This window comes from Microtus pennsylvanicus, chromosome X (assembly GCF_037038515.1).
Source record: "Microtus pennsylvanicus isolate mMicPen1 chromosome X, mMicPen1.hap1, whole genome shotgun sequence".
NCBI classification, from domain to species: Eukaryota; Metazoa; Chordata; class Mammalia; order Rodentia; family Cricetidae; genus Microtus; species Microtus pennsylvanicus.
This window is the reverse complement of record NC_134601.1, coordinates 92,913,028-92,985,116: the sequence shown is the minus strand read 5'-3', so window position 1 is coordinate 92,985,116 and position 72,089 is coordinate 92,913,028. Positions and strand designations below refer to the sequence as shown.

Here is a 72,089-nt window from a genome sequence, read left to right as displayed (position 1 = left end):
ACTCATGGCTCTACTTCCTTTCCCCTTCTCCCTTTCCATTGCCAACTAGACCCTGGCATACTTTGCTGTCAAACACACACATCATGATAGATAGATAGATAGATAGATAGATAGATAGATAGATAGATAGACACATAGATACACATAGATAGATACAGAGATAGAGGGGAGAGCTGGAGCAGGGAGAGAATGAGAGATTGTAAATGATCAAAATTACAGGATTCTTCTTTTCCTGAGTATTGTTCTATCTCTTGTCCTCGAAATCACAAAGTTTATTTCCTCACGGCTGAACAGACTTCCATTGTATAATGGTGTCCCCTTTACATCATCCGCTCATCTGTAGATGGATAAGAGCGTGGAGTCAATGGCCTGGCTACTGTAAACGATACTGCTGGAGATACACATACACTTGCATGTCTGTAGTACACGGATCCTTTTGGTACATTCCAGGGAGAGTTACAGCTGGATTTTATGGTAGTGCTATTATTAGTGGAATTTGATAGTAATGCTCAGAGAGGCTGGACTAATTTAAATTGTCACTGGCAGCCCATAAGCGTTCTTTCCCCAGGATCTTTGCCCGCATTGCTGTTGTTTTCTTAATGATTATTCCATTCTGACCAGGGTGAGATGGAACTGCAGTGTGGTTTTGAGCCATGTATCCCTGATGACTAAACATGTTCAATGTTTTCATGAACTTATTGGCCATTTGTACTTAACTTCTGGAGAAGTGTTTGCTCATTTCATTTGTGCATTTATTGATTGCCTTATTGGGTTTTGGTGTTGAAGTCATTCAGTTCTTTACTATCTGTGAACACTAAACTCCTCTCAGATGCATAGTGACAAAATTTTTCCCTTCTTATAGGCTGTCGCTTCACCCTGTTAAGCGAAGTGCTTTCCTGTACAGGAGCTGTATCATTTCATGGGGTCCCATTTGTCCACACTTGCTACCATTTCCTGAAATGTTGTGGTCTTTTTTTGGAAGTTTTGTCTTTGCCTAAACCTTGAAATGATTCCTTTGGCGGGTCCAGAGTTTGGGTAGTACTTTAAGGTCTGTGATTAAGGTCTCTAAACCCACACCCTGCTAGGTTCCATCTTCAGTGTGCTGGCTGTTCACATTTTCCACACACATATTTCAGTGTTCAAAATTCTGAGGGACTGCATGCTTCCATTGAGCTTTGCAACTGGATATTCTCATCCTAGCAGGATCAAGCTGCTTTTCAAAACCTATTAAACTCCTGTATCATCAGAGTGGAAGGGCTGGTCCTGCCCCACATGGGCTGCAACACTATGGGATCAGGCCCTACACCTCTCCATGGCATCAGAGTAGTGCTATCCAGTGGGTGGGGACATTTGTGAGCCTTATGAGAAGGGGCGTAAACGACCAACAATTAAAATTAACCAGACTAGCTTTAATATAAAATATTCAGCTTTAATAAGGGGAATAAGGGGTGCTTACAAAGCTAGGGTTCCAATGGAGCGCAGGAAAACAAAGAGGAAGCGTGAAGCACACCCACAAGATTTATAAGTAAATCTTGGCCTTAGGGGAACACACCCCACATACAAGGTGATTGGCTGAGCTTCCTCTTCACTTATAAGAGGATATGGGATTGGGAGAGCTGGCCCTGCCCCCTCATCTGACAAGGGTAAGCAAGGGTGAGAAAAAGATGCCCTTCTCTGTAGTGTGAATTCAAATTGGTCTTAATAATAAAAACCTGGTGTCAGATATTGGGGTAAATGCTGGAAAGTCAGAGAGACAAAGAGCATTTTACAGCCTCTTCTTACCTTGCCAACCCTTCAGCCTGAAAAGGGGTGAGCTTCTGTTTGCTCCTGCCTTATATTACTGTCTCCTCCTTTATTTTATTTATTTATTTATTTATTTATTTATTTATTTAGGATTTCTGCCTCCCCCCCTCATCCACCTCCCATTCCCCCCCATTCCCCCCCCCCCCCCCCCCCCCCCCCCCCCCCCCCCGTCCACCGATGAAGTCACCCTCCCTCATCTGCTCGAAGAGCAATCAGGGTTCCCTGACCTGTGGGAAGCCCAAGGACCGCCCACCTCTATCCAGGTCTCCAAAGGTGAGCATCCAAACTGCCTAGGCTCCCCCAAAGCAGGTACGTGCAGTAGGATCAAAAACCCACTGCGATTGTTCCTGAGTTCTCAGTATTCCTCATTGTCCTCTATGTTCAGCTAGTCCGGATTTATCCCATGCTTTTTCAGACCCAGGCCAGCTGGCCTTGGTGAGTTCCCGATAGATCATCCCCATTGTCTCAGTGTGTGGGTGCACCCCTCGCGGTCCTGAGGTCCTTGCTCGTGCTCCGTCTCCTTCTGCTCCTGATTTGGACCTTGAGATTTCTGTCCCGTGCTCCTCTGTCTCTGTCTCCTTTCATCACCTGATGAAGGATAATATTCATGAGGATGACTATGTGTTTGTCTTTGGGTTCACCTTCTTTTTTTTTTTTTCTTTTTTTTTTTTTAATTTATTTATTTATTAAAGATTTCTGTCTCTTCCCCGCCACCGCCTCCCATTTCCCTCCCCCTCCCCCAATTAAGTCTCCCCCCCAGCCCGAAAAGCAATCAGGGTTCCCTGTCCTGTGGGAAGTCCAAGGAACCCCCACCTCCATCCAGGTCTAGTAAGTTGAGCATCCAAACTGCCTAGGCTCCCACAAAGCCAGTGCGTGCAGTAGGATCAGAAACCCATTGCCATTGTTCTTGAGTTCTCAGTAGTCCTCATTGTCCGCTATGTTCAGAGAGTCCGGTTTTATCCCAGGCTTTTTCAGACCCAGTCCAGCTGGCCTTGGTGAGTTCCCAATAGAACATCCCCATTGTCTCAATGTGTGGGTGCACCCCTCGCGGTCCTGAGTTCCATGCTCGTGCTCTCTCTCTTTCTGCTCCTGATTTGGACCTTGAGATTTCAGTCCTGTGCTCCAATTTAGGTCTCTGTCTCTGTCTCCTTTCATCGCTTGCTGAAGGAACTAACTGGTCAGATTTCCTGTTAAAAGCTCCCACCAACTCAGTTGACAGCTTGTCACCTTCTCAAAAGTGTCTTCTTCATTTGGTCGCCTGTCTTGTTAGACCTTGGGTAAGGAATTTGCTTTTGCCGTGTTCAATTCAGACCAAGGTACAACATTCTGAGTTGAGAGGTGGAGGTGAGAAGCAAATTTCTCAACCTCAACTGCCCTGTCCTAGAGAATGTGGAGAAGCTGGGGAAAGATGTTCACTGAAGTCGACCTGTTTAGACAGGAAGACCTTGTGCCTGAATGCCTGTGACAGATGGGTGGAACACCAGGGGCTCCAGGTGCAATCTAGGCAGCTGCAGGACAGAGCTTCTCTACTGACAAAGGTGACTCTCTGGCTTATCAAACTTGTTGCCCCAGGCCCTGACTTTTGATTTGACCAACAGCAGCCACATCACCTCTCAGAGTACAGGGAACTGAACTGAGCAAATGAGGTCCAAGAACAAATGAGGATGTCTGACTATTGCTTGCAGTCTAGGAGGAGTGAGGATGTTATTAAAGACAGCAGTCAACTTCCTGGAATGTGGATTGGGAAGTAGAGATACCATGATTAATGAGTTGTGCCCCCCGCCCCATCTCATGAATGGAAACCTAGTTTGCTAACTTCCCCAACTCTGTTGGTATCTTCCCAAAATAATCTCAACTTCCTTTCTCCTTCTTGGCACCATATCCTGGCCTAGAACTCTGGCAGTGACCTCCTTTTCCAACAGAGACCAGGCCAGCATCCTGAATTCCAGGTAAGACTGCGCCCCACCATGTCCTCCCACTCTTGAGAACGGCATTCTAATTGCCTTTCCCTTCCTTCTCTCCATATCCAAGCCCACACTTCTGGTGGAAGGCTTCCACCCCATCAAAGACCAGGAAAACTTTTTGTAAACCATGTCACCCACCCCCATTTCCCTATCGATGAGTGCCCAACATAACTGCTCCCCTCATCCTAGTGAGCACAACCTGTCCCACAACTCCGCTGGAATCCCCTCTTTCACCAGAGGCCAGGCCAGCATCCTCAATAAGACTGCTCCTGACATTGTCTACTCTGGCCCCGCCTAGCACTTATTTATTTAATGGATAGGATCCCTTATACTTTCAGAGCTCCCGTCCACTATCATCTTGACAAGCAGACTGACAGCGTGAAGGCAGAGCTGGTGTAGGAGGAGTAGTTGAGAATCCCATGTCCTGTGGGCTACAGCAAGTCATCTGAGACTATGGGCTATATCCTGAGCATAGGAAACTTCAACACCCACCTCCATGTTGACATGTTTCCTTCAACAAGGCCTTGCCTACTACAACAAAGCCACACATCCCAATACTGCTACTAACTGTGAGATTACGGGTAACAGTTATAGTTAGACCACCACACTCCATTGCTTGACCCCATAAACTTTACAATATCATTATTCTCTGTGTTGAGGTGGGACCAAACAGTGACAGAAAACATACTGGGCCAACCTGAGCTACATGGTGAGATCCTGTTTCTGAAAACAACACCCCTCCCACATGACAACAGCTCAGTTTGTCACTGTTTGTAATGCTGGCACTGTGCACAGTCACAGAACATACAGGGATGCTGTTTTTGGAGGGCTTTCCATGATGAAGATGCGAAAATGCTCATGATAATAGCAAAACCACTGGAAAGACCCTCTCTGTCCATTTACTGTAGAATGGTGGGACACAGTCACCGTGCCGTAAGCCCATGGCTGAGTGCAAGTTAATGATGGTGAGGATTTACAGTATATGGCCTTGAGAGGGTACGTGGATGGGCCTGGCACATAAAATACAATGCAAAAGAAGGGAAGTGATCCACAAATAGAAACATGTGGATGGTTTCTACTCTATAGCTCCATATAAACTGCATTGTTTATGGAATTGCACCCTACAGCATTCCAAGCAGGGAGACCTGAGGAGCTGGCTGGACTTTCCAGATTTCATTATCAATTGCTTCAACCTCCAGGTCTCCCACCTGTACGTGGAAGGGTGCCAGTCAGTTTTTGCCCCATTTCTTCTTCTGACTCCTGCACCAGGACAGCAAAAGACCAAGTATGTGAAAAACTTAGGCCCAGGAGTTGGCACAGAAGTACCAGTCCTGAGGAGTATTTGTGTGTGTGTGTGTGTGTGTGTGTGTGTGTGTGTGTGTGCGTGCTGTGTGTCAACAGGCATAGAACCGGATTCCTTACACAAGTTTGTTGATATCTTGATCACTCAGCTATGGTTCCTAGTCATGTTATACTATTTGTTTTACGACAAGAAATCTAACTTTGTTTCAAAACTGCCCTTGAACTTGGGATCATCTTCTCTCAGCATAAACAGTGAGAGAGATGCAGGTCTGTCTCAACAATCAAGGCTCCTCTTTATTTTAAGAATTTTTAAAGATTTGATTGTGGAAGTGTTTGCCTCTGTTAAGGTTACTCCAAGCTGTCAGTTTGTGGAGAGCACCTATATTCTTCACAACTGCATGGGATCTTTAGGGATTCCCACTGGGCCACTATGGACAACAACTCTATTAGATGTAACCTAACCCCAATACTGGAACTTCCTTTGGTGATAAGAGATGGGCAGTTGGGATTCTGTCTCTCCCATTATTTGGTAATGTCATTTCAATCTCCACCACATATGTATATATTTGAGGAGGTTTCTACTGTTTTAGTTTTCTATAATACCTCTCAAATAGTCCTTAATATCACTGTCTCTCCCAATGTAACCCCGTGGAAGGGGGGAAAGAGTACAAGATTCAGCCTGGCAGGAGGCCCTAAGAGAAAATGTCCCTCTAAGTCAACTTGAGCAAAGATCCTATGAACTCACAGAGACTGAAGCAGAATGCAGGTCTGCACCAGGTACTTTGTGCATATATCATGGCTTACTGTTTAGAGTTTTCATGGAATTCCTAAATGAGCAAACACGCCAATCCCTGATTCATGTGCTTTTTGTTAGGCACTTTTCCTCCTGTGGGTTTGTCTTGTCCAACTTTTATATGATAGTTTTTGTTTAGTCTTGTTATACTTTATTTTGTTATATTGTTTTAAAAATAAAAGAAAAAAAGTAAGAAAGAATGAATGTAAAGTGAGCCAATTTGATAAACAGTAACAACAGAACTGGCACACCTGTTTGGAGAGGAAACTCAAGGTTACTGCATTGGAGTGACCCCGGGTATATGAACCACTCCAAGGCAGGTCTCATGCTCAGGATTAGTTGACACCATACAGTGCCCTCTCCTGGGCAAAACAGTAGAGCTGACCATGTTGCTGTGGGGGACAGGTGAGCAAACTCTGGGAATGTAAGCGTGAGTGATCCATCCGGTCCCGGCCCTTCATCTAACACACAGTGTCATGGGCAAGGGACAGAAGCCCCCTCAGCACACCTCAAGGCCTGCGGAACGTGGAGGAGCTGTCCATGTGGTCAGAAGACCAAGAGAGCTGGAGTTATCCCTGCCTCTCACCAGCTGCAGCAGTCTGCAGAGCAGACCTTACACATTGCATGAGCAACACAGTAGAGCTGGTCCTGGGGTATAGTTATGGGCAAGCTACCCTGGAGCACAGAGAGCAGAAGAAAAATCTGAAACCTTGCTGCTCACTGCATAATGTGAGCAAGCCAGGGTGTTGCAGGAAAAATCACGCTTGTTTTGAGGTTGAGGGAGAGCTGGTAGGCTGACGAACCCAGCAACTACCCACACCCCAAAACATGGCTAAGTGTAGGCCCATCCCATCATCCACAACTTCTGTGATCTGCTGGAGCACTTGAAGGGGTCAGCCCTGTAGACCCAAAGGTACAGGATCTTCACGACAAGGACAACAGCAGGATATTCAAGAGGCGCCCCAGGGAGAGCTGCTGGGACCAGACCAATGACTCATTGTCCTGAACACTCACAAGTGCATATTGACTAAAGGTTTACTGTGTGACTGCCTGAGTCACTACAGCTTCTGCGATGAGTTTTTCAATTCCTTTCTTTCTCATAACTTTTTTTGCAATTTTTGGTTTCCTTTTTTCTGGTGGGGGGAGTTAGTAAGGACAGCGGGGTGATTAGAAGGAATGAGGATATGAGTGGGATTTGGATCCAAGAAGCAAACCTAAAAGGCAAAATTAAAAATGTTAATTTGTGAAAATAATATGAAATTGGACATAGAATTGTGAAACATACCCATTTCATAACTACAATACCCCTGGAAATGAGCACATCCATCAGAACAGATATGATTATGAAGTCATCTCTGTGGAAAGACACATTCCTTTCCACTGGGACTAATACAAAATACCTGTATGTATTCATGCTATTTAATCTCCTAAACTCTTTTTATTATATTTCCCAACTTTGTCAGATGCCTCAAAATGAAATCAAGTTTCTCCTAGACCCCCCAAACATACTATATTTACTTATCTATTTAAATATTTGTCACCATGTGTATCTATGTGTCTGTGTGTGTGCCTATATTCATGCCTGTGGGCTTCTCATGGTGAACATGGACAAGTCAGAGTAAAACACCTGGTAGTTGTTTCTCTTCTTAATACCATGTGGGTCTCTATCATCAACCTGAGCTTGTCACTGGATGCAAAATACCTTGTGACCAACAGCTTCACTTGTGTGTCATCTTGGAGACACCCAGGGTTCTTTTCCCAGCATCCCTCAGTGTTTGCCTAAGTACACTTGCATCCACACCACCACCAGTCAATCCACATTGCTCTCAGGTCAGCCATTCACATAGGCACTGGATAGGGGCCTGTTTGCAACCTGGAGAATTAATAGTTCAGAGTGTAGTCAGTCCGTGGTGGGCCAGGCATTTAATCCTGCACTTGGGTGGCAGAGGCAGATGTATCTCTGTGAGTATGAGGCTACCCTTATCTACAGAGAGAGTTTCCGGATACGCTACAAAGGTATGCTGAGAAATCCTATCTCAAAAAAAATATTTCTGAATATCCAGCAAAAGTGGAGTGTAGAGTTTCTCAGAATCAGTTCCCTCCTGAGAACAAAAGTTTCTGGAAGGACAACAGCTTACTCTGAACCTTCTACAAGTCTTCCCATTGTTTAGAATTTCTGTAACTGTGGGAAGCTTGGGACACTGCAGCTCAGGGCTCAACCATACTTTGTCTTGGGATATCTTTATTCCCATTCACAGACCAGCCGTCTGCGTGACCTCACATCCTGTGACTGGCCAGTGACTTGGAAATGTACTAACAAACCAGTGGGTGGCATCAAGTTAGGGGCTTCCAGTGTCACTAGATGGCATCCCAGGCCCATAGCACAGATTTCCACACTTTGTTGCAATCTGCTGACATATTTCTTCCAAAGTATTTCAAAATGGGTTGGCTTGTGACTATTCTTTATTCTAGTAACACAAAAACATGACAAGATAGTGGCCACGTTGAAACATGGAATTCAGGGTTAGCCGAATTTGAGATCAAAGGCTAAGGTCACTCAATTGTAGGTGCAGAATAAACTAGAGCCTGTAGCCTGGGAGGTGAGAGTTGTGTTCCTGTATGGAGTGGTTTTGCTTTTAACCTCAGTGGTAGAGATTGTGATCATCCTCTTTTCTTGGTCTTCCTATTCATCTTTCCTTTAAAAATTAATTAGACGTCAGAATCCTGATGGCTTCAGTTGTACATATCTGTTTTTTGTAATGTATATTTTCTACATTCTGAGTCTTATTTCCTGCATATTTGTTCACTTTCTGTGAATATGATTTTCCTTTACTGTTAGCAGTGAACAGCTCAGACTTATGGCCCTGCTTTCCACTGTGAGGATTAGGAGTAGCTTCCCTCAGTTATGAACTCCAAGTGCGTCCACGTCTGATCTTGACAGCAAACTCTGGAGTAGCCCTGTCCCTGGGACAGTGACAGAGTCATGAGCAGATAATGCAAATATCCCTGGGTGAGACCATACTTGAAGGAACTAACTGGTCACATTTCCTGTTAAAAAGCTCCCACCAAATCAGTTGACAGTTTCCCTCTTTTTCAAAGGTGTCTTCTTCACTTGGTCTCCTGTCTTGTGAGATCTTGGGTAAGGAATTTGCTTTTGCCGCGTTCAGACTAGGGCACAATATTCTGAGTTGAGAGGTAGAGGTGAGAAGCAAATTTCTCACCCTGATCTGCCCCGTTCTAGGGAATGTGGAGAAGCTGGGGAAAGATGTTCATTGAAGTCGACTTGTTTAGACAGGAAGACCTTGTGCCTGAATGCCTGTGACAGATGGGTGGAACACCAGGGGCTCCAGGTGCAATCTAGGAAGCTGCAGGACAGAGCTTCTTACTGACAAAGGTGACTCTCTGGCTTATCAAACTTGTTGCCCCAGGCCCTGACTTTTGATTTGACCAAGAGCACACACATCACCGGAAATGACCAAATGAGGTCCAAGAACAAATGAGGATGCCTGACTATTGCTTGCAGCCTAGGAGGGGTGAGGTTATTATTAAAGACAACAGTCAACTGCCAAGAAGGGGTGAGGTTATTATTAAAGACAACAGTCAACTGCCTAGAAGGTGGATACAGAAATAAAGATGCCGTGATTAACCAGTTGTGCCCTCCATCCCGTCTCAAAAAAGAAAACCTAGTTTGATAACTTCCTTTGCACCATTCCGATAAAAGAAATTAGTAAATGGGAGGGAACTGAATGCTGGACAAACCAAGAAGTCTTTTTTCATTAAGAAGGATTGAGGAGACCATATCGTGGCCTGTACCTCTGGCACAAGCCTTCCACCCCATTAGATTTCAGACCAGCTCCCTGAAAACCAGCCCCACATCTCTGGAGGGAATTTTCCATTCCACAGAGTCCAAGCCAGCACTCTGAACACCTGGTTAAATCTTCCTAACTCTTCCGGTGTCTTCCCAATTTAATCCCAACCCTTGGCACCATATCCTAGCCCAGAACTCTGAAACAAAAAGCCCTCTTCCACCAGAGGCCAGCCCAGCACCCTGAACCCCAGGTAAGACTGCCCCTACCATATCCATTCTTGAGAACCGTATTCCAATTGCCCTTCTTCTCCTTGTCACCATATCCAGGCCCACTCTTCTGGTGCAAGGCTTCCACCCCATCAAAGACCAGGCCAGCTTTTTGTAATCCTTGTCACCCACCCCCATTTCCCTCGATGAGTGCCCAACATAACTGCTCCCCTCATCCTAGTCACCACAACTTGGCCCACACCTCTGGTGGAAGCCCCTCATTCTCCAGAGGCCAGGCCAGCATCCTCAACAAGACTGCTCCTGACATTGTCTACTCTGGCCCTGCCTAGCACTTATTGTCCCTTCTCTGATCATCAACATCCTTGTCCACAACTCGGGAGGAAGCCTTTCTCTACATCAGAGGACAGGCCAGAGTTCTGATACCCAGAGATCAATTCAGAATCCTGAATCTCAGTGTCTTAGGGTTTATGCTGTTCTGATGAGACACCAAGACCACAGCTACTTGTATAAATAAAAACATCTAATGGAGAGGATCACTTATACTTTCAGAGGTTCAGTGCACTATCATCATGACAAGCAGCCTGACAGCTTGCAGACAGAGCTGGTGCTGTGGTGTAGCTTAGAATTTTACATCATGTAGGCTACAGGAAGGCATCTGAGACATTGGGCCATATCTTGAGCATAAGAAACCTCAAGCCCACCCCCATAATGACTTGTTTCCTTACACAAGGCCATGCCTACTACAACAAAGGCACACTTACTAATAGTGTTACTCCCTGTGCGATTATGGAGAACAATTATATTTAGACCACAATATTCCATTTCCTGGCCCCATAAACTCAACAATACGATAATACAACATTCCTTTAGTACAAACTGAAATCTCTCTAGAGTTGATTACAGTCTCAACAATGTTTAAAATCCCAAGTTTCTTCTGAGATTCATGTAATCTCTTAATTGTAATCCCTTACAAATTCAAAATAAACAGGTCACACCCTTCCAACAGGTACTGTCACATGACAGACATTACCATCCAAAACGTAGGGAAGGGAGTATAGTGAGGAAATTCTAGACTACTGAAAGACTGACAGCCAGCTGGGCAAACTCCAAACTCTGCATCTCCATCCCTGATGTCAATTCACTCTCAGATCTCCTACTCTGTTCAGCGTTGCTGACTTCAATAGACTTCTTTCTCTTGGGCTGGTTCCACTGCCTGTTAGCAGGTCTCCTTGGCAGGTATCCCATGACTCTGACATCTCTAAAACATTGTGTCTTCAAGGCAGCCCAGGCTTCAATTCCTCAACTTTACACAATCGTCTCTAGGCTTCTATTTAGGGACATGCTTGGCCTCTGGAGCTTTCACTAGGCGTAGAGGCAAATTCTATAGCCTGTTTCTTCTAGACTTACTTCTAAAGTCAGGACCACCTTGCTGAAGCTGCATAATGTTTTTTGCTTACTTAGGTAGAACATGGTCCCATCATTCAATTACACCTTCATCATTTTTCTGTCCTTAGCTGCCTAAAGTTGGCTACCCTGAAAGTTGCTCTGTAGACCAGTCTGGGCTGAAACTTAGATCCAAATGCCTCTGCCTTCCAAGTGCTAGAATTAGAGGTGTGCTCCAACACACCTGGCTCAAACTTTTCTTTGTTGCTTTTCACAAGATGGAAACATAGCTGGGTAGGATCTGGCCCCGTGGTTACCACTCTATATTCCATTGCTTAAGCCATTTATTCTTAAACATAGAACGTAACAGTATTCTGCTTCCCTGTTCTCTTTTTCTCCTCAAAATTAATATTTTGTAATTTACCCAGCTTAGTTTACTCCTTATCTTTTTTTTGTTATTAAAGCACACACCTTTAATCCAGTACTCCGGGGAGGCAGAGATAGGCAGAATTCTGAGAGTTAAAGGCCAGCCTGGCCTAAAGAGTGAGTTCCAAGACAGGCTCCACAGTTACGGAGAAGCCCTGTCTTGAAAAACAAAGTCAGAAATATACAACGAAGCGGTACTACTTTATGTCCACGTTCCTATGTGCACATGTAGAGGTCAGAAGTTACCTATAGCTTCCTCAGTTGTGTTCCACCTTCGCTGCTGAGACAGGGTCTCTCTGTGAACATGGAATGGTATTTGGCTAGACCAGCTGGTCAGGAAGCTCCAGAACCTGCCTGTCTCTGGCTCCAAAGCATTCGAGTTACATGCGCTGCCATGCTCAGCATTTTTCATGGATGCTGAACTCAGGATCTGTGCAGCAGCACTTGATTACCCACCGAGTCATCTCAGCTGCAGTGGCACCACTGAGGATGTGCACCAATTACTCCCAACAGTCTTTGCCCTTACATACGTGTGGCATTTTCAGGGGCTCCAGGTTATTGCTAACGTTCAAGAAATAAAAATCCAGCCTATTTTGTCCATCACTGTGTCCCTCCTTATACCAAAAAGGAAAGCTATAAAAGACGTTAAAACAATGACATAATTTTTTATGGGAGTATTTAAAAAATAAAAATTATCATTCATAGTAAAGACAAAAAAATCCTAAAGGTGATTTTAAAAAGTTCCTTCTTAAAGAGAAAGGGGGGAATTAGGGCAAAGTCCAGGTAGAAAGCCATTCCTGTCAGTGAGAAAACTGCCTGCGGTCCGCTGTCTTCTTGCTGATGTGTTTAAAGATCTTGGACTTCTCCACTTTCTTTGTTTTCTGGTAGCCAAATCCACCGCCACCTCCTCTCTTTTTAAGCTTGCCATCATGGCTGCTCACGTTCAGATCAACGAAGGGAGGAACCTTAAAGCCAAAGGACAGAGCCACCTGAGGCAAGTTTAAGTTGTTCACATCGAAGATCTGCTTGAGAGAGTGGGAGTCGTAGGCTCGTATGTAGGACTTGTATGCTTCCTGCGCGGACTTATGGAGAAAATAGTTCTTTTCGATCAGCTTTTCCAGCTGAGACTGAATATCAGAAACTTTAGACCAGGAAAAGTCGAACTGATTCAGTGGAACCTTGGATTGCTTCAAGTAACGAAGGAAACCCAACTCTTCAGGGCGCAGGATGAGCAGGGCATGCCCTCTTCCGTTCAGGCCCCGAGCCGTTCTACCCACACGATGAATGTATTCCTTGGGGTCATCGGGAGGGTCATACTGAACAATCCAGTCGACTTCAGGGATGTCCAGCCCTCTGGCTGCCACATCTGTGCACAGCAGTATCCCTGAATCTGCGTTGCAGAATTGGAAGAATGTGGTTGTTCGCTTATTTTGCTTTTGCCTTCCATGGATGGCCAAGACAGGCAGGTCGATGTAGTTCAGTAGCTCGTAGTGGTACTTCACAGACATACACGACGAAAAGAAGACCATCACTTTCTTCTTCCGGTTCTTCTTAAGGAAAGTGAAGAGCAGAAGGAACCTCTTCTCTGAGGGACACACAACATATCCCTGCTCAAGTCCATCCACTGTGGCAACCTCTTTATCATCATCAACACCCACATACAATGGCTCTTTTTTCAGAGAAATTCTTGCCAAGTCTTCAACTTTTCGAGTTTGTGTGGCAGAAAAGAGCATGGTTTGCCTGCGTACTGGCAAAAGTTTAATAATTTGCTTTAATTCCTCTTCAAATCCAACATCCAAGATACGATCAGCCTCATCAATAACGAGACACTGAAGGTTCTTGTACATGAACCCTGGAGTATTCTGCATGTGGTCTAGAAGCCGGCCGGGGTGGCCACGACAATGTTGATGCCGTTGGTGAGCTTCTGCGCTTCAGCAGACCTGTTGCTGCCACCCATGATCAGCCCGTACGTGTGAGCATGGTGCTTCATCAGTTCCTTAAGAACACCAAAGGTCTGCATGGCCAGTTCTCTGGTAGGAGACAGAATCAGGACTCCTGTTCCATTTCTGGGCATAAACTTTAACTTCACAATGAGCTCGATCACAGGGATGAGGAAAGCCAGAGTTTTGCCACTGCTGGTTTTAGCAGCTGCTAGAAGATCCCTGCCTTCCAGAAGTGGCCTGATACTTTTATGTTGAATCTCAGTCATGCGCTTGAAGCCCATTTCCTCTATAGCCTTCAGAGTGTTTTCATTGACGAGATTAGACAAGGAAGCAAACGAAGTGTCCTCAAAAGCCCCTGTCAGCCCCAGGGGCAGGTTGGGCACTTCCTTGTCATCTGGCTTCTCCACAGCATCTTCTGTTTCAAGAGCCACAGTGCTTTCTTCAGTTTTTGCTTTTTTGGTGTCAGGCTCTGCGTCATTTGCCATTTTCCTCTTTTTCTTCTTCTTTTTTGATTCTGAATCAGGAGATGGCGCTGCTGCTGTTTCTCCATTGGCTAAAGCAGTAGGTTTCTGGGGTAACTTTTCAACTTTCGAGTTTTCCACTGTCTCTTCAGGCATGCCTCCACTTTGTGCTTCTGCTGAGCCCACCCTCGCAGCATGCTTTACTGCTTTCTTAACTTTTCTGACTTTTACCTCTTCTTTGGGCACATCTTCATTGGAAGGTTGGGATAGGCTCGTGTTTGATGCTTCTTGCAGCTTCAGGTTTTGCTGCCGCAGCTTGATGTTCCGCTTCTCAATCTTCTTGCGCAGGAGTTTCATCTGTAAGTGCGACATGTTTGCCGGGCCGGCGCTAGCAGGCTGCACTGAGCAGTAGCTGCACCACCCCTTGTCTTTATAGATCTTCATTAGAGTTACCAGTAATAACTACATGGAGAGTGTGTAGTGGACTTTTTTGGGATGTCTTTTCTTAAAGGAATCAATTCATTTGCTTTACTGAAACTTCTCAATTTCAGGAGTTCCTATTTATTCACTGTTGCTCTCATTGTCTGTGCTACTGGGGTTATACATAGGAAGTGATCTTCTGTGCCCATGTATTGCAGGCTACTTCCCACTTTCTGTCCTATTAAGTTTAGCATGGTGGGATTTATATTGAGGTCTTTAATCCATTTGGACTTGAGTTTTGTGCATATCCCCATTTAAATGTAAAAAAAACCCTTTACAAACAGTATTTGGGAACAGAGGCATGGTTTTTCTGCAAAATGCTTCATGCTGTTTATTATGCAAAGTAATTTTCTCAGGGTTGTGTTCATAGCAACCATTCAGGTGGTCTTGGTCCATCAAACCATACCAGTCTGGAAGCAATGCACAGGTTCGCATTTTCTGTGGAAAAAAGGGAAGTACCTCTTTTCCAAAGCAACTTCTCCTTAGACCGAAATTTGGAAGTAATGATTATATATATATGCCGGGTTCACTTAGCAGGCCAAACAATGAAATGTCTCTGTACTGAGCTCATTCACAGTAAAAAAAAATTCAAAAATAACACAATAATATATATAATACAGATTCTCTGTGAATTTTGCATTTTCACGTGGCTTATTTTTCTTTATTCCTTTTAATCTATGACTATCTGTATTCTGTCTCTTTATAGAGTTTACCTTTTAAAAAAAAGTATTAACTATATGTTATTACTCTCTATACTCTTTTTCTTCTCTCTTCCAAGCCTACATACATTTACCCAATACTATGACTCATCTGGCTTCATCTTTATTGCATACTGCAATTCTTTACTGTCCTGGAGCACTTTTTAAATGCTAAACGCTTCCCGAAACTTAAGCTGCAGCATTACTACAGCATATATGGTACTTCCTGTTTGCTTCACACAGTCCAGCATGGGTGAGCTGTTTGCTGCCTCTGAGAGCCATGCCCACAGCCCCATTCTCAGGCACACAGCCAGTCCATGGCACCATTAAGCAAGCTGCAGCAGTCTGCTCACAAACCCCATTCCAGTGCTCTGTAGCCAGACCTCCTGTCTGAAAGAGTCAGAGTTTGCACTGGCACCGTGGCCCAGAATGCCCCATTTTAAAATGGCATGGCCTTTTTCCTGCTACAGCTGAGTCAGGAAAACATCTCTTAAAGGAGCTACTGCATGCCAGCAGTAAACAGCAAGAATTTGTGTTAAACATTGTATTTTTGTTTTTAGAATTAAACTCTCTCAGGTTTTAATATGGATGTTAGTTAGCCATGTTGACACCAATCTGTTGTAGGGGTCTGCTTGTTCTTTCTGGCTGCCCAGAACCAAAATAATCACACAGAAGCCATGTTGTTTGCAATTATGTATGGCTAATATCTTAAGCATATTTCTGGTTAAATTCATATGCTAAACTAACATTTCTCTATTATTCTGTATATTGCCATATGGCTGTTGTTTACCAGCTAAATTTTCCAGTGTTTGTCTAAGGCAGCAGATCCATTGTTTCTCTCTGACTCAGCAATTTTTCTCCCAGCATTCAGCCTAGCTTCCCCTGCCTACCTCCATTCCCAGTGCAGACCTAAGTCAGTTTCTTTATTCATTAACCAATAGTATTTACAGTTTAGGGAGGGGAATCCCACATACCCTGTCTGCCCTCTCCTTTGCAGGTTTCTCCTGGGACTGGCATTTTCAAGATCTTGGGGTCTCCAGGGCATTCCTTGCTTCACTTCAGTACATCAAACAGAGGCTTCCCAAGGCTGCATAGCAGGGACCCCCCAACATAAGCCTGGCTTCAGATCCTCGCTATGAAACTGGAAGATCCCACCTCCCCTTTCTTAGTTTAACCTTTATGACTCAAATCCAGCATCACCTAGACAACAATGGCAAGCTTAGTCATAAACTTGAGGGAACCCTCAACCACTTAAGTACATTTGAGTATCTTTGACTGATTGCTGCTTTTTAGGTCTCTTTACCTGGCTGTGTAAGGTCATGCCCTGGATGCATGCTTCCCTTTCTTCTTCAGTGGATGAGCAACTCCTGAATAACTAACTCTATGGCTTTCATCACAAGCCTTGGCTCCAACACTAACTTCCCCATTGTCCCTTTCTCCTCAGACTGCACATACTGTATTGAGTTTTGTCCCTCTTGCTCATTTTCTTTGCACAGCTCCACAGAGACAACATAGATAACATGACAGAGTCAGTATTTGATTGTCTTGAAACCTTCTCCACCAATTTAATCCATCCACTGCTTTTAACTTACACTAGGTGTGAACTTAAGAGGAGGGGAGGAAGAAGCTAATATATCACAAGATTGGCCACTGTCCCACTTGAACCAGGCCTCAAACATTCTCACAGCCCTCAGAACCACGGTCTTCCAAGCTCCTGTTAGGATGGTCCATAAATCTCCACCTACAGCATTCAACAGCTTTTCCTGTACGAAATCCTAACGGTGTCAGGTCTTACACAGCAACAGCCAACTTCCTAGAACCAGGGTCTACATCACTTTCTTTTCTAGTGCTTCAGAAAGACAACAGAACCAAAGCAACTTTAAGAAGTAATAGTTTCATTGGCCTTGAAGTTCTAGAGGGTCAGAAGTCTTGATGGCAGGGTAATAATGGCAGTGAGAATGGCTGAGGGTTCACATCTCCAACCACAAGCAGGAGGTGGTGCGCTCAATGGCTGAGGCAGGAGTCTTTTAAAACCTTAGTACTGGACTGTAGCATGGATTCTAGTTGATCTTAATTAATAAAATCTGGAGTCAGATGTTAGGGGTTAATGCTGAACATCAGAGAAGCAGTGCGGCCAGCCACTAGTGGCTTCTCACCTCTACCTATGCTCAGATAGAAATGGAAATCCTGTCCTCAGACTGCAACCTCAGACAGCAATTGTGTCTAGCAAGCCTCAGACTGCAACTGTGTCTAGCAAGCCTCAGACTGCCCTAGCTCTGGTCTCTTTCTGCCTTATATTCCTCTCTGCACAGAGCCATATCTTCTTTGACTCCCCGCCCTAGTGCTGGGATTAAAGGGGTGCGAACCCAATGCTGATATCAACTTTTTGTGAGCTCTGTTGCTCTTCTATAGAGATTCACTCTAAAGTAGCCAATGGTGGCCTTGATATGCACCTGTCTCCTTATCCTGGGACTAAAGGTTTTTGTAAATAATTTCTGGGCCTCAGTGGCTTAGTTCCGCACTCTCACCTTCAGGCAAACTTTATTTATTAAAACAGAAGCACAATTTCACTACACTTGACCCAGGGACACAAATCCTCCATCAATGCTACACTTCTTAATCCTTTTCAAAAGGTCCATCAGCTGGGGACCAAGAACAACAGGATCCTATGCAGGCCATTCTCCTCCACACCACCTGAGGGCACAACTTCTCCCTCATTGACTCAACCTCCTAAATATCCTGACCACTCATGAAATACTTTGCTTTTCCACAGGGAGATTTTACCTCGTAGGTTGTACTCAGCCTTGACTGGTAGTGTGTGTGTTGCTTGTGCTCTTTCCTGTTACTCAGGAACTTTCCATCCTGGGGTCCTTACTGATCCACAGTTGTATAGTTGTCCTGAGACCCACAGGCTACCACAACATGATAGGGGACTAGTCTCTCCCAAATGAGAGGAAGTGAACACTCTCCTGGATAGGTTTGAAATCCAAGACACACCTCCCAGTTGTTAGAAACAGCCCATATCTCAGTGTTTCTCAAAGGCACACACAAACACAAAGTGTGTTCTCTCAGGTAGGCAAGTCCTTTGGAAAATAAGATGGTTCAGAACCAAATCGAGGCTAGAAACACTCTGGACCAATATAGCAGTACCCCAAACACACATTTTAACCCTGATGTACATGGTTAACCATACCTCAGTCCTTGGTTGTGAACTTGAATTCATTATCTGCCATGATTGTTTCCTTGGCACAGAGGGGGAGGGGAGGCTCAGGAAGTATGAGTCCTTTCTGGGATTTGTTCACCTTTGTGCTTGCTGTTGTGTGTTTTTGTTTTCAATAACATTTCTCAGTCTGAGCACAGAGGGAGAGTTTGAAAGAAATACTTTATTACAGGATGCTTATGATAGATGATTTAGGAAGCACTTCTGTACAGCAGAATGTGTGTGGGCTGCTGTGATACCATTGAGTACCTTGTCGTGGAGTTGATGTGGTTTAGGGACACAGAGAACGGCAATATCAGGGGGTGATCTGCTCAGTCCAGTTCTCGCTGCTGGTGTCCAGGTGCCTTGTAGTTTCAGTCAGTGTGGTTTCCTTGAGAAGGCTGTCCTTGGGGGGATTGTGAAGAGGAAGAGCTGGACACCCTGGTTGCTATGCCCAGACTCAGTTCATAGCAGAACAAGAAACATTTTTTTAGATGCTCCTGGCATTTCTGGCCTCTAGGAAGTTTGAAGCAACCGGCCAAAATACCACTTTCAATTTTACAAAGGAAACAAGACACTGACCACTTTTTTTGAGCTCCTTTACCCTCAAGTGCCTAGCCACTCTCTCTGTCCTGCTTGCCTCAGGCCCCTGTGTGGTGCATATAGTTGGTATGGTTTGTTTACTCCTATCCTGGTCTCTTGTGAACATTAGCTGACAGCTGCTTTTACTTCATTTCCTCTGGGTTTATTTTAATATTATATCATCCTTTGGCTTTCTTCTGAAAGTCTCTCTCTCTCTCTCTCTCTCTCTCTCTCTCTCTCTCTCTCTCTCTGTGTGTGTGTGTGTGTGTAGATATAGATATTAAGGAAAGTAAGGCCTCAAAAGAAGAGGGCCTTATTTTCCCAGAAACAGGAGATAATCTCTGGAGGAAAGGAAGCTGAGACTTAGTGCCAAGCTCTGTGACTTCTTGAATCAGCCCCGCTTGAGCCAGTGAAGCTTCCTGTGTTAGACCAGAAATAATAAGGAAAATGGTGTTCCTCACACATGCTAGACCTACAGGACACGAAGCCATCTGGTGGGACACTAAATTCCTCGGGAGCCAACACAGGGAAGGATTTCCAACCTTCTTGTCCTCACATACCAAACCATGTGGACAGCAGGGACCAAGGCTCTCACCTGCCCCTCCCCGACACATCACCAAGTGGTACCTGATAGAGCCAGCTGAATCTCAGAAGTTCACTTTTCAGGTCAGAGGAGCTGTGCCAGCAATTATTTACACACCCACGGATTTCTGCTGTTCTCAACCCTGGCCAAAAGGCTGCTTTTGCAGTGGGTGGTGGTGAATGCAGAGTCTACACACAGGGCTGCAATTTAAATTGGATCAGTAGTCACAAAATTGGAACCAGAACCTATGCATCTTAGGAGTTTAGTTTGTACCAGGCCTTGCACAGAAGAAGGAAGCCAAAAGATCCACAAGTGTGAGAATGTGAGAAAGCTCGGCAGTAGCCTGAGTGCCGATCACCTTCAGATGGGAAAATTCTTTGGATGTTTGCTGTACGTGATGCAAAAGAGTTTCTGTGTTGCTAGTGGAAAGGACACTTGCAACAGAAAACAAGCTGAAAAAATCTGAGATCCTGTCTGTGATAACAACACCCCCTCTCCATGACAACAGCCCAGTTTGTCACTGTTTGTAAAGCTGGTTCTGGGTACAGTCACAGAGCAGACAGGCTTCTCATGATGAAGACACAAAAATGCTCATGATTACAATAAAACCACTGGGAAGACCCTCTCTGTGCGTTTACTGTAGAATGGTGGGACACGGTCACCGTGCCCTAAGCCCATGGCTGAGTGCAAGTCAATGATGGTGAGGATTTATCACATAAGGTCCTGAGAGGCTTCATGGATGGGTCTGGCACATAAGCACAATGTAGAAGAAGGGAAGAGATCCACAAATAGAAACATGTGGTATAGTTTCTACTCTATAGCTCCATATAAACTGCATTGTTTATGGAATTGCACCCCACAGCATTCCAAGCAGGGAGACCTGAGCAGCTGGCTGGATTTTCCAGATTTCATTATCAATTGCTTCAACCGACAGGTTACACACCTTTAGGTCAAATGGTGCCAGTCTATTTTGGCAGCAGTTTTTCTCCTGACTCCTGCACCACGAGGGCAAAAGCCCATCTATGTGAAAAAAACTTTAACCCATGACTTGATTCATATGACACAGAGAACAAACAGCAAAATGAAGTCTTGATGTAAGATAGAATGAATGTAGCAAAAGTTTGGAAGGGCATCTTCAATTCCTATGCACTGTTTATATTTATTGATATATACTTGGAATATTCTTACATCCCAGGCTGGATGCTGCTTGGCCATGGTGTCGGCCTGATTTAATGCATTTTTGAATCTGATTTATAAGAGCTTTTGTACATTATTTTCTTTAAGAGCATTTGTGCATACTCATGAGGTAAATTGGTCTCAAAATTTCTTTTATTGTTGATGACTCCTTGTGCAGTTATCAGGGTGATACTACATTCAAGAACTGTGATTTATAGTGTTCCTTTCTTTCCCATTTCCTGGACTAATTTGAGCAACAGTGCTCTTAGTCCTTTGAAGGCCTGGTGGAACTCAGGTTATCCTACCTGATCCTCAGCCTTTCAAAGTTGAAACTTTTGTTATTTTTTATAACCTCTTGCTAGCCACTGATCTGTGCCTGTTGCCTATATCCACTTGGATCCATTTTGTTCAATCAAATGCATGTATACATGTATGCAGTTCTTGTAGAACGTTTGAGAGTGAGAGGGAGGCCACCATGAGCATTGAAGTAGGGGTTGGGATTGGCATCATGAAAATAAGGTACTCATGTATGCCATGCTCAAAGATCACAAGAAATGTTACAAAACAAAAAGATTGTCTCTACCCTGAGCATGGGTTGCCCTCTTGACCCACACCCTGCTAGGTTCCATCTTCAGTGTGCTGGCTGTTCACATTTTCCACACACATATTTCAATGTTCAAAATTCTGAGGGACTGCGTGCTTCCATTGAGCTTTGCAGCTGGATATTCTCATCCTAGCAGGATCAAGCTGCTTCTAAAAACGTTTTAAATTCCTCTGTCATCAGAGTGGAAGGGCTGGTCCTGCCCCACACTGGCTGCAACACTATGGGATCAGGCCCTACACCTCTCCATGGCATCAGAGTAGTGCTATCCAGTGGGTGGGGACATGGGTGAGCCTTAGCAGGGGATATGGGATTGGGAGAGCTTGTCCCGCCCCCTCATCTGACAAGGGCAAGCAATGGTGAGGGAAAGATGCCCTTTCTTAGAGTGTGAATTTTAATTGGTGTTAATAATAAAAACCTGGTGTCAGATATTGGGGTACATGCTGCCATATTAGAGAGACTAAGAGCAATGTACAGCCACCCCTTCCTCGGAAAATCCTTGGTCTGAAAGTCCTGTCTCCTGCCATATATTACTGTCTCCACCTTCACAGTGCAGGGATTAAAGGCATGAGTTTCCACCACCTGGCTCTATTTTACTTTTACTTAGACTGGATATACCTGATATATTCCAGGGTAGTCTTGAACTCCTGATCTTCTTCCTTCCTATTCAAATGTGCTGGGATTAAAGGCGTCTGCCACATTGGCCTGGCCTCTATGGTTAACCAGTGGCTAATGCCACCCTCTCATTTTTAAGCAAGCTTTATATGTTAGAGCACAATCAAGATTTCATCACAATGAAATGAATGTCCCCTCACTCCTTGTCACCTGCAGCAAAGCAGAGCTGATCAAGCCCCACAACAAATGCAGCACTAGGGAGAGTAGGCCCTGCCCCGCTCCTGGGAAAAACAGTAGAGCTGACCATGTTGCTGTGGGGACAGGTGAGCAAACTCTGAGAATGTAGGGTGAGTGATCCATCCGGTCCCGGCCCTTCATCTAACACACAGTGTCATGAGCAAGGTACAGAAGCCCCCTCAGCACACCTCAAGGCCTGCGGAACGTGGAGGAGCTGTCCATGTGGTCAGAAGACCCAGAGAGCTGGAGTTATCCCTGCCTCTCACCAGCTGCAGCAGTCTGCAGAGTGGATCATACACACCGCCTGAGCAACACAATAGTGCTGGCCCTTGTGGTATAGGTTTGGGCATGCTAGCCCTGGTGTATAGGTTTCAATGAGCTGGCCCAGAGCACAGAAGAGCAGGAGAAACAACCTCAACCCTTGCTGCTCACTGCATAGGTGTGCTAGCTGGGGTGTTGCTGGAAAGCTCACACTTGTTTTGAGGGTGAGAGAGACCTGGCAGGCTGACCAACCCAGCAACTACCCAGACACCAAAACATGGCTAAGTGTAGGCCCATCCCATCATCCACCCCTTCTGGGATCTACTGGAGCATGTGAAATGGCCAGCTCTGCAGACCCAAAGTTACAGAATCTTCGTGACAACAACAGGAGCCCTAGGGAGAGCTGATGTCTATGGTGTAGCAAAACCCAGAGGCCTGGGGCCAGACCAATGACTCATTGTCCTGAACACTAGCAAGTGCATATGGACTAAAGGTTTACTGTGTGACTCCCTAGTCACTACAGCAGCTGCGATGAGTTTTTCAATTCCTTTCTTCCTCGTTTCTCTTATTGTAATTTTTGTTTTCCTTTTTTTGGTGGGGGGAGTTAGTAAGGGTAGCGGGGATATTGGAAGGGATGGGGATATAAGCGGGATTGGGATCCATGAAGCAAAACCTACAAGGCAAAATTAAAAATGTTAAGTTGGTTCTGGAAGTTCCTTCATTGTATAAGATTGTTTTGGCTATCCCGGGTTTTTTGTTTTTCCATAAAAGTTGATTATTGTTCTCTCAAGGTCTGTGAAGAATTTTGTTGGGATTTTGAGAGGGACCGTGTTGAATTTATAGTTTGCCTATGGTAGAACTGCCATTTTTACTATGTTGATCCTACCCATCCAAGAACATGGGAGATCCTTCCATTTTCTGGTGTCCTCTTCAATTTCTTTCTTCAAAGTCCTAAAGATTTTGTCACATAGATCTTTCACTTCCTTGGTTAGTTTAACCCCAAGATACTTTATGCTATTTGTGGCTATCATGAAAGGTGAAGTTTCTCTAATTTCCCTCTCTGCTTCTCTATCCTTTGTGTATAGGTCAACTTATTTTTTTGAGTTGATCTTGTATCCTGCCACATCACTAACGGTGTTTATCAGCTCTAGGAGTTCTCTGGTAGAGTTATTGGGGTCATCGTATACAAACTTATCATCTGCAAATAACGAAAGTTTGACTTCTTCATTTTAGATTCAAATCCCCTTGATGTCTTTATGTTGTCTTATTGCTATTGCTAAAACTTCAAGCACTATGTTGAAGAGATATGGAGAGAGTGGACAGCCTTGTCTTGTTCCTGATTTTAGTGGGATGGCTTTGAGTTTCTCTACATTTAATTTGATATTAGCTGTTAGTTTGCTGTATATTGCTTTTATTATATTTAGATATGATCCTTGTATCCCTTACCTCTCCAAGACCTTTATCATAAAGGGGTGTTGAATTTGTCAAGTGCTTTTTCAGCATCTAATGAAATGATAATATGTTTTTTTTCATTCAGTGTATTTATATGACACTGAAGGTCATGCTCAACCTCTTTAACGAACAGGGAAATGCAAATAAAAACAAATTTGAGATACCATCTTACACCTGTCACAATAACTAAATTTAAAAACACCAAGGATAGTGTGTGTTGTAAAGGATGTGGAGTAAGGGGTACACTCATTCATTGCTGGTGGGAATGCAAACTTGTGCAACCACTTTGGAAATCAGTGTGGCAGTTTCTCGGGAACCTGAGAATCAACCTACCTCAGGATCCAGCAATTCCACTATTGGGGATATACCCAAGAGATGCCCAATCATACTACAAAAGCATTTGTTCAAATATGTTTATAGCAGCATTTTTTGTAATAGCCAGAACCTGGAAAAAACCTAGATGCCCCTCAATGGAAGAATGGATAAAGAATGTGTGGAATACACATTAGAATACTACTCAACGGTAAAAAACAATTACATCTTGAATTTTGCATGTAAATGTCTGGAAATAGAAAACCCTCTTCTGAGGAAGATAACCCAGACCCAAAAGGATGAATATGGTATGTACTCACTCATTAGTGGATTCTAGTCATAAATCAAGGAAATTAAGCCTATAGTTTGCAAGCCTAGAGAAGCCAAATAACAAGGTGAACACAAAGAAAAACATATATAGATCCTCCTGGAAATTGGAAGCAAATAAATTTGCCGGGCAAAAGTTGGGAGCATGGGGGTGAGGGAGGGTGGGGGTACGTTTGGAAGAAGGGGAGAGGGGGAGAGGGAAGGGAGAAAGGAAAGACTGGAGAGAGCTTGGGGGAGTGGAAGTGTGGAGATGGAGGAAGGGCAGATATAGGAGTAGGTAAGAAGATATCTACATTAAGGGAGCCATTTTAGGGTTGACAAGAGACTTGGCTCTAGAGGGGATCCCAGGTGTCCACGGGAATGTCCCCAGATAGGTCCTTGGGCAGCAGAGCAGAGGGTGCCTGAACTGGCCTTGCCCCACTAGCACACTGATGATTATCTCGAATATCACCATAGAATCTTCGTCTGGCAATGGATGGAGATAGAGTCAGAGACCCTCATCAGAGCAATGGACTGAGCTCCCAAGGTCCAGTTGAAGAGTAGAAGGAGGGAGAAGATGAGCAAGTAAGTCAGGACCGGGAGGGGTTGGTCTACCCATTGAGACAGTGCCTGTTCTAATGGGGGCTCACAAAATCCAGCTGGACCAGGACTGAAAGAGCATGCAATAAAACCAGACTCTCTAAATGTGGCTGAAAATGTGGGCTGACTGATAACCCATTGATAATTGCACTGGGACTTGTTTCTACTACATTTACTGGCTTTTAGGGACCCAAGTCTGTTTGGATGCAAAGCTTCCTAGGTCTGGATGTAGGGGGGAGGGCCTTGACTTCCCACAGGGCAGGGTTCCCTACCTTCTCTTAAGGAGGGAGAGGGAGGAAGAAGAGGGAGTGGGGAAAATGGAAGGAAATGGGAGGAAGTGTAAATGTTTTAATGGAATGAATGAATGAATGAATGAATGAATAAATAAATAAATAAATGAAAATGTTAAGTTGGGAACCTAACATGAAATTGGACCTAGTATTATAAAACAAACCCATTTCATAACTACAATGCCCCTGGAAATGAGCACATCCATCAGAACAGAGACGACTATGTAGCCATCTCTGTGGGAAGACAGATGGTTTTCCACTGGGCCAAATACATAATACCTGTACTTTTTCATGCTGCTCAATCTCCCAAACTCTTTTCATTCAATTTCCCAACTTTGTCAGATAACCTCAGAGTGAAATAAAATTTCTCCTAGCCCCTCAAACATACTATATTTACTTATCTATTTAAATATTTTCACCATTTGTGTCTATGTATCTGTGTGTGAGCATATATTCATGCCTGTGTGCTTCTCATGGTGAACATGGACAAGTCAGAGTAAAACACCTGGTAGTTGTTTCCCTTCTTAATACCATGTGGGTCTCTACCATCAAGCTGAGCTTGTCATTGGTGGCAAAAGGCCTTGAGACCAACAGCTTCACTTGTGTGTCATCTTGGAGAATCTCAGGGTTCTTTTCCCAGCATCCCTCAGTGTTTGCCCAAGTTCACTTGCATCCTCAACACCACCAGTCAATCCACATTGCTCTCAGGTCAGCCATTCACATAGGCACTGGATGGGGCCTGTTTGCAACCTGGAGTATTAATAGTTCTAAATGTAGCCCATCAGCAGTAGACCGGGCATTTAATCCTGGAAATTGAGTGGCAGAGGCAGATGGATCTGTGTGGGTCTGTGGCTAGCCTGATCTACAGAAAGTGTTTCAGGATAGGCTCAAAGGTCCACAGTGAAACCATGTTTCACAAAACAAAAAAATAAATTCTGATTATTATGGTATCCCAGCAGCAAGAATGGAGTGTAGAGATTCTCGGGATCAGTTCCCTCCTGAGAACAAAAGTTCTTGGAAGAACAGCAGCTTAATCTGAACCTTCTGCAAGTCTACCTACTGATTAAAATTTCTGTGATAGTGGAGATTTTGGGACACTGCAGCTCAGGGCTCAACCACACTTTATCTTAGGATATCTTTATCACCCATAGTAGACATTCACAGACCAGCCCTGTGCGTGACCTCTCATCCTGTGACTGGCCAGTGACTTGGAAATGTACTAACAAACCAATGGATGGCACCAAGTTAGGGGCTTCCAGTGTCACTAGATGGCAGCTCAGGCCCATAGCACAGATTTCCCCACTGTGTTGCAATCACTAGACATATTTCTTCCAATGCATTTCAAAATGGCTTTGCTCTTCACTATTCTTTCTTCTGGTATTATAAAAACATGATGAGTAAGTGGCCACGTGGGAACATGGAATTCAAGGTAAACCAAATTTGAGATCAAAGGTGAAGGTTCCTCAAATGTAGGTACTGAATAAACTAGAGCCTGTCTCCTGGGTGGTGAGAGCTGTTTCTCTATGGAGTGGCTTCTCCACTAGCCTCAGTGGTACTGTAAGGGAGTACCCTCTTTTCTTTATTTTCTTACTGAACTTTTCTTAAAAAATGCATTAGACTTCAGAATCCTGATGGCTTCAGTTGTACATATCTGTTTATTGTAATGTGTATTTTCTACATTCTGAGTGATATTTCCCGCATATTTGTTCACTTTCTATGAATATGATTTTCTTTCACTATTAGCAGTGAATAGCTCAGTCTTATGTTCCTGCTTTCCACTGTGAGGATTAGGAGTAGCTTCCCTCAGCTATGAACTCCAAGTGCATCCACATCTGATCTTGACAGCAAACTCTGGAGTAGCCCTGTCCCTGGGACAGTGACAGAGTCATGAGCAGATAATGCAAATAACCCTGGGTGAGACCATACTTGAAGGAACTAACTGGTCAGATTTCCTGTTAAAAAGCTCCCACCAACTCAGTTGACAGCTTCTCTCCTTCTCAAACGCGTCTTCTTCACTTGGTCGCAGATCTTGTTAGATCTTGGGTCAGGACTTTTGCTTTTGCCACATTCAATTCAGATCAAGGCACAATATTCTGAGTTGAGAGGTGGAGGAGAGAAGCAAATTTCTCACCCTGATCTGCTCTGTCCTAGAGAATTTGGAGAAGCTGGAGAAAGATGTTCACTGAAGTCGACTTGTTTAGACAGGAAGACCTTGTGCCTGAATGCCTGTGAAAGATGAGTCAATACCAGTAGATCCAGATGCAATCTAGGCAGCTGCAGGACAAAGATTTTCTACTGGCTTCCCAAACCTCTTGCCTCAGGCCCTGCTTTCTGATTTGACCAAGAGCACACATCTCACCTCTCTCACACAGGGAACTGGAATGACCAAATGAGGATGCCTGACCATTGCTTGCAGTCCTAGGAAGGGTGAGGCTGTTAATAAACACAACAGTCAACTTCCTAGAAGGTAGATAGAGAAATAAAGATGCCATGATTAACGAGTTTTGCCCGCTGCCCCATCTCTTGAATGAAAACCTAGTTTGCTAACTTCCCCAACTCTGTTGGTGTCTTTCCAACGTAACCCCAACTTCCCTTCTCTTTCTTGGAACCATATCCTGGCACCGAAATCTGGCAGTGACCTCCTCTTCCACGAGAGGCCAAGCCAGCATCCTGAATTCCAGTTAAGACTGCCCCCCACCATGTCCATTCTTGAGAACCGTATTCCAATTGCCTTTCCTCTCCTTCTCAACATATCCAGGCCCACTCCTCTGGTGCAAGGCTTCCACCTCATCAAAGACCAGGCCAGCTTTTTGTAAACCATGTTACCCACCCCCATTTCCCTATCAATGAGTGCCCAACATAAGTGCTTCCCTCATCCTAGTCACCACAACCCAGCCCACAACTCCACTGGAAGCCCCTCTTTCACCAGAGGCCAGGCCAGCATACTCAACAAGACTGATCCTGACATTGTCTACTCTGGCCCCGCCTAGCACTTATTTATATAATGGAGAGGATCCCTTATACTTTCAGAGCTCCCGTCCACTATCATCATGACAAGCAGCCTGACAGCGTGAAGGCAGAGCTGGTGTTGGAGGAGTAGTTGAGAATCCTATGTCCTGTGGGCTACAGCAAGTCATCTGAGACAATGGGTCATATCCTGAGCATAGGAAATCTCAATGCCCACCTCCATTTTGACATGTTTCCTTAAACAAGGTCTTGCCTTCTCCAACTAAGCCACACATCCCAATACTGTTACTCCCTGTGAGATTACGGGGAAAATTTATAGTTAGACTACCAAAATCCATTTCCTGGCCCCATAAACTTAACAATACGATAATACAAAATTCCTTTATTCCAAAGTGAAATCTCTCCAGAGTCGATCACAGTCTTAACAGTGTTTTAAAGACCTAAGTTTCTTCTGAGATTCATGTAATCTCTTAATTGTAATCCCTTACAAATTCAAAATAAACAGGTCACATGCTTCCAACAGGTACTAGCACATGACAGACATTACCATCCAAAACATAGGGAAGGGAGTATAGTGAGGAAATTCTAGACTACTGAAAGACTGACATCCAGCTGGGCAAACTCCAAACTCTGCATCTCCATCCCTGATGTCAATTCACTCTCAGATCTCCTACTCTGTTCAGCTTTGCTGACTTCAATAGACTGCTTTCTCTTGGGCTGGTTCCACTCCCTGTTAGCAGGCCTCCTTGGCAGGTATCCCATGACTCTGACATCTCTAAAACATTGTGTCTTCAAGGCAACCCAGGCTTCAATTCCCCAACTTTACATAATGGTCTCTAGGCCTCCATTAAGGGACATGCCTGACACATGCCTGACCTCAGCAACATGGTGGGATGCAGGCAGACATGGAGCGGGAGGAGTGTCTGAGACTCCCACATCTTGCAGATAACAGTAAGTTGACGGAGAAAGTGGGTGGTATCCTGAGCATAGAAAACCTCAAACCCCACCCCACAGTGACAACCTTCACTTCCTCCAAAACGGCCATAGACACTCCAACAAATCTACTTCTTCTATTAATGCTACTCCCCATTAGATTATAGGGGCCAATTACATTCAAACTCTTATACCCACAGATCAGGCCCACTCCTTCAAAACCAGGTAGAAACACCCTACCCCACCAGAAGCTCAGGGCACTATGTCACCACCAGAGCCCAGCCATTCCAGTACAGCACGCCCTGAATATTCCAGCAAGCCTAAGCACAAGAAATGATCTTTTGGAATTAGTATTTAAGACCTTTATTTAGAGGTGTTTGCAGTTGGTTGGCATAATTTAAAGAACATTGAAGTTGTATTGAGAAACACCAAATTAAAAATACACAACACATTTGTTAGGTAAGACATGCTACATAGTTAATGCTGATATTTCTATTGTATCCGGTCAACTGTCCAAAGAAAGCACTAGATGTTCATTCGTTATTCTTGGTATTTCATCTCCATTTTTTCTTGGATTTGCAGACCACGTGGTGGTATAGATGGTAACCCAGCATTTACTCAGTCACGCCTTGCGTGGTCTTTGCTGCAGACAGATTCTTATATGGTAGATCACATGCCTTTGGTATTTCTTTCCCACTCTGTGGTTTGGAATTCTTTGGGCTTCTTTGTTGGTGATTGAAGTTTCAGTGATTATGACGTCGAGGTGGCTGCTGACCTTGGGTCTCCTCTCCTTGATTTTCCTCATAGTGCTCATTGCTGTCCTGTCTTTGTTGTCTTTGGCGAGGAGAGCCCCTGCGGAACTGTGGTCTGTAATTGCGATACATATCAGGTCTCACTGGTACACCTCGCCCTTTTGTACCTTGTTGGCCAGCACCCTCCATCACTTGTCTTTGCTGGTCTTGTTGAGCTTGGCCTTCATGACTGCATTCTGATTGCTCCTTCCTTCCCCCACTCTTCCTATTCCGGTAATATTGCTGGGAATTACGTGGAGGACCCCTACGACCTCGATAGCATCTATACTGGTTATGCTCTGATGCATATTTACCATCTCGAATTTCTATTCCACCGGGACCTGTAACATTTAACGCCATTGCACCCTTTTCTCCTTCAACAATATCAAACTCCACAGACTCTCCGTCTCTTACCCTGCGAAGGTACTTCTTGGGGTTATTTATCTTTATGGCAGACTGGTGGACGAATATGTCTTCTTTGGTGTCATTTACCTTGATGAATCCGTAACCCTTCTTGACATTGAACCATTTAACAATGCCCAAAACCTTCCTTGTGATTTGCTTCTTCTCCCTAATGGCAGGCACTGCTGGTGTGAGACAGCCTGGGATGTCACTGCCTGCGCTGCTGCTCATAGAGCCAGGCTTGGTATCTACAGCCCCGAGGATGGCATCAGCGGCATCAGCTGGCTGCTGGGTCTTGGCTGCTGTAGTGGTGACTCCAGTCTGCAGGGACTGCTGTGTCTCCGCAAGTGGTGGATTGGTGACTAGGTCAGCAGCCTCGGTGGTGCTCTCGGGGCTCTCTGGGGCCAGCTGTTCACTTGCGGTGTCCATCGACCTCTAGAAAATAATCATAAAACCAACTTTGTCATGAGGATTGAGACCCTTAAAAGGAGAGAAGAACAACATTCTTACATAAACCAAGGAAAAGAAAACCACAAAATTAGAGGTTATCAGCAAATCCCTTAAAAAAGGACAAACAATTCAAGAAAAATGCAAACTGATGATAGAAACTATTTAAGACAGGAAAATTGGAATAGAAACAATAAAGAAAACACAAACCTGGGGAACTCTGGAAATGGAAAATCTGTGTAAACAAATAGGAAACACAGATGCAAGCATCCCCAACAAAATACAAGAAGTGGAAGAGGAAATCTCCAGGAATAGAGACAATAAAGAGGAAATGGATTCATCATTCAAAGAAAATCTTAAATCTAAACAATTCCTAACAGAAAACATCCAGAAAATCTCACATTATGAAAAGACCAAAGCTAAGAATAATAGGTATTGAAGGAGAATGATCCCAGCCCCAAAACTCAGAGAATACATTTTACATAATCATAGAAAATTACCCTGACCTAATGTAGGATTTGTCTATAAAAATACAAGTAGCTTTCAAAACTACAAAAGGATGGATCAGAAAAGAATGTCCCCACTCTACCTAATAAACAAACAGTAAAGTTGCAGAATAAGGAACAAATATTAAAAGCTGCGAGGGAAAAAAAAGAAAGTAAAATATAACGGCATATATATAAGAATCCCACCGACAACTCAATGGAGACGTTAAAAGGCAGAATGGTCTGGACAGAATTCTTGCAGATAATAAGTGCCTATCGATACCAGCACAGACTAATAAACCCAGTAAAACTTTCATTGATGGATCAAATACAACATTTCATGATAAAGTCAAATTTAAACAATTATCTTTCTAGAAACCCAGTCCTATAGATGGTGCTGAAGGAAACTCCAACCCAAGGAAGTTAATGTCACCCATGTAAACATAGGAAATAGAAAATCTCACACTGATAAAATCCATAGGAGGGGTATATGGACACATGCACGCACACACACACATAGACACAACATGAATGCGAACACCCACACTTACATACACATACACCAACACACCCACTCCACCATGACCTTCACCACCAGTATAAGAACAGGAAGAAACAGTCAGTGGTCATTAATATCTCTCCACATCCGTGTACTCAATTAGTTGATAAAAAGACACTGGCTAAAAAATGGATGCGATATCAGGACAGGTCTTTTTCTTGCATTCCAGAAATCCCCCTCAACATCAAAAGCTGCCTTAGAATAAAGGGTTGGGAAAAGCTTTTCCTATCAAATGGGCCTAACAAGCAAGCAGGTGTACCTATTCTAATAGCTCACAAAATAGACATCAAAGAAAAATTAACTAAAGGAGATGGTAAAAGACATTTCATATGCATTAAATGAAAAGTCAACCGGAATGACAGATCAATTCTGAACACATATGCTCCAAATAAAGGACTTTCACTTTTACAAAAGAACATTACTAAAGTTTAAATCACACATCAAATAGTGTGAAACTTCAACACTCCTCTCTCAGAGTGGGCAGGTCTTTAGGACAGAAACTAAACAGAGAAAAAAATGGAACTAACAGATGTTATGACTCAAATTCACCTACTGGATATCTACAGAACATTTTACCCAAACATAAAAATATATTCCTTCTTCTCAGCACCTCATTGAGCCTTCTCCAAAATTGATCTCAAACTTGGTCACAAAGAAAGTCTCAACAAATAAAGGAAATCTCAAGTTACCACTGTCACCTATCAAATCATCATGGATTAAAGTTGGGTTTTAACAACAACAGAAACATTATAAAACCTACAAACTCAGAGAAACTGAACAGTTCTCTACTTAATAACCACCCAGTCAATGAAGAAGTAAGAGAGAAATGAAAGACTTCCTAGAATTCAATGTAAATGAATGTACAACTTACCCAAATTCATGGGGCACAGTGAACGTCGTGCTAAGAGGAAAGTTCCCAGCACTAAGTGCCTGCATAAAGAAATGAGAGAATTCTCATACCAGTGACTTCATAGAACACATGAAAATTCTAGAACAAAATTAAGTAGACACACCCAAGAGGAGTAGACAGCAGGAAATAATCAAGTCAGGGCTGAAATAAACAGAATAGAAAAAAGAAGGCAATGTAAAGAATCAATTAAACAAAAGTTGGTTCTTTGAGAAAATCAACAAGAAAACCAAATCCTTATTCATACTAACTAAAAGACACAGAGAGAATATCCACATTAACAAAAGCAAAAATCAAAATGGAGTTATAATCACAGAAACTAAGGAAAGGAAAGAATCATTCGTTACTATTCCAAAATTTCACTACACAAAATAGAAAATCTGAAATAAATAGACAATTTTTTTCTATGTAAACCATGTACCAACTTTCCATCAACATGAGATAAGTAATTTTAACAGACCTATAACCCTCAAGGAATAGAAGCAACATTTAAAAATATACCAACTAAAAAGTTCCAAGTCCAGATGGTTTCTTTCTTTCTTTCTTTATTAAATATTTCTGCCTCCTTCCCGCCACTGCCTCCTATATCCCTCTCCCTTCCCCAATCAAGTCCCCCTCCCTCGTCAGCCCAAAGAGCAGTCAGAGGTCCCTGCCCTGTGGGAAGTCCAAGGACCACCCACCTCCATCCGGGTCTAGTATGGTGAGCATCCAAACTGCCTAGGCTCCCACAAAGCCAGTACGTGCAGTAGCATCAAAAAACCATTGCCTTTGTTCTTGAGTTTTCAGTAGTCCTCATTGTCTGCTATGTTCAGTGAGTCCGGTTTTATCCCATGCTTTTTCAGACTCGGGCCAGCTGCCCTTGGTGATTTCAACACAGAATTCTATCAGATTTTTAAAGAAAAACTAACACCATTACTCCTCAAATTATTTCAAAAATAAAAACAAAAGCAATATCTCCATATTCATTTTATGAGGTCATTGTACCCATTATACATAAACCACACAAAGACTCAACAAAAAGAGAATTACTCGACCAATCTTCTTCATGATCATAGATGCAAAAATACTCAATAAAGTGCTTGCAAAGAGAATCTATAAAACATCAAAAGAATCATTCACCATGATCAAGTGGGCTTCAGCCCAGCAATGAAGGCATGATTGGACATAGGAAAATCTTTCAATATTATCCACCTTATAAAGAAACTGGAAGAAAATAAAAACACACGATGATCTCATTAGATTTTGAAAAGAGCAGTTGAGAAAATTAAACACCTATAGTGATATTTTATTTATATTTTAAAAAATAAAATTTGTCTGAAAAGTTCGAAAGTAAATCATTAAGAGGTCAGGTTTTGGTGGCACGCATCTTTAATCCAAGGATTTGGGAGACAAAAGCAGAAGAATCTCTGTGAGTTCAAGTCTACCCTGAATTACAAAAGATCAGAGCAGAAACAAATCCAGGAGGTGGTGGCCTACCCCTTTAATCCTGATAGGAGGGATTCACATGCCTTTAATCCCACCACTAGAGGGAATATAGAGTGAAAGGAGGGAAAGGCTTAGTCTGTTCAGGCTGAGCTTGTCCAGCCTTGGTAGAGATTAAGACTTCATTAGAGGCTTGGCTGCTTTGATTTTCCAGTGTTTGGGTTGAGCCCAGAGATCTGTCTCTGGATTTTTATTATTCATGCTACAAACATCCTGTCATGGTAAATGTCTTGGAGAGATCAGGGATATAAGTGACATGTCTAACCATAATAAATGCAATATACAGCTAGCCGATAGCCAACATTCAATTAAATGGAGAGAAACTCAAGACAGCTCCATTAAAATCAGGAACAAGGCAAAGCTGTGCACTCTCTCTGTATCTATTCAATATACTGCTTGAAGTTCTAGCTAGATGAATAAGACAACTAATGGACACAATTAGAAAGGAAAAAGGTAACACATGACTGTTTGCAGATGATAAAATATTCTATACAATCTTCCCCCAAAATTTAAAAAGGTACCTCCTACAGCTGATCTGGCTGGATCCAAGATTAACTCAAAAAACCACTAACCTTCCTATGTACAAAGTGAAATGGGCTGAGAAAAAACTCAGTGAATAAAGACTCTTTGCAATAGTCAGAAATAATATAAAACATTTTGGGGGTAACTCTAACCAAGCAAGTGAAATACACGTATGACAAGAACTTCAAATCTTTGATGAAATATGTTGGAGAAGATTTCAGAAGGTTTAAAAATCTCCCATGCTCATGGACTGGTAGGATTAACATAGTATAATGGCCATCTTAGCAAAAGAAATCTATAGAATCTATGGTGTCTCCATTATTCTCTCAACACAATTCTTACAGAATTTGAAAGGACAATATTCAATGATACATGGAAAACAAAAAATCCAGGTCAACTTAAACCATCATGAACAAAACAAGAACTTATGGAGTTATCAACATCCCTGATTTCAATCTCTACCACAGAGCTATGGTAATAATAAAACCCACGTGGTATTGGCATAAAAACAGGCAGTCGTTCAATGGAACCTAAATTTACCCAGGTTTAAATCTACACACCCGTGGACACTGGATTTTCAAAAAAGAAGCCAAAATTATTCAAGGGAAAAGAAGCACCTCCAACAAATGTTGCTGGTCTAACAAGATGTGTGCATGGGAAAGAATGAAAATAGCTCTATATCTATCACTGTGCACAAATCTCAAGCCTAAGTGGACCAAATCTCAAACTGAATGCAGATACATGGATCCTGAAGGAAGAGAAAGAGGGGAAGTAGCCTTGCAGATGGCACAGGAGACTCCTTCCTGAATACAACACCAATAGTGCAGACACTAGGTTCAGCAGTTAAAACGGAACCTAATGAAACTGAAAAGCTCTGTAAGGCAAAGGACAGTATCAATATAACAAACTGACAACCTACAAATGGGGAAAGATCTTCAATATGCCCACATCTCACAGAGTGCTGTTGTCCAAATACAGAAAGAACTCCAGGAACCAGATATGAAATTACAAATAATCCATTTTAAAAATGGGGTACAGATATAAAAAGAATTCTCAACAGAAAAGTCTCAAATGGCTGAGGAACACTAAGAAATGTTCAACATCTTTAGCCATCAGTCAATGAATTTTAAAGATTTGATTGTGGAAGTGTTCACCTTTGTTAAGATTACTCAAAGATGTCAGTTTGTGGAGAGCACCTATATTGTTGGAAACAGCCTGGGTTGTTTGTGAATTTTCATGGGGTCACTTTGGCCAACAACTCTATTAGATGTAACCTAACCCCAATACTGGAACTTCCTTTGGTGATAAGAGATGGGCAGTTGGGATTCTGTCTCTCCCATTATTTGGTGATGTCATTTCAATCTGCACCACATGTGTATATATTTGAGGAGGTTTCTACTGTTTTAGTTTTCTATAATAGCCCTCAAATAGTCCTTAATATCACTGTCTCTCCCAATGTAACCCCGTGGAAGGCGGCGAAAAGAGTACAAGATTCAGCCTGGCAGGAGGCCCTAAGAGAAAAAGTCCCTCTAAGTCACCGTGAGCAAAGATCCTATGAACTCACAGAGACTGCAGCAGAATGCACAGGCCCTGCACAGGTTTGCACCAGGTACTTTGTGCATATATCATGGCTTCCTGTTTAGTGTTTTCATGGGACTCCTAAGTGAGCAAACCACGTGAGTCTGATTCGTGTGCCTTTTCTTAGGCACTTTTCCTCCTGTGGGTTTGTGATAGTTTTTGTTTGGTCTTGTTATACTTTCTTTTGTTATATTGTTTTAAAATTAAAAGAATGAAAGTAAGAAAGAATGAATGTAAAGTGAGCCAATTTGATAAACAGTAACAACAGAACTGGCACACCTGTTTGGAGAGGAAACTCAGGTTACTACATTGGCGTGACCCCGGGTATATGAAACACTCCAAGGCAGGTCTCATGCTCAGGAGTAGTTGACACCATATAGTGGACTCCACAGAATTTTTTTGTGCTTTTTCAAGAACTGTTTAAAGTTTGGGGGCTTGTTTTGCTTTAGTTTTTTTCCCTTTGTGGTGTTATTTCCTGGTTTGGGAGGTTTTGTTGTTGTAGTTGGTTTTTGATTGGCTTTGCTATTTTGAAGAAAACACTAAAAGTTGGGTAGGTTGGCAGGGAGAGAGGTTCTGGAAGGTTTTTGGGGAGGAAAACATGATCAAATATATTTAAATTTAAACATTGTTTTAAATAATAAAAATATTAATGAAAAATAAATCAAACAAAAATTTTATTCTTGGGTTTTTAATTTGATTTAATGTTATTTGTTCATTTATTTTGAGACTACTGAAATGGGACTTTCCCCTGATATCGTCCTAAGCATGTTTATTATTAGTATATAGAAAACAGAATTAGTTGAAATGCTGTCTTTCTATTGAATATTTCTATCAGGCATAAGCATTTGCAGGTGGAATATTTGGGGCAATTCAAATCTAGCATCATATGGTTTTCAAGTAGGGATAATTTGACTTCTTTCTTTCTTGTTTCTCTTCCTTTTGCTCCTTTATTTTGCCTTTTTTCTAGTGAAATGCAGGCACTGGGTTGAGTAAGAGTGAGCCCTTGGCTCATCCCTGATGTTAGAGGAAATTCTTTCAACCTTCCCAAAGCTAGGACAATGTTGACCTAAAGTCTGTTATAGGTAGATTTTCCATGTGAAGGTATGTTCCTACTTCAGAACTTTGGAAATTTGTCAAAGTCCTTTTCTGCATCTGTTAGGATGATCATATGTGTTCTGTGTTAGAGTGTATTTACATTGGTGTTATTCAGGGGAATCTAAAATTATCATCCTCTGCGGAGATCACACAGTACCAACGGTCCAAATAATGACTCACTCAAACTCATCTCTAGGGTGAACCCTGTTCTTCAGGGGCATTTGCAGCGTGCTGGGTGATTTATGGATAGCTCTGCTTTCCTGAAAGTCATCCACCAGCCTCCAACCAACCACCCTCAGCTTTCCAAGTTCCTTGTTCATGTGACTCTAGTCTAGAGTAGCACATACATAAACCTGATTTCAGGGTGTTATATGCCAACTTAAGCAGTAGGAGGTGACTGACTGGGGACTCAGATAACATAAGATAAAGAAAAGACAGGAGTCCTGTGATTCTATTCTCAGTCATGTTTCACACGTATCAGACATTCTCTTGGGGATGACAAAGACTGTACAGTCTTGGGAAAGGTCGTTTGTTTTGCTGCAATTTGGCACAGAGAGCAAACAGCAAAATGAAGCCTTGACGCAAGGTAGAATGATTGTAGCAAAAATTTGAAAGGGCTTCTGGAATTCATATGCACTGTTCCATATTTATTGATAAACACATTGGAACATCCTTACATTCCTGGCTGAAGTCTGCTTCTCCGTAGTGGAAGGTCTGATTTGATGCATTGCTAATTTGATTTATAAGAACATTTGTACATTATTTTCATTAAGAGCATTTGTGCATACTCATGAGGTAAATTGTCATCAAAATTACTTTTGCTGTTGATGATTCCTCGTGGAGTTTGAGATTCACGTTGATACGACTTTCAAGAACTGTGATGTGTAGTGTTTCTTCCTTTCCCATTTCCTGAACTAATTTTAGCAGCAGTGCCCTTAGTACTTTTATGGCCTGGTGGAACTCAGGTTATCCTACCTGATCCTCAACCTTTCAAAGTTGAAACTTTTGTTATTTTTACAGCTCCTTGCTAGCCAATGATCTGTGCCTGTTGCCTATATCCACTTGGATCCATTTTGTTCAATCAAATGCATGTATACATGTATGCAGTTCTTGTAGAACTTTTGAGAGTGAGAGGGAGGCCACCATGAGCATTGAAGTAGGGGTTGGGATTGACGTCATGAAAATAAGGTACTCATGTATGCCATGCTCAAAGATCACAAGAAATGTTACAAAACAAAAAGATTGTCTCTACCCTGAGCATGGTCGCCCTCTTGACCCACACCCTGCTAGGTTCCATCTTCAGTGTGCTGGCTGTTCACATTTTCCACACACATATTTCAGTGTTCAAAATTCTGAGGGACTGCGTGCTCCCATTCAGCTTTGCAGCTGGATATTCTCATCCTAGCAGGATCAAGCTGATTTTAAAAACGTATTAAATTCCTGTATCATCAGTGTGGAAGGGCTGGTCCTGCCCCACACTGGCTGCAGCATTAGGGGATCAGGCCCTACACCTCTCCATGGCAACAGAGTAGTGCTACCCAATGGGTGGGCTTAATCAGAGGATATGGGATTGGGAGAGCTGGTCTTGCCCCCCTCATCTAACAAGGGTTAGCAAGGGTGAGGGAAAGATGCCCTTCCTTATAGTGTGAATTTTCATTGTTCTTAATAATATAAACCTGGTGTCAGACATTGGGGTACATGCTGCCATATTAGAGAGACTAAGATCAGTATACAGCCACCTCCTTCCTCGCTAACTCATCAGCCTAAAAGTCCTGTCTCCTCCTGCCTTATATTACTGTCCCCACCTTCACAGTGCAGGAATTAAGATATGAGGTTCCACCACCTGGCTCTATTTTTCTTTTACTTACTAAATCAACCTCATTTAATCCTGAGTGGTCTTGAATGCCTGATCATACTGCTTCTTATTCAAATGTGCTGGGTTCAAAGGCATATGCCACCCCTGCCTGGCCTCTATGGCTAACCAGTGGCTAATGCAACCCTCTGATCTTTAAGCAAGCTATGTTTGTTAGAACGCAAACAAGATTTCATGACAATGAAATAAATGCCCCCTCACTCCTTGCCATGTGCAGTAAACCAGATCTGACCCTGGCCCTCAATAGATGGAGCATTAGGGAGTGTGGGCCTTGCCCCTCTCCTGGGAAAAACAGTAGAGCTGGACATGTTGCTGGGGAAGGAAGGAGAGAAAAAGTGAGCAAACTCTGAGAATGTAATGGTGGGTTACTGGATCCTGGCCGTCCATCTAACACACAGTGTCATGAGCAAGGGAAAGAAGCCCCCTCAGCACACCTCAAGGCATATGGAAGGTAGAGGAGCCGTCCATGTGGTCAGAAGACCCAGAGAGCTGGAGTTATCCCTGCCTCTCACCAGCTGCAGCAGTCTGCAGAGTGGATCGTACACACCGCCTGAGCAACACAATAGTGCTGGCCCTTGTGGTATAGGTTTGGGCATGCTAGCCCTGGTGTATAGGTTTCAATGAGCTGGCCCAGAGCACAGAAGAGCAGGAGAAACAACCTCAACCCTTGCTGCTCACTGCATAGGTGTGCTAGCTGGGGTGTTGCTGGAAAGCTCACACTTGTTTTGAGGGTGAGAGAGACCTGGCAGGCTGACCAACCCAGCAACTACTCAGACACCAAAACATGGCTAAGTGTAGGCCCATCCCATCATCCACCCCTTCTGGGATCTACTGGAGCATGTGAAATGGCCAGCTCTGCAGACCCAACTTACAGAATCTTTGTGACAACAACAGGAGTCCTAGGAAGAGCTGATGTCTATGGTGTAGCAAAACCCAGAGGCCTGGGACCAGACCAATGACTCATTGTCCTGAACACTAGCAAGTGCATATGGACTAAAGGTTTACTGTGTGACTCCCTAGTCACTACAGCAGCTGCGATGAGTTTTTCAATTCCTTTCTTCCTCGTTTCTCTTATTGTAATTTTTGTTTTCCTTTTTTTGGTGGGGGGAGTTAGTAAGGGTAGCGGGGATATTGGAAGGGATGGGGATATAAGCGGGATTGGGATCCATGAAGCAAAACCTACAAGGCAAAATTAAAAATGTTAAGTTGGTTCTGGAAGTTTCTTCATTGTATAAGATTGTTTTGGCTATCCTGGGTTTTTGTTTTGCCATATAAAGTTAATTATTGTTCTCTCATGATCTGTGAAGAATTTTGTTGGGATTTTGAGAGGGACTGCATTGAATTTATACATTGCCTTTGGTAGAACTGCCATTTTTACTATGTTGATCCTACCCATCCAAGAGCATGGGAGATCCTTCCATTTTCTGGTGTCCTCTTCAATTTCTTTCTTCAAAGCCTTTAAGTTCTTGTCACATAGATCTTTCACTTCCTTGGTTAGTTTAACCCCAAGATACTTTATGCTATTTGTGTCTATCATGAAAGGTGAAGTGTCTTTAATTTCCCTCTCTGCTTCTCTATCCTTTGTGTATAGGTCAACTTATTTTTTTTTTTGAGTTGATCTTGTATCCTGCCACATCACTAAAGGTTTTTATCAGCTCTAGGAGTTCTCTGGTAGTGTTTTTGGGGTCATCGATGTACACAAACATATTATCTGAAAATAACAAAAGTTTGACTTCTTCATTTTCGATTCGAATCCCCTCGATCTCTTTATGTTGTCTTACTGCTATTGCTAAAACTTCAAGCACAATGTTGAAGAGATATGGAGAGAGTGGACTGTCTTGTCTTGTTCTTGATTTTAGTGGAATGGCTTTGAGTTTCTCTACATTTAATTCGATAGTAGCTATTAGTTTGTATATTGCTTTTATTACATTTAGATATGATCCATGTATCCCTTACCTCTCCAAGAGATTTATCATAAAGGGGTGTTGAAGTTTGTCGAATGCTTTTTCAGCCTCCAATGAAATGATAATATGTTTTTTTCTTTCAGTTTATTTATATGCCACTTAAGGCCATGCTCAACCTCTTTAGCAATCACAGAAATGCAAATAAAAACAAATTTGAGATACCATCTTACACCTGTCAGAGTGGCTAAAATCAAAAACACCAAGGATAGTCTGTGTTGGAAGGGATGTGGAGTAAAAGGAACACTCAGCCATTATTGGTGGGATTGCAACTTGTGCAACCACTTTTAAAATCAGTGTTGCGGTTTCTCAGGAAATTGGGACTCAACCTACCGAGGATCCAGCAATTCCACTATTGGGGATATAACCAAGAGACGCCCAATAATACTACAAAAGGATTTGTTCAACTATGTTCATAGCAGATCTTTTGTAATAGAGCCTGGAAACAACCTAGATGCCCTTCAATTGAAGAATAAATAAAGAAAGTGTGGAATAAATACACATTAGAGTACTACTCACTGGTAAAAAATAATGATATCTTGAATTTTGCATGCAAATGGATGAAAATGGAAAACACTATCCTGAGGAACATAACCCAGACCCAAAAAGATGAATATTTTATGTACTCACTTATTAGTGGACTCTAGTCATAAATAAAAGACATTAAGCCTATAGTTTGCAAGCCTAGAGAAGCCAAATAACAAGGTGAACCCCAAGACAAACATATATAGATCCTCCTGAAAATTGGAAGCAAATAAATTTGCCGGGCAAAAGTTGGGAGCATGGTGGTGAGGGAGGGATGGGAGTAGGTTTGGAGGAAGGGGAGAGGGGGAGAGGGAAGGGAGAAAGGAAAGACAAGAGAGCTTGGGGGAGTGGAAGGGTGGAGATGGAGGAAGGGCAGATATAGGAACAGGGAAGAAGATATCTACATTAAGGGAGCCATTTTAGGGTTGACAAGAGACTTGGCTCTAGAGGGGATCCCAGAATTCTACGGGATTGTACCCAGATAGGTCCTTGGGCAGCAGAGCAGAGGGTGCCTGAACTGACCTTGCCCCACTATCACACTGATGATTATCTCGAATATCGCCATAGAATCTTTGTCCGGCCACAGATGGAGATAGAGACAGAAACCCTTATCAGAGCAGGGACTGAGCTCCTACGGTCCAGTTGAAGGGCAGGAGGAGGGAGAAGATGAGCCCGGAAGTCTGGACTGTGAGAGGTTGGTCCACCCACTGAGACAGTGTGCCTGATCTAATGGGAGCTCACAAAATCCAGCTGGACCAGGACTGAAAGAGCATGCAATAAAACCAGACTCACTAAATGTGGCTAACTATTGGGGCTGACTGAGAAGCCATTGTTTCTACTGTATGTAGTGGCTTTTTGTGATCCTAGTCTATTTGGATGCAAAGCTTCTTAGGCCTGGATGTAAGGGGGAGGGACTTGGACTTCCCAGACTGCAGGGTTCCCTACCTACTATTAAGGAGGGAGAGGGAGGGAGAAGAAGGTGTGGGGGAAATGGAAGGGTATGGGAGGATGTATAAATGTTTTAATGAAATAAATACATAAACAAATAAACAAACACATAAATAAATAATGTTAAGTTTGGAGCCTAATATGAAAGTGGACCTAGAATTATAAAACAAACCCATTTCAGAACTACAATACCCCTGGAAATGAGCACATCAATCAGAACAGAGACGATTATGTAGCCATCTCTTTGGGAAGACACATTCCTTTCCACCGGGCCAAATACAAAATACCTGTATGTGTTCATGCTGCTTAATCTCCCAAACGCTTTTCATTCAATTTCCCAACTTTGTCAGATACCTCAGAGTGAAATAAAGTTTCTCCTAGACCCTCAAACACATTACAATTACTTATATATTTAAATATTTTTCACCATTTGTGTCTATGTGTCTGTGTGTGTGCCTATATTCATGCCTGCGGTGTCTCACGGTGAACATGGACAAGTCAGAGTAAAACATCTGGTAGATCAGTGCCCCATTTTTTAATTGGGTTAATTAGCATTTTAAAGTCTAGTTTCTTGAGTTCTTTATATGTTTTGGAGTTCAGACCTTTGTCTGTTGCGGGTTTGGTGAAGATCTGAACAGAGAATTCTCAACAGAAGAAGTTCAAATGGCCAAAAGACAATTAAGGTCTTGCTCAACTTCCTTAGCGATCAGGGAAATGCAAATTAAAACAACTTTGAGATATCATCTTACACCTGTCAGAATGGCTAACATCAAAAACACCAATGACAGCCTTTGCTGGAGAGGTTGTGGAGGAAGAGGTACCCTCATCCATTGCTGGTGGGAATACAAACTTGTGCAACCACTTTGGATAGCAGTGTGGTGGTTTCTCAGGAAATTCGGGATCAACCTACCTTTGGACCCAGCAATGCCACTCTTGGGAATATACCCAAGAGATGCCTGATCATATGACAAGGGCATTTGTTCAACTATGTTCACAGCAGCAATTATTTGTAATAGTCAGAACCTGGAAACAACCTAGATGTTTCTCAGTGGAAGAATGGATGAAGAAAGTGTGGAATATATACACATTAGAGTACTACTCAGCAGTAAAAAACAATGACTTTTTGAATTTTGCATACAAAAGGATGGAAATAGAAAACACTACCCTGAGTGAGGTAAGCCAGACCCAAAAAGAGGAACATGGGATGTACTCACTCATAATTGATTTCTAGCCATAAATAAAGTTCATTGAGTCTATAATTTGAAAAAAAGAAAAAAGTCATTCAATGGGTACATAGGAAGCTACTATTGACTTTTCTTATTAAATACAATGAAAAAGATAGTTTCTAAGACTATACTCAAGAGTGTCATGCAGATCGTTATGTATTTCATTTCTGTTCACATAATACAAACTTTATTAGCATAATTTTATACTATATAATCTGGTTAGAGCATGTGATAACAGAGAGAGTAAATAGAGGCAAATGAGGAACAGGCAATCCCAATTTCTGTCAGTTAATTCCTAAGAGCAATACTTTAATCAAGAAATATCACGACATCTTCATTCATTTAGTATCCCCTTTGAGGACCATGTATACCAACGAATTAAACATTTTTAAATCCCCCTATGGTGATATTTGTTATAATACAGATATATAAAAAGTCTTACTTTTGTTCCTAAAACTTTTCAATTTTTTTTTGCTTTCTGTTTCCACTGTTGTATGAAATGATTCAAACTGAATAAATGAAGTGCTGTATGATTAAAAAAAAACCCCAAAAAAGATATCCTAAAGAAGCTAAATAAGAAGGTGAACCCAAAGAAAAACATATAGCTATCCTCCTGGTAATGGGAAGTAGACACGATTGCCGGGCAAAAAATTGGGATCTTGGGGGTGGGGAGGGAGGGAGGTAAGGGGAGATGGGGAGAGAAAAGTGAAAAGGGGGGAACTTGGGGAAACGGAATGATTGGGATAAGGAAGGTTGGATAGGGGAGCAGGGAAGCACATATCTTAAGGGAGCCATCTTAGGGTTGGCAAGAAAATTGGATCTAGAGGGGTTCCCAGGTGCCCAGGGCGATGTCCCCAGTTAGTTCCTGGGGCAGCTGAGGATAGGGAACCTGAAATGGCCCTATCCTATAGCCATACTGATGAATATCTTGCATATCACCATAGAACCTTCATCTGGTGATGGATGGAGATAGAGACAGAGACCCACACTGGAGCACCAGACTGAGCTCCCAATGTCCCAATCAGGAGCAGAAGGAGGGAGAACATGAGCAAAGAAGTCAGGACCACAAGGGGTGCACCCACCCTCGGAGACAGTGGGGCTGACCTATTGGGAGCTCACCAAGGCCAGCTGGACTGTGACTGAAAAAGCAGGGGATAAAACCGGACTCTCAGAATATGGTGGACAATGAGGGCTGCTGAGAATCCTAGGACAATGGCACTGGGTTTTGATCCTACTTCATGTTCTGGCATGTGGGAGCTTAGCCAGTTTGGATATTCACCTTCCTAGACCAGGATGGAGGGGGGAGGACTTTGGACTTTCCACAGGGCAGGGAACCCTGACTGCTCTTCAGACTGGAGAGGGAGCGGGAGAGGAGGGGGGAAGGGGAAGAGGAGTAGGAGGAGGGGGAGGGAAATGGGAGGCTGGGAGGAGGCCGACTTTTTCTTTCAATAAAAAAGAAAAACATCTGGTAGTTGTTTCCCTTCTTAATACCATGCGGGTCTGTACCATCAAGCTGAGCTAGTCATTGGATGCAAAAGTCTTTCTTACCAACAGCTTCACTTGTGTGTCATCTTGGAGACCCCATGGATCTTTTCCCAGCATCCCTCAGTGTTTACCTAAGTACACTTGCATCCACAACACCACCAGTCAATCCACATTGCTCTTAGGTCAGCCATTCACATAGGCACTGATGGGGGTCTGTTTGCAACCTGGAGAATTAATAGTTCTGAATGTAGCCAGTCACTTGTGGACCAGACATTTAATACCAGCACTTGGGTGACAGAGGCATATGGATCTCTGTGAGTCTGAGGCTAGCCTGATCTACAGAAAGTGTTTCAGGATAGGCTCAAAGGTCCACAGTGAAACCATGTTTCACAAAACAAAACAAAAATAAATCTGAATATTATGATATTCCAGCAGCAAGAATGGAGTGTAAAGTTTCTTAGGATCAGTTCCCTCCTGAGAACAAAAGTTCCTGGAAGAACAGCAGCTTACTCTGAATCTTCTGCAAGTCTAACTACCTATTAGACCAGAAATAATAAGGAAAATGGTGTTCCAAACACATGCTAGACCTACAGGACGAAAAGCCATCTGGTGGGACACTACATTCCTCGAGAACCACTGCAGGGAAGGATTTCCAACCTCCTTGTCTTCACATACCAGACCATGTGGGCAGCAGAGACCAAGGCTCTCACCTGCCCCTCCCCGACACATCACCAAGTGGTACCTGATAGAGCCAGCTGAATCTCAGAAGTTCACTTTTCAGGTCAGAGGAGCTGTGCCAGCAATTATTTACACACCCACGGATTTCTGCAGTTCAGAGTTCAACCACACTTTGTCTTGGGATATCTTCATCCCCCATGGTAGACATTCACAGACCAGCCCTGTGCCTGACCTCACATTCTGTGACTGGCCAGTGACTTGGAAATATACTAAGAGAACAATAGATGTAACCAAGTTAGGGGCTTCCAGTGTCACTAGATGGCAGCTCAGGCCCATAGCACAGATTTCCCCACCGTGTTGCAGTCTGTGGACTTATTCATTCCAACGTATTTCAAAATGGGTTGGGTCTTGACTATTCTTTGTTCTGGTATTATAAAAACACGACGAGATAGAGGCTACGTTCGAACATGGAATTCAGGGTTACCTGAATTTGAGATCAATGTCTAAGGTCACTCAAATGTGGGTGCAGAATAAACTAGAGCCTGTCTCCTGGGAGGTGAGAGTTGTTTCTACCACCAGCCTCAATGGTAGATTTAGGGAGTAGCTTCTTTTCTTTATCTTGTTAGAGAACTTCCCTTTAAAAATGAAGTAGACATCAGAATCCTGACGGTTAGAGTTTTAAGTATCTGTTTATTGTAATGTGTATTTTCTACATTCTGAGTCTTATTTCCCGCATATTTGTTCACTTTCTGTGAATATGATTTTCCTTTACTGTTAGCAATGAACAGCTCAGACTTTTGGCCCTGCTTTCCACTGTGAGGATTAGGAGTAGCTTCCCTCAGCTATGAACTCCAAGTGCGTCCACGTCTGATCTTGACAGCAAACTCTGGAGTAGCCCTGTCCCTGGGACAGTGACAGAGTCATGAGCAGATAATGCAAATAGCCCTGGGTGAGACCATACTTGAAGGAACTAACTGGTCAGATTTCCTGTTAAAAAGCTCCCACCAACTCAGTTGACAGCTTCTCCCCTTCCCAAACGTGTCTTCTTCACTTGGTCGCCTGTCTTGTGAGATCTTGTGTCAGGACTTTTGCTTTTGCCACGTTCAATTCAGACCAAGGCACAATATTCTGAGTTGAGAGGTGGAGGAGAGAAGCATAATTCTTACCCTGATCTCTCCTGTTCTAGGGAATGTGGAGAAGCTGGGGAAAGATGTTCACTGAAGTCGACTTGTTTAGACAGGAAGACCTTGTGCCTGAATGCCTGTGACAGATGGGTGGAACACCAGGGGCTCCAGGTGCAATCTAGGCAGCTGCAGGACAGAGCTTCTCTACTGACAAAGGTGACTCTCTGGCTTCCCCAACCTCTTGCCCCAGGCCCTGCTTTCTGATTTGACAAAGAACACACACATGGAACTGAAATGACCAAATGAGGATGCCTGACCATTGCTTGCAGTCTAGGAGAGTGAGGCTGATATTAAAGACAACAGTCAACTGCCTAGAAGGTGGATACAGAAATAAAGATGCCGTGATTACCCAGTTGTGCCACCCTCCCATCTCATGAAAGAAAACCTAGTTTGATAACTTCCTTTGCACCATTCTGATAAAAGAAATTAGTAAATGGGAGGGAACTGAATGCTGAACAAACCAAGAAGTCCTTTTCATTAAGAAGTAATGAGGAGAGCATATCATGGCCTGTACCTCTGGCACAAGCCTTCCACCCCATTAGATTCCCGACCAGCTCCTGAAAAACCAGGCCCACATCTCTGGTGGAAATTTCCCATTCTACAGAGTCCAGGTCAGCACCCTGAACATTTGGTAAGATCTTCCCAACTCTTCTGGTGTCTTCCCAAATTAACCCCAACCCTTGGTACCATATCCTAGCCCAGAACTTTGGCAGAAACCTCTTCTTCTACCAGAGGCCAGGCCAGCATCCTGAATCCTGGTAAGACTGCCCCCCATTATGCCCATTCCTGAGAACCACATTCCAATTGCCTCTCCTCTCTTTCTCAGCATATCCAGGCCCACTCCTTTGGTGGAAGGCTTCCACCCCATCAAAAGCCAGGCCAGCTTCTTGGAAACCAGGTAAGCCACCCCCATTTCCGTATTGATAAGTGCCCAACATCACCCCTACTTTTTCTTAATCCTAGTTACATCACCTGGCTCAATACTCAGGTGGAATCCCCTATTTTACCAGACGCCAGGCCAGCATCCTCAATAAGACTGCTCCTGACATTGTCTAATCCTGCTCTTCCTGGCACTTATTGTTCCTCCTCTGATCACCAACATCCCTGTTCGCACCTAGGGAGGAAGCCTTCCTTTCCATCAGAGGCCAGGCCAGAATTCTGATAATGAATTATCCTTTGGCTTACTTCTGAAAGTCTCTGTCTCTCTCTCTCTCTGTCTCTCTCTGTCTCTCTCTCTGTGTCTCTCTCTCTCTCTGTCTCTCTCTCTCTGTCTCTCTCTCTCTCTCTCTCTCTCTCTCTCTTTCTCTGTGTGTGTGTGTGTGTGTGTACAGATATAGATATTAAGGAGAGTAAGGACTCAAAAGAAGAAGGCCTTAGTTACCAAGAAAGAAAAGATAATCTCTGGAGGAAAGCCAGCTGAAAATCAGAGCTCACCTCTGTGACTTCTTTAGTCACCTCTGCTTGAGCCAGTGAAGCTTCCTGTGTTAGACCAGAAATAATAAGGAAAATGGTGTTCCTCACACATGCTAGACCTACAGGACAAGAAGCCATCTGGTGGGACACTACATTCCTCGAGAACCACTGCAGGGAAGGATTTCCAACCTTCTTGTCTTCACATACCAGACCATGTGGGCAGCAGAGACCAAGGCTCTCACCTGCCCCTCCCCGACACATCACCAAGTGGTACCTGATAGAGCCAGCTGAATCTCAGAAGTTCACTTTTCAGGTCAGAGCAGCTGTGCCAGCAATTATTTACGCACCCACGGATTTCTGCTGTTCTCAACCCTGGCCAAAAGGCTGCTTTTGCAGTGGGTGGTGGTGAATGCAGAGTCTCTTCCCTGGTCAAACTGCATGTGTTTATCATTCACCTGTCCTGCCTGCCCCAGGGAGTCTATTTCCCTCTGTGGATTCCGCCTATAGTCCAGATACTATTTCTTCATACAGGTATCTATAAAGAAAAGCCTTCGCCATGAATCACACTATTGTTACATCTGACTATCTTAGTACCAAGATTTTCTCCTGTTAACACAATACAGTACACAGCAGGCAAAATTCAAGCAACAAGGCCCTGAAGGTAATACTGTGTCTACACATAGGACTGCAGTTTCAAATTGATCAGCAGTCACAAAATGGGAACCAAAACCTCTGCAGCTTAAAGGAGTTCAGTTTGTACCAGGCCTTGCACAGAAGAGAGTAGTAAACTGAGCGCTGATCACCTTCAGATGGGAAAATTCTTTGGATGTTTGGTGTACCTGATGCAAAAGGGTTTCTGTGTTGCTAGTGGACAGGAAAATTGCAACAGAATACAAACTGGGACATTCTTAGATCGGGTCTCTGATAACAACACCACCCTCCCTGTGACAAGAGCCCAGTTTGTCACTGTTTGTAAAGCTGGCTCTGGGTACAGTCACAGAGCAGACAGGCTTCTCATGATGAAGACACAAAAATGCTCATGATTACAATAAAACCACTGGGAAGACCCTCTCTGTGTGTTTACTGTAGAATGGTGGGACACGGTCACCGTGCCCTAAGCCCATGGCTGAGTGCTCGTCAATGATGGTGAGGATTTATCACGTAAGGTCCTGAGAGGCTTCATGGATGGACCTAGCACATAAGCACAATGCAGAAGAAGGGAAGCGATCCACAAATAGAAACATGTGATATGGTTTCTACTCTATAGCTCCATATAAACTGCATTGTTTATGGAATTGCACCCTACAGCATTCGAAGCAGGGAGATCTGAGCAGCTGGCTGGACATTCCAGATTTCATTATCAATTGCTTCAACCGCCAGGTTTCCCACCTGTAGGTGGAAGGGTGCCAGTCAGTTTTTGCCCCATTTCTTCTCCTGACTCCTGCAAGAGGACGGCAAAAGACCAAGTATGTGAAAAACTGAGACCCAGTACTTGGCTCACAGGAACCAATTTCGAGGCGTGTATGTGTGCGCTTGTAGCAGGCATCTACTCAGAAATGGTGTGTGTGTGTGTGTGTGTGTGTGTGTGTGTGTGTGTGTGTGCGCGCGCGCGCGCGCTTGGAGCAGGCATCTCCAGCAGAAATGGTAGCAGCCTTAAGGTAGTCCATTTTCTACAGGCAATACAGTTTATCCTGTCCGAAGTTTTCTCCTAGGCAGCGCACAACTTCCAAGGCAGGAGAAGCGCCAGGGAAGAGGCTGAGCTCCGGGAGGGGCCACAGGATGCTGATCTGCTGCCCACTGGGAGGTAGGGGTTCAGGTCGCCCTCCCTGGCTGGGTGTGTGGGAGCCTCAGCAGTCTCCTGGAGGAACTGTCATTCTCCCTGCACTTGGGAAGACCTCGGTTACTTTGTAAGCCAAGTGTGGAAGTTATTTCCCTGCGCCAGACTCTGCCTCTGGGCCATCTCTGGTGCTCCAGAGACACGGTACCAGAATATTTAAATCAGTGTGGCGTTAAATACGTTTTAATATCTGATAGGGCCAGTTTCTGCGCATTGCACTTTTTTTCCTTTCAGGAACGTGTTCGGGCCCGCGGCAGGGGGCGGGGTCGCGCCTCCGCCTCGGCTCTGGTTCCAGTCGAGCCTCACCGAGGCAGAGATGGAAATCCCGAGGCTGCTCCCGGCTCGCGGGACACCACAGGGCGGCGGCGGCGGCGGCTGCTGCCCCGCGGGTGGCGGCGGGGTGCCCCGAGCCCCGGACTCTCTGGCTTGTCAGGCCCCCACGCGCCGCCTCCTCCTGCTCCGGGGGGCCCAAGATGGCGGGCCGGGGCCGCGGAGCGCAGAGGCCCAGAGGGCCTCACGGGGCCTGGGCCCGAGCCCTAGCGCGAACCGCTTGGCGCCGAGACCGGATCCCCGGAGCCGCGGCGGCGGCGGCGGCGGCGGCGGCGGCGGCGGCGGAGGAGGAGGAGGAGGAGGAGGAGGCAGAGGCGGCGGCGGCGACGACTTCTTCCTGTTGCTGCTCGACCCGGTGGGTGGCGACGTAGAAACGGCGGGCGCAGAGCAGGCCGGAGGGCCGGTGCGGAGGGAGGAGGCCGGGACAGGCCCGGGGCCAGAGCGGCGCGCGAGCGGCGCGGCGAACCCCGCGGGCCGGCCCGAGCCGGGGCCCCAGCGCCCGTCGGCCGCGCCGGCTCCGTCGCCGCTCCCCGCGGCGGGCCCAGGCTCGGGCCCGGGCCCCAGCCCCGGCCCCGCGGCGGCCTTCGCGGGCACCATCACCATCCACAACCAGGACTTGCTGCTGCGCTTCGAGAACGGCTTCCTCACCCTGACCACGCCCCCGCTGCCCGCCTGGGAGCCGGGGGTCGCGCCGGTCCCGCAGCCGCAACCCGGGGTCCCCGGCGGCCCCGGAGGTCCCGGAGGCCCGGACGGCCCGCAGGCCGGCTGCCCGCCCGCCGCCGCGGCAGCCGCCGCCGCCGCCGCGGCCGCCGGCTCCTCGCAGCTGGGCGACTGCCCCGAGCTGCCACCCGACCTCCTGCTGGCCGAGCCGGCGGAACCCGCGCCCGCGCTGGCGCCTCCGGAGGAGGAGGCCGAGGCCCCGGCCGCCGCCCAGAGCCCCCGCGGGCCTCTCGGCCAGGGCCAGGGCCAGGGCTCGGGCCCGGGCGTGCTGCTCTACCTGTGCCCGGAGGCGCAGTGCGGCCAGACCTTCGCCAAGAAGCACCAGCTGAAGGTGCACCTGCTGACGCACAGCAGCAGCCAGGGCCAGCGGCCCTTCAAGTGCCCCCTGGGCGGCTGCGGCTGGACCTTCACCACCTCCTACAAGCTCAAGAGGCACCTGCAGTCGCACGACAAGCTGCGGCCATTCGGCTGCCCGGTGGAGGGCTGCGGCAAGAGCTTCACCACCGTGTACAACCTCAAGGCGCACATGAAGGGGCACGAGCAGGAGAACTCCTTCAAGTGCGAGGTGTGCGAGGAGAGCTTCCCCACGCAGGCCAAGCTCAGCAGCCACCAGCGCAGCCACTTCGAGCCCGAGCGGCCTTACCAGTGCGCCTTCTCCGGCTGCAAGAAGACCTTCATTACCGTGAGTGCCCTGTTCTCTCACAACCGCGCCCATTTCAGGGAACAGGAACTCTTCGCCTGCTCCTTCCCAGGCTGCAGCAAGCAGTACGACAAGGCTTGCCGCCTCAAGATTCACCTGCGGAGCCACACGGGAGAGCGGCCTTTCCTTTGCGACTTTGACGGCTGTGGCTGGAACTTCACCAGCATGTCCAAACTCCTGCGACACAAGAGGAAGCACGAAGACGACCGCAGGTTCACCTGTCCCGTGGAGGGCTGCGGCAAGTCCTTCACCAGGGCCGAACACCTCAAGGGCCACAGCATCACCCACCTGGGCACGAAGCCCTTCGTGTGCCCCGTCGAAGGCTGCTGTGCCAGGTTCTCTGCCCGCAGCAGCCTCTACATCCACTCCAAGAAGCACTTGCAGGACGTGGGCACCTGGAAGAACCGATGCCCGGTCTCCACCTGCAACAAACTCTTCACGTCCAAGCACAGCATGAAGACCCACATGGCCAAGAGGCACAAGCTCAGCCAGGACCTCTTGGGCCAGCTCGAAGCCGCCAACTCTCTCACGCCCAGCAGTGAACTGGCCAGCCAGGGGCAGAGCGATTTCAGCAGCCCCGAGCTGGTGTCTCTCTTCTCGGATGTGCCCGGCCACAGTTCTGCCGCGGCGCTGGACACGGCCCTGGTCAACTCTGGCATCTTGACTATTGACATGGCCTCTGTGAACTCCACTCTCGCGGGAGGTCTCCCTGCCGAGAACAGTAACCATTCCTTAGGGCCAGCGGCGGACCCCCGGGCCCAGAGGGCCCCCAGTGACCTTCCCCAGGGACTGGATACCTCTCTCTTCTTCGGAACCTCGGTGGCCGCTTATCAGCAGAACCCCTTAGACATGGACGATGTCCCCGGGGGAAGCGTGGGGGGGCTCTTTGGCTCCCTGGCCCTGAAAAACTCAAGCCTGGAGCCCCAAGCTTTGACACCCAGCAATAAGTTAACCGTGGACACGGAAGCTCTGACTCCCTCCAGCAAGCTTTGTGAAAACAGTGTCTCGGAACTGCTGACCCCTGCCAAAGCCGACTGGAACGTGCATCCCGACTCTGACTTCTTTGCGCACGAGGAAGAGACCCAGTTTGGATTCTCCAACCCAATGGGAAGCCACGGTTCTCAGAAAGAAACAGATCTCATCACAATGACTGGCACCCCGTTTTTGGTATGAACCTACTCTGCCCTGCCTGCCCAGCCCTGCCCTGCCCTGCCCTGCCCTGCCCTGTCGTGCCCTGCCGTGCGGCTCACTTTTATCACACTCTGGTCTGAGGACGTTCTGGAAGGAGTGCTTCTGTGCAGTCGTTTCTTGCTGCTTTGCAGAGGAACGCGTCTGTGGACTACAAATTTAGAGATTTACATTCTCATCCTGGGCCTGGAACTCATGAGTTCTGTGACCCTCCGCAAGTCTCCTAACCTAGCTGAGCCTTAATGTTTTCTTTTCCTTCTAAAGGAGGTGGTTTGGTCAGATGGCTTCTACTCTCTTTTCAGGTCCTTAGGTTCTGGATATTAAGTGTTTTTTTCCTTAACATTTTTTTGTGACAGCCCAATAATGATATGCTCTTATTTTGAATATAAAGTAAATTAAATTATGTAATAGTGAATATATACTTTGCACTTGACTTCAATTGTAAATCCATGAATCATAGTATTTGTTTTTATCTTTTTCCTCTTTTAGTATTTTAAAGGAGCTCCAGATTTTATTTTATTCATAAATATTCAGTACTGATCTTTAGAATTCATTTGGTCTTTAGAAAAAAATTATTGTAATAATTTCTTTATATCAATTAATACCCGTTTTAAGTTCATATTGTCACATAAATGCTTCCCGGTTTAATATTCTTTAACGTTCTGAAATTATTTTAACTTCTATGTCCCATTTTCCCTCTTTTCTTAAGAATTTATTCATTGAAAATAATTATTTTTGAGTAGAATTTGCCACATCTCATCTAATTTTTACTGATTGTGTCCTTTGTGTTTCCTAAGTTTTCCTAATTTAGTAGTTAATGACTTGATCATATTTAAATATTCTTTTTGCATGAATGTTTTATAGATCACCCTCTGCTCTTTTATTAATTTGCTTATGCTGTCTCCTTTCTCTTTTGGTGATACTGAGAGACTTTACTGGTCAGGACGTTTGTTTGTTCTTACTTTTGCTTCTTATATGTTGAATTGTTCGTGTACAATCCTTACCAATTAGAGGAAGAGGAGATGTTGTTTAGAACACTTCAGAAAATGTAATAAAGTATTATCCAGTGCCAGAATATTCCCTGAAATGATGGTAAACTAACAAGACAAAGTAACAAAGAGATTTGTGTTGGCTGTTTTCATTGTTGTTATTTCAGACAGCTTTTGATGGTAGTAGGAGGCTGTGTTGTGGAATTGCCGTCTAGGACTTTGTCATAAAAGAGACTCAGGGTCCAGTTATTGCTCTGTGGTATTGGAGAGATTCTCTTGGAGGTACTGGTCTCACTAAAGTCAGTTTCCTGTTTACTGATTCGTGTGTATGCACATGACTAACATTCCCTAGCCTTTTTTTCTCAGATAGTTTTCAACACGTAAGAAAAAGTATGTATTTCAGTACATTTTAATGACTTCATATGCTCTTTTTACAATATCAGTTTTTTGTGTTGTTCAGGAAAAATAGTCTTAATTCAGTCCTGTTGATATTCAAGTTAATAAAGTGTTGTGGGTTTTAGAATGAAACAGGAAAGGGTCTCTTTCTTAACCTGAATATTTTTCTCTCCCAAATAGTTATGGGAACCGTGTCCACGTGGTTATCGCCATGCCTCTCCATTTGATTAGCCTGTCAACATCCTTGTTCTGTTTCTAACATCAGGCTTCTCTCTGTGACTGTGGAGTCTCTGATTCTTTCAACATCTGATAAAGGAGCAGAGGGTGATCATATCCTCTGTGTTCTGAAGAGAGCATTGTTTATAGTTTTCCAGATTGAAAGATGTGAAAGATTGAATCTCAATATTGTGTAAACACTGTACAGAGAGTATAGCAGTTTTAGTTTATGGAATATTTCCATAACTTATGTCTTTTATTTTTGTTCAGAGCAACCCTGTGAAGTAGTTTTAGCAAAGTCTGTGCATGTTTCATATTATAGTTTAGCCAACTCACATTCCAACTGGTTTTGGCTATGACTGACAGTTCTATATATAGCTTCACAGAAAAAGAAGTTTTTTCACCTCTCCTGTTTGCAGCTTCCAAGATGCACTCTCCTCTGTCATAAGTGGCTGCGTTGTTCCAACTTAATTGGTTTCTGTTAGCTTCTGCTTATTTTTCTATAGTCTAATCCCTTGCCTATGCGTCCCAGTTCTTCCTTACCTTTCTTTTTCTTTCTTTCTTTGTTTAATGGGTAGATATTTTTCTTGTGACCATCCCTTCACTATTTTCCTCATGGCACATTTTATTTCAGTGCTAGCATTCACTGAGTGTATACTGTAGTTCTGTGTGGACAGTAAAAAGCTATTTTCTGAGCTTAAATAATACTGTGTGTATATATGATTCAACGCATAAAGGAGATTATTTTTATGCTGTTCAAATGAGAAGTGAATTCTGTTTCATTATTTCTATTTAAAAAGTTTTTTGCCAGGGAGTTCTGCTAATCCTTTCTTATTTGTTCTAGTGTACTAGTCTAGTAGCATTTGCATGTAGATGTTTATGGATGACAGACTTTGGAAATGCACTAAACATTTGCCACTATGAAATGTTTCTTTGTTGTGTGTATGTTGGTATTTATACATACCCACAGATACTCACAAATATTTTAAAAATGGTTGTACTCATTTAGTGAAATGAAAAGTAGGCATACTTTTATAAATCAAAGAAATGCTTAGAATTTTATTTTGTCTACCCATTTGACAGTTTTCCATGTTTGTGTTGAAGCTATTTGTATTCATAAAATATATTTCAAAAGTGTTATTCATTTGAAAGTTCTTAAATAGACCACTATTTTTGTGTTTGGCAAATAAGTCTGTCAAGGATGAGCTGAATACACAAGTCATGAAAATAAAGTAAATTTATAAACATGAAGATAAATTAATGTTGTGATTTTATTTATTTATTTATTTAATTCCTTAAAGCAACTTTTTTCCAATAAGAAAGCATAAACTCTATTTTCCTGCCTGCTCCTAGCAATTTCAAAGGGCAAATGCTACTTTTCTTAAAGATGTCAGATTTGATTTGTTTCACTGAACTAAGTTCTTCAAATTCTTTCTATCTCAATATGGCTTTATAGAAGAATGTTGAACAATTTTGTGTTTTTAAGGTAAGGTTACTTTCTTTTGGGATGATAAAATATTGTCAGCACTCCTTTTAAATAATAGAGTAATAGTGAGTAGTTAATTTTATCATTTTCTTAACCTTTCCCTTTGCTTCTCCTTAATTTTAGGCTTATTTTATTCATTAGAAGATCAGTTACAAAATAGCTTAAAAGGAAGTCTGTTTCTAAGGGCACTATTGATAATGAAGTACAAGTATATCAGCCTTCAGTTGAGGATGTGCTGCAGCACTTGAACGTTTGCCCAGCTGACATGAAGAATTTGATTTTTACCACCACAAAATATTTGTGTGTGTGTGTGTGTGTTTTTATATAGATGCACTTTTGTGGGTCTTGTATTTGCCCGTCAATATAATGAAAAAATTCTTAAGCAGTAAGCATGAATCATAGTGTTTGATAACTTTGCTTTTATGTTCCTTTTGAGGAAACAAATGTGAGTACACAGTATAAGGTGAATATTGCACTGCATGTATTTCAAATTAATAATTATTTATGCACATAAAATGTCGAGGATTCTTTGAACAGAAATATAGATACATATTATATCCTTGACCTTTGAGCAAATCACACTTGATAGGAGGAGATAGAAAATTGTATTATACAGTTACAGAGTAAAAACAAGATTAATTTGGTATCAGATTGATGGAAAGGTGGGGAAAAAAAGCTGAGCCTGTGAAATTTGTTATGAGAGCCAGTAAATCCTTTAATAGAGAAGTTAATGCTAATGATGTTTTTTAAAAAGGTTAATTTAATAGGCCTGTGTAGGTGTGCAGAGAGAAACTGGCAAAGCAAAGCAGACAAATGTTCCAGTAGTTCCTTCCAGTGAAGACAATGAAGTGTGAAGCCAGGGGTGGTGGTGATGAGTTTGAGAGAGAAGGCAATGAGAGAGATTTTTGAGATTTCTCTAGCACATGAAGAGGGAATAGAATGTAATATTTTAGCAAGCTAGATATAGAAGTTATTATAGAAAGATTGACAAGAGAAACTGGGAGCGGTAACTCAGGTTTCCCGGGAATTGTAATACAATGAGACGAGTAAGAAGAGCACTTTAGGAATGAGCATAGAAGTTTGGTGTATTTAATTAAATGACAAATGATGACACAATTATTCATAAGCTGTCAATCTTGTTTATTCAGGTTCTGTATAGCAGCAGAAGGCTACTTCCTCTTTCTGGGTTCCTACAGGCATTCTGTGAACTACCTCCATGGTTCTCCTTGTTACTTTCCCTTGAAGGATGAGAGGCATTTTCATCAGCTCTGCAGATGACTACTACAGCAATGATTGGTCTTCAGGACTGCTAAGTACTTAAATTGTGGTTAATACAATTGAGAATTAAATTCCTAATTTATGTTTAAGCTTTCATTTTAAAACTGTGGCAATATAAAATATTGGTTCTCTGTTATTATATTGTTCTGGGAGGATTACATTTCACTTTGGCCATGGGAAATATTTTCTTTTGTTCACTTTTCTCTTTAAAAGAATTTTTATTTTTTGTTTTTTTTTGTTTTTTTTTAATTTATTTATTTATTAAGGATTTCTGCCTCCTCCCCGCAACTGCCTCCCATTTCCCTCCCCCTCCCCCAATCAAGTCATCCTCCCTCATCTGCTCAAAGAGCAATCAGGGTTCCCTGACCTGTGGGATGCCCAAGGACCGCCTACCTCTATCCAGGTCTCCTAAGGTGAGCATCCAAACTGCCTAGGCTCCCCCAAAGGCAGTACGTGCAGTAGGATCAAAAACCCACTGCGATTGTTCTTGAGTTCTCAGTATTCCTCATTGTCCTCTATGTTCAGCTAGTCCGGATTTATCCCATGCTTTTTCAGACCCAGGCCATTAAATTTAATCATGAAAAACTTGATATCCAAATTGAAGTATATTGTTATTGTAAAATAATAACCAGAATTTATAGGTATAGTACAATCATTTAAATATTTTATTACTGTTTATATAAATAATAGTATTTTGAATATATTTGTTTAAAATATTACAATTAATTTTCCAGTTTCTTTTACTATTTAAATTTGTCTTAATTGTTTGATTTTTTTGTTTTTTTTTTCAAGACAGGGTTTTTCTGTGTATCCCTGGCTGTCCTGGAACTAGCTCTGTAGACCAGGCTGGCCTCAAACTCAGAGATCACCTGCCTCTGCCTCCCGAGTGCTTGGACTGAAAACATGTGCCACCACCCGGCTAATTGCTTGATTTTTTTTTGTGATAGAATATTGCTATATAGCCCAGGCTAGTCTCAAACTTGCTTCAACCTTGAAAGTTCTGAGATTATAGGCATGTAGCAATACACAAAACCTTTTTATTTTCTTAATGTAACTACTAGAAAATTGAAAATTATGTAATAATTCTTGCTATACCTACAAAAATGAAGTAAAATATAAAATCATATTTTAATCTCTCCTTTTATTAACTCTATCAATCTGGTTGTTCCTTGCCTCCCTGAGGCTGCTGTATCAAAATGAGGTATTCTACTTCTTCTGTCTGGGGCTCTATTTAAAAAAAAAAACTCAGTAGTTTACTTTATGCTTAAGATAAACAACAACAACAAAACCTTAGTGTGTTATAATGGACTACATTATAATTTGGAGGACAGTATTTTGTCACTGATTTCAGCAACTATTTCATTAGCATATAAACATTAGGTTTCCTTTCAGTGGTTTCCAGGCAGAATTTGTTTTTGTTGTTTCCTTTCTCCCTGTTCCCATTCTCTAATGTGTATTTTCATACTGTTGTATTTTCCCTCCTTCCTCAACCCCTGGTTGCATCTTATCGAATTTCATAACCACTACTCTCTCTTATTCCTCCTCATTTGCACATATACAAACATCAAAAGTTAGAATCTGCAAATGCGAAAGAATATATGTTTTTTTAGTTTGACCAGTCCCATTTGTTGAAGATGCTGTTCTTTTCTCTAGTATGTATTATTGTCTTCTTTCCCAAAATGCAGGTGACTGTCAGAGCATAGGCTTATAGATGAGTGCCCAATTCTATTTATCAGGTTCTATTACTATATCTGTGTGGTATAGTTGAAAGCTGTGATGGGAATACTCCCAGTGGGGTTTTTTATTTGGGGGGCTCCTGGGTCTTTTTTAGTTCCATTTAAAATTTGAGGTTACTTTTCCCTTCTGTGAAGAAATGGAAAAGTTTTAGACTTTTATGGGGATTGCATCAACTCTGAAGATTGCTTTTGGTAGGATATCCATTTTCACAAAATACAATCCTACCAAGCCATGAATATGAGAGTTCTTCTGCCTTCTGATGGCTTCAGTTTCTTTGAACAGTGTCTCAAAGTTTTTATTTGACAAATATTTTACTTCCTTTGTTAGAGTTATGCAAAGATATTTATTTTTACTTTGTTATATTTTATTTCAGATTATTGTGAAAGTATTATTTCTTTTCAGTATATTGCCATTTATATACAGGAAGACTACTGATTTTTGTGTGTTAATTTTGTATCCTGTTACTTTGATGAAAGTGTTTATCAGCTGTAGAAGTTCCCTGGTGGAGTGTTGTGGGTCTTTTATGTATAAAATCAATCATCATCTTCAAAAAGGATTACTTTTGAATTCTTTCCTATTTGTATCCTCTGCTGTCGCTAAGACTTCAAACACTATTTTGAGCAGGTACAGTGAGTAGACATCATTCTCTTGGTTTTGGCTTTAATGAAAATACTGGGAGTGTTTCTCCATTTGGCATGATGTAAAAAGTGGGTTTGTTGTATATTGTTTTTATTTTGTTGAGATATATCCCTTGTATTCCTAGACTCTCCAGGACTCATGAAGAGAAGTTGAATATTATCAAAGGCCTTTTCTGCATCGCCTGGTATGATCATGTGATTTTTGTCCTTTACTCTGATTATATGGTAGATTACATTTATTAATTTATGCATGTGGAACCATCCTTAGATTTCTGGAATAAAACGGACTTTAAGTGGTGGGAAATCTTTTTGATATGTTCTTGATATGTTTTGTATTTTATTGAGAGTTTTTCCATCTGTGTTGATCAGGGACATTGGCATATAACTCTTTTTGTATTGGGTTTTAATCTACTTTAACATCAGAGTAATACTGGTTTTGTAAAATGAATTCAGAAGTATTTCTTGCTTTTCTATTTTATGGGATAATTTTGAATAGTCCGTTGAAGGCCTATTAGAATTCATTCTGTGCTGACTTCATTTGGTCCTGGGTGTTTTTTAGTTTGGAGATTTTTAATGACTGCTTCTGTCTCATTGGTTGTTATGGTTCGGTTTCAGTTATTTACTCCATTTTAAGTTTGGTAGGGTATATGCATCTAGAAATTCATCTCTTTCTTTTATAGCTTCCAGTTTAAAGTATGCCCTAAAGATTCTATGAATTTTTGGTGTCTTCTGTAATATTTCCCTTTTAGTGTTTAATTTTATCAATTTCTGTCTTATTTCTTTTTCTTTTGGCTAATTTGGCTGAAGGTTTTTAGTTAAGTTTGTATCAGGCTTTCTTGGACTGCCAGTCCCAAAACCATGATAAGGAGACTTAACTATGAATTGTGAACCCTTAGCTTAGGCTTATTTCTAGCTAGCTTTTAAAAAAAACTTAAATTAATCCACTTGTATTAATCTATGTGCTGGCCCCAAGACTGGCTTTAAACTACATACTGTCCATCCTGCCTTCCTGCTTCCCCCATGTCTGTCTGTCTGGTCCCTGGCTGACTGGCCCCCTTTCTCTCTGACCACCAGCTCTCTCTATCCCTCCTCTGCCTAGCTATTGGTCATTCAGTTTTTAAGTAGACCAATCAGGTGCCTTAGCCAGGTAAGATAAAACAGTAATATATCTTTACATAGTTAAACAAATGAAGCATAAACAAAAGCACCAATATTTACATAGTTAAATATTTTGCAACACAAACAAATGTAACACATCTTTACATAGTTAAATGTTCTGTTCCACAAAACAAGTTTATCTTTTCAAAGAACTCTTTCTTAATTCTTTCTGGATTTTCATATCTATTTCATTAATTTCTGCCATGATTTTTGTTTCTCTTCATATCTACTTTGTTGTTATTTTTGTTTTTCCAAGCCTTCAGGTGCATTATTGTTAGTTTGAGGTTTCTAATATTTTTTTTCATGAAGATATTATGCTATAAACATTCTCTTAGAACTGTTACCATTTTTTTCTATAGATTGGGTATTGTTGTTCATTGTCCTTTTACTCTTTTTACACTTTTGGCTCTGTTGGTGGGGGGCTGTCACCCAGCTGCCAAATAAATATACATAGGCTTATTCTTACTTATGATTCCCAGCCTTAGCTTGGCTTGTTTCTAGCCAGCTTTTCTTAACTTAAATTCTACCTATCTAACTTTTGCCTCTGTGCTTTTACCTTTCTATATTTCTGTAGATCTTTTCTTTCACTCTTACTCTGTGACTGGTTGTGTGGCTGGATGGCTGCCCCCTTGGGTCCTTCTTTTCTTGCTCCCTTTTCTCTCTTCTTGTTTCTCCTTGATCTTCTTTCTCTCCTTCTATTTATTATCTCTGGCATCCCCACCTATCCCTCCTGCCTCGCTGTTCAACTCTTTATTAGACCAATCAGGTGTTTTAGATAGGCACAGTAACTCAGCTTCACAGACTTAAACACATGCAAACATAAAATATGGCAACACAGCTCTGCATCATTAAATAAATACATTTCTTGGAGGCAGAGAAAAGATAGATCATATTTTCTAATCCCATTTTCTAATCTGTGTATTTATTGGGTAACTGAGTCCACTAATACTCATGATAATTATTGAAAGATGTGTATTCTTGTTGTTAAATTGGTTTTGTGCTGATTCTTTGACCTCTGTTGATATATTGTCCTGGTATATTTATTTTTCTATTGGTTGTGTTTATTCTTCACTCTTGACTGAAATAGTCCTTTCAGTATCCACCATAGAGTTGGCTTAGTGTTCATAAATTCTTTTAGTTTGTCCCTGTGGAAATTTTTATTTCTCTATGAATTTCAATACTTTTGCTGAATATAATATTCTGGATTGACAATTATATTCTTTCAAAACTTGAAACACATTTTCCATGCCCTTCTGACTTTAAATTTCTGACATATAGTCAGGAGTTATTCTGGTGGGCCTGCTTTTATAAGTGACTTGACCTTTTCTTCTTGCAGCTTTCAATATTCTTTATTTATTTTGTTTTTAGTGTTTTTATTATAATATGTTGTGGACAGTTTCTTTCCTGGCCTTATCTGTTTGGAGTCCTGGAGGCACCAGTATGGGCATCTCATTCTCATGTGTGAACATTTTTATAATGTGATTTTACTGAAAATAGAGTCTATACCTTAGATGTGGTAATTTTCCTTTTCTCATGCCTGTAATTTGAAAGGTAAGTCTTTTCATGGTATTCAAGAGTTTTCACTTCTGTTCATGGGAGGTTTTTTGTTTACATATAAAACGTATCGCTAAATTTTAAAGTAATGTAGTTTCTCTACTTTTTCTTTCACCCTTGATTTTTCCCATGATCCACTCAAACTGAGGCTTTAATTTGACCTATGTAGTTTTTCTACTTTTGGCATCATTTAAGTTTAGTTTTTCTTCAGTAATTCTGTATCTTCTTGAATTCTGTTTTCATATTATGTATTAGCTTCCTTACTTCATTTATCTCTGATTTATTTTACTCTGAGTTTTCTGAAACCATTTTAATCAGTCTTTTGAATTTCTTGTCTGCCAGTTCTTCAAGGCCATTCTCATTGACTTCCATTATTATGGGACTTGTAATTTTTGGAGGACACATGTCTTGGATTTTTATGTGGATTTTTACTTTCATTCTGTGTCTTTGCCAATGTGGTATGTCTCTTGCAGACCAGAAACAACTGTGTTGAAGGAGCTGTGGGCTGTGTTCCTGCCACCCGGCTCCTGGCCGCCTGGCTAGCTTATGCCCAAAAATAATAACATAGAAACTCTATTCTTTTAAACACTGCCTGGCCCATTATATCTAGCCTCTTCTTGGCTAACTCTCACATCTTAACTAACCCATTTCTAATAATCTGTATAGCACCACGAAGTGGTGACTTACCAGAAAGGATTCTAGTGTATGTTCATCTTGGGCTGGAGCTTCATCGTGTCTGCCCTGGAGAGGAGCGGCGTCTGGCTCACTTCCCTTCTTCCCAGCATTCTGTTCTGTCTACTCCACCTGCCTAATTTTCTGACCTATCAGACCAAGCAGTTTTCTTTATTGATTAACCAATGAAACAACAAATTGACAAATGACTGTCCCACATCACAACTGTATCTTATTTTTTAATCCAGTGAGCGAGTGTGCATCTTTTAGTTATAAAACTAACAGAATTAACTTTGGGGGTAAACACCGATTCTTGTAATTTTGTTCATTGTTTACATGGTTCAAATCTTTCCTTTCTCCCTTTTTTATTTTAGGAGTTTGGTTGCTATGTTGAACATGTTTGGTTCTTTTCTTGTTCTTGTTTGTTATCTAGTCCTTTCATAAAGTTTATTCTTTCCTGAGCACTTGTGTTTGTGACTGTCTTCCTCCTCTATGTGTATATTTCCTTTAAGTGTTTTCTACCATACTGTGTGAGTGGTCATTAATTGCTTTAGTGTGTGCCTATCTTGGAAGGTATTTATTTCACCACTGCTTTTAAAATATGACTCTCCTGGGAGCTAGGGGAAGGGTAGTAAAAGTTTCCAAAACACATTGTATGGATTTCTTAAATAACTAATTAAAATATTCTCAAAAAAGAGAATTCACCTGAATATAGTAGTCCTGTTGGACATTTATTTACTCTCACAGCTTAGATTACGTTATTTCTTACTGTTCGGGATTTTTGGTTTTTCTGCCAAGACGATGTTATTCTAATGAGTTTCACTTTGTATATAAGCTGACAATTTTCTTTTGTAGTTTTTAATATTGCTTTTGTGGTTTCAGTGTTTTAGCAATGTAACATAGAGAGGTTTGTAGCAGACTCTCTCAGCCTACCCCAAATAATGACATGGAGATTTATTATTAGTTATGAATGGTCAGCCTTATCTTATGCTTGTCCCACTAGCTCTTTAAACTCTGCATGTCCTACTTTTCCTGCTTTTGTGGGTGGCTGGCTGATGACTACCTGACTGTCTGGCCCTGGATGTCTCCCTCTCTTTCTCCCTCATTCTCTCTTCTGGAGCCTAAATTCCTCCTCCTTCTTATTCTCTTTGACTGCCAACCCCACGTATTTCTTTCCTGCCTAGCTATTTGTTGTTCAGGTTTTTATTAGACGAATCAGGTTCCTTAGCAGGCAGAGCAACACATCTTTTCATTGCTAAACAAATGCAGCATGAGCAAAAGCAACATCTCACATCACTAAACAAATACAGCATAAACAAATGTACCATGCCTTCTCATAGTTAAGGTAATATTATACAACAGAATTGTGTTCTAATTAGAAATTAAACTTTTAGAAGTAACACCATGCAGTTTTGTAGAAAACTTCGCATCAACTTTCCATTCACATATTAGCAATCAGTCAATAGCAAAAAGCACTCTGATCTTGGGGACATAGCAATGGTAGAGCATATGTCCAGCATCTGATACCATCCCCCACCAGGTTCCATTCCCAAGACCCACTCCAAGAATATATTATTTTTGGAAAAAATAAGGATAATAGAGCCACTTGGTTTTATTTTCTAAAAGACCAGGGGTACTTTTTTAAAAACATTCTCTAAGTATTTAATGATTGTGTCCCTATTATTACCTACATAAATATTCACTCAGAATACATAAGAGTATTTTTTTCTTGGTTTTTGCATATGAGATTCCAAAGTGTAGTTAAATTAGATGATTTAATTGACCTTCCGAACAGATGATACTTTTACAATGTCTTTTAGAGGAAGTTCTCTACTATTTACAGTAGATGTTTGATTTATATAATTAAAATATATAATGTAATCTTATTTTTTTCTATTTTTACTATTATTATTATTATTTTATTTTTTACTGGAAAGGCACTCTCATGCCTACAGTCTTTTGTTTACAATTTATATTAATTTATATGGATCCTGTGCCTACAAAACTTGCTTTCTTCCCGAGAGATAAGATGCCATTAGGGCGTGTGCTGAATTTATCGCCTTGCATAATAATATTTCTTTCTGTTGAAAGCTCAGTGTTTCTTTGTTCTGCTTAAATGGGTGCTTCACAAAACACATGCCTTAATCCACAATTATCTCTCCTCCCTGTAGATGGATGGAGTCTTTCTTCTGCAGCAAGCATAGAGTGTGTCATAGACAAATTGCTTTTTCAACTGCCACAAGAGATCCATTAGCAAGAATGCAGGTGAAACTGCCACTCTTACAGCCTGTTTTCTATATGAGTGAAGCTGTTTCTCTGTCCAGTGACTAACTATGCTGTTCTTTCCCTGGGGGATTCTAATATCAAGATACAGTGAGCAGATTACTGAGACTGGTTACCTGTATGTGAATAATGTAAAACATTATTCTTATTTTGGATAAGAATATAACAGAAGATCTATTTTTTTAGCCAATCCAGAGAATATTAAATCCTGAGGTCAGTGAGTGGGTAAAATTTGACACAGTGGGTTAAAGATCTTGCCATATCATCATAAAGAGCAGGATATCCTTCATACAGGCAAATGATATTCAATTGCTTATATATACTCCATTCTTTATCCACTAATCCATCTATGAACATTTATACTACTTTCATATATTAGCCATTGTAAATAATGATCAAATAAAAATAGGGGTTCAAATATTTATTTCAGAGCCTTAATTTCTTTGGACACATGATTGCTGGGTCGTATATTAGTTGTGTTTTAAAATTTTTGAGGAGCCTCTGTGTTTTTTTCCATAGTGTTTATACCAATTTACACTTCTACTAATAGTGACAAGTTTGCTTTTAATCACCTTTGTCAAACAGCACTTGTCTTCCTTTGTTTTATTTTAGACAATTTGACATTGTGACTTGTATAAGATCATATCTCAGGTGGTTTTTGAAAAATTTCCCCTATGATTAATGATGTTCAGTGCTTTCTTCATATTTATTAGTCTTCTAAATGTTTTCTTTGAGGAAATTCCTGTTCATTTCCATTGCCCTTTTAATGTTAGCTTATTTGTCCTATTTGTTTTGTGATATTTCCTAATTAGATTACAGGAATTACATTTATATAACCATTCTGTCAGATATATAGTTGACACAAATATTCTGTACATATGTTGTGTTACATTTTAAATTTGTTAATTTTTTCTTTGATGTGCATACCTAATACACTTGAAAATTTTATTTAAAATTTATTGTGTTTTCAGTGTGTATATATACTTCTATTTTTAATATTTTTGGAGCTATACTTTATTTGTTTGTTACTTTAAACAACTAAAAAACATTCCATATATTGTTTTAATTTCATTTTTAAAATTTATATTTCTTTAAGAAGTTAGCATCTTAAAATATTTTTTAATATTTTATTCAACATTTAACAAAAGGGATCATTCTTCACATTAACCTGTACTTTTGCAAGGTAGCAGGCAGGTTCTTACCTGAAACATTTAATAGTGTATCCTTTATCAATTAGAATGTAAATAATGTCTTAAATTTTGAAAATGTACATGAAATGCAGACAAGAAAGTCAGCTGTCTAGAAGGTTCTTATACTGGGATGAAACTCAAGAGGTCAGATTCCAAACATCCATTCCATACTTTCAGGCAAATTTCTATCAAGGCTGCCATGATAATGTAATAGAATTCCATATTAAGTGGTGTGTATTTTTTTCTGGTGTTTCTCAGTACCTACTTGAAAAGTTGTTATCTAAGAATGCAACAAACACAAAAGCAATGCCTTTCTTTAGTCTGCTACTCTTTATGAAGAGTGGTAAGGCTTATACGGGTTTTTACCGCCAAATATTAGAGATCAATTTCATAATCTTTTTTATTAAAAATAGATTCTTTTCTCATAGATTATATCCTGATTATAATTTACCCTCTCTTTACTCCTCCCAGATCCTCCCCACTTCCTGTCCCATACAGATCCATTCCCTTTCTGTCTTTCATTAGAAAACAAACAGGATTCTAAGGGAAAATAATAAAATATAATGAGACTAAGTAAAATCAAACACATCAGAATGGGACAAAACAAACATAAAGAAGAAAAGGAGTCCAAGAAAAGGCACAACAAACAAATTAGACACAGAGATCCGCTTGTTCACTCACTTAGGAATCTCATAAAAACACAAAACCACAAGCTATAATATATCCCCAAAGAGGGGGGGGAGAGAGAATGAATGAATGAATTTTAAAATAAAAAAAAAATTAAAAAGAAAATGCCTTGGCATGACATTATGAGACCAGAAACTTCCAAAGATGCCATTGAGTTGATCTTGTGTAAGCCATCTACTTCTGGGCATTTGACTTGCCCTTAAGAGTAGTTTGTTTTCCCAGGAGACTCCCTTGGGGGAAAAAAAACAACTAGATTTTCATTTCCAAATAGTTATTAATTGGAGATAGCTCCTGGGTAAAGGATGGGGCATGGGTCCACTTCTTTCAGCTCTAGGGCCCTATCTGATACAGACCCATACATGCTGTCTCAGTCCTGTGAGTTTACATGTGCATTGGACGTGTTGTGTTTAGAAAGCCTAGTTTCCATGGTGTCTTCCATCTTTGGTTCTTACACTCCTTTTGCCTCCTTTTCCACAGGGTTCCCAAAACCCTAAGGGGATGAATTTGATGAGACATCCCATTTAGGACTGAGTGTTTCAAGGTTTCTAACTCTCTGCATATTGTATTGGGTCTCTGTATTTCCCATCTGCTACATGAGGAAACTTTTCTGATGATGGCCCTGATCTATGAGTATAGCAGAGTATAGAGTCATTTATCATGACTTTTTTTTATCTTGTTCAGGCCAGTATTATTTGATTTTACCCTAAGTCCCTGGGCTATCTAGTCTCAGGTTCTTGGGCATTCAAGCAGCTTCAGATATGGGTTTTACTTTGTGTAGTAGGCCTAAGTCAAACCAGCTATTGGTTGGGTGTGTCCACAAAATTTGTGCCACTATTGCACTAGAACATCTTGCAAGTAGGTCACCATTGTAGATAGAAAAGTTTGTAGCTAGGTTGGTATTTGCATTTCTCCATTGGTAGCATGCAGAGGACCTTCTAATATCAAGAACACTAGCCTGTAGGGGTGAAGACTCTAGGTAGTCACCAGCTCCACTTCTCCATGTTCAATGAATTGTATAGTTGTTATCTTCAGGAATGGAACCTTGCAGTCAGTTTGTGGAGAGCAACCTATAGTCTTGGCAACACCCTGGGTTGTTTGGGGTTCCCATGGGGCTCCTTTGGACAGTAACTCAATTAGATGTAATACATTCCCAGTACTGGGAGCTTCATTTGGTGAATAGGGATGTCTGGCTTGGGCTATACTTCTCCCATTATGTGGCAATTTTATTTAGATTGCATATATATATATATATATATATATATATATATATATATATATATATATATATTAGGAAGCTTCTATCGTATTAGGTGTACCTCCCTGTATTCCCTTCCTTGTCCCCATCTTCCATCCCCATCCCAAGATTTTATTGATATAATAATTTTGTGCATTTATGGGTACAATGAGGTAATTCAGTATGTGCATGAAATGTGTAATTATCAACATAGGCTCATTAGTAATTTCATATCTTTAATTTTTTCATTTCTTTGTGGTGGAAACTGAAATTCTTCTCCTTTTAAGTTTCATAAAATATCTAATAAGATGTCTTAAAGCAAGTAACCCTGATGTGCTGTAGATCAATATGTTTATTCTTTCTGTGCTACCCATTAATCAATTAATCTGTCTTCCTCAAACAACTTACTAACTTTAATTACAACCATTATATGTTCTTTTATGCTCCCACATATGAGCAAGAACATATGGTATTTATCTTGCTGTGGCTTATTTCACTTAACATAAGGTCAGCCAGTTTCATCCTTGTTGCTACACATGACAGGATTTAATTATTTTGTGGCTAAGTAGCATTCTATTGCATATATTTTGTGGTAAAACATTCATGCCAAAACTACATAAATATGAGTGTGGAATTTTCACAAATGTGATAAACTGTTGCCTTTCTCAATAAATATAACCCATTCCCAACCCTTCAGCTAAATCTATTCTGTCCTTTTAGTCTCAAAGTTTTTACTGTTCTTCAATGACTGCTTTGTTGACTTCTAACATTAGGATTTATTTTGCCTATTTTATATAATTTAGTACTGTATTATGTTTTGTCTTGATTCATTTATACAAGCTCATGTTTGTGAGATTCTATAGCATGATTAATAAAAACCCAGAGACAGAAATTGGGGTTCAACCTGAAGGCCAGAAAAATAAAACAGCCAGCCACTGGCTCTTACCTCTACCTCAGTCTGAAATGGTGACCCTGCCTCCTGGAATCTTAGAGAGAGACTGTCTGAAAGCTGTGTCCTCCCATTTTATTTTCCTCTCTAGGGCTGGGATTAAAGGCATTCATCACTACCACCCAGTTTCTATGGCAAACTAGTGTGGCTACTGGGATTAAATGTATGTGTCACCACTGCCTGGTCTGTAAGGCTGGCCAGTATGACAGTTTTACTCTCTGAAGTTCAAGAAAGCTTTATTTATTAAAATACAAATGAAGTATCAATACAAGATTAATTCAAGTTACTGAATGTATTTCATGCATTTGAATTTTTATATAGAAACACACAAGATACACTCAAATGTCAATAGACCTTTTTATTATTTCTATATATAGGCTACAAGAAAGAATGTTTCTCATACTTATGTATATTTTACTGTATTTTCCTATACTTAGAAGTTATGGATGGCTTTCCAAAATAATTTTGAAATGTCCAAATCAGTGATAGTATTTTATCATAGCTTAGCATTTGATAAACTTTTCAAATTTATTATACATACATTTGAATTTCTTATTTTGGAAGTACCTTTTTTAGTTTTATGTTATCTAAATGGGCAAGTGTTTTTGTCTTATTTTAGGCATCTAAAAATATATATGTTCAAGGTAAAGCCATGCATTAAAAAGGTAAATGGTAAACATGATGTTTTACTCTTTTCTCTCTTATAAATTTTATATATCAGTGAACAGAAATTTTAATGTCACCCCGTTTTCACAGTAAAAAATTGTTTGTTTATTCATTTTTCTCTATTATTAAAAAACTATTGCTGTTCCCAAGGCTATAAAGATATTCTCCTGGGTTACTATGTAGAATCCACAACACCCCTGAAATTAATTTTTACAAACTACATGAAGTAGGCTACAACACTTACTGTTTTTACCATTTAGGTATGAAGTTTACCAAATAGTATGTATAAAAATTTAAAAAAGAGTAAAAGCCCAATTTTGTCTTGTCTTCCCTACAGCTGAGGGTACAGATAACAGTTGCTTTGGGAAACTGTGCGCCTAAGCATACAATAGGCAATTATTACCTATTTATTTATATGGATTCTCTCATTCAGAGTTTAACTCAGCTACTAGCAATTTCTAACAATCAAAGCTCTAGAAGCGGTTGTCTTCCAACTTCTCAGTGGTGTGGGTCCACATGCTCCACTAAAGAGGTGGTTACAGAACACTATATAGATATGCAAACAACAGAAATAGTGTTTTTTTCTCCTGGATCATGTGCACCTAGGATAAGAACTTACTTTTGTACTTGACTTACTGAGCTAGTCATTTCTGTGACTTCTCTTTGGCTCTTTTTCTAAATGTGCATGTATGATTCATTTTTCATTCATATATTACATTGTTTCCATGTTATTGAGTTATTTGTGTTGTTGTAGATCTCTCTAAGCTTTTCAAAAGTCGATCTTTGGCTTCTCTATACTTCTGCTTATCTATGACAGCTCTCTTCTACCACATGCTTCTACTGCCATGCTATTCTCCCCTATTAAACTATAAACTAAAATCAATCTTCCTCTCTTTTCAAATACTCAATCTTTATAATTCTTAAATATTTTAGATATTTTGTTGTATTTGTTATCTATTGTTAGTATTATGTTCTTCTGGAAGTATGTAAATATATTCAGTATTGGCACAAGCACAAATTAACATAGAAGAATGTTTTTTCATATATGTGTGCTTTTTGTGTTTCAGGTACATCAGTTATCTTTATAACATATATATATATATATATATATATATATATATATATATATATATATATTAGTTTTATGAAGAGACAGGTGTCTCAGAAGATGCAACTTGTGATATACATTTTTAGTGGGTTATATTTATTAGTGATTA

General features: G+C 42.0%; 1 protein-coding gene and 2 pseudogenes across 2 annotated transcripts; 1 reads left to right on the top strand and 2 right to left on the bottom strand.

Moving 5' to 3' along the window:
• Positions 1–11,859: 11,859 nt before the first annotated feature.
• Positions 11,860–14,520, bottom strand: LOC142841219 (ATP-dependent RNA helicase DDX18 pseudogene; annotated as a pseudogene).
• A 15,497-nt stretch (positions 14,521–30,017) lies between these two features.
• LOC142840413 (Y-box-binding protein 1 pseudogene) lies at positions 30,018–31,025 on the bottom strand (annotated as a pseudogene).
• Positions 31,026–50,837: 19,812 nt separating this feature from the next.
• Zxdb (zinc finger X-linked duplicated B) lies at positions 50,838–56,597 on the top strand. Of its 2 annotated transcripts, XM_075957329.1 has the most exons (2): positions 50,840–51,397; positions 51,428–56,597. In XM_075957329.1, the coding sequence occupies exons 1-2, from the start codon at positions 51,118–51,120 to the stop codon at positions 53,722–53,724; spliced, it is 2,577 nt and encodes an 858-aa protein (XP_075813444.1). In that variant the 5' UTR covers positions 50,840–51,117; the 3' UTR covers positions 53,725–56,597. The 2 variants fall into 2 exon arrangements, with proteins under 2 accessions (XP_075813443.1, XP_075813444.1); XM_075957328.1 differs by having other exon boundaries at positions 50,838–56,597.
• Positions 56,598–72,089: the final 15,492 nt, after the last annotated feature.

Bases quoted from the DNA above. Each gene is read 5' to 3' on its own strand.
- Zxdb (XM_075957328.1), top strand. From the start codon at position 51,118: ATGGAAATCCCGAGGCTGCTCCCGGCTCGCGGGACACCACAGGGCGGC.